Source organism: Myripristis murdjan, chromosome 1 (genome assembly GCF_902150065.1).
Source record: "Myripristis murdjan chromosome 1, fMyrMur1.1, whole genome shotgun sequence".
NCBI classification, from domain to species: domain Eukaryota; kingdom Metazoa; phylum Chordata; class Actinopteri; order Holocentriformes; family Holocentridae; genus Myripristis; species Myripristis murdjan.
Window position 1 is genome coordinate 31,563,380 of NC_043980.1, and position 60,948 is coordinate 31,624,327.

Consider the following 60,948-nt stretch of genomic DNA (forward strand, 5'->3'; position numbering starts at 1 on the left):
TATTTTGGTTTTGCTTACTTTAATCAATTGGCCTTGATTCATCACTATTTAAGTCCACAGCATTAAGGTCTGAAAGCTTTGGTTGGCAGCACAAATGCTTTAAATTGACACTTTAACCACCAAACTTATAGCCCACTCTGCAAATGTGACTGGAACTTTTGCAGCCATTTCCTGAACTTATATTCTCACGGCTTGTTTTGAGAAATTGAAGGCAGAGTGGGGAAACTCCCCTAGCTTTTATAAACCACTCATTGACAAACGTCTTCATTTACACACAATGTGGTGTAAAGGGAAGAGCGCTGCACTTCTTTCGGGCAGTGTAGGTGGGAGTTCCCGGAAACCTCGTCGTGGTGTGACGTATGGCAACAAAGTTGACCATATATGGGTTAACGTGTGTACGTCAATAAGGAAAAAAAATCCCACGCTGGGACGTCTCCAACGTCAAACAACTCTGACTGCGATACATTTGTTTCTTGCCTTAGGGGCTATCGTTGACACATGAAACTCGATCTGTGGTTCTTTTGTGAAATTGAAATATTTAAACTGCAATGTGTCTTATGTAACAGGTACTAAGAGAAAATGTTATATAAACATTAGAAACAAGAAAAAATGAAACAAGACAATATTTTTCTTAATATCATTTACTTAAATATATACTGTACAAGTAAAAAAAGACAGGCCTATCAGGCTCAGCCTGACAAACACAAATAACTTACAACAGAGTGCATCACAAATGGCAGTTGTCAAAGTAAAATGTAAACAGGCAGAGCCAAGAGATGACACTTTTAAAAACGTACTCAAAATGCCCGAAGTGTTTCAGTCTCATCATCATAGTTCTTTATACAGACTTACAGACTGTTTTCCGGCGCGAAAACATAATGTTCACTGTCTGTATTGCTGTCAGTGCAGTCGGCTCTTAGGACATACTCTCCAAATATTGTCCAGTGTTTTCAAAGTACACAGTCTCTTCAATAGGACTTCACCTTGGGCGCCAGCATGAGCTGACAGCCACTGCTGACATGTGTCATGACTTTCTGTTTGAGCTGGGCCACCTGTTCCCGCAGTAGGGACGCAGTGCTGGACAGTCCGGCGTTATCTGTCTTGAGGACTTTCACCTTGTCCTCCAGACGAGCGATACGCTCCAGCTTGCGCTTCCTGCACTTTGTGGCTGCAAGCCTGTTTCTCAGCCGCTTGCGCTCCGCTTTGATACGCTCCTGGTTCTCCATGTCGATGGGAGACATCGGCGGAGACCCGCTGTCGGTGCTGTGCATGTCGGGGACTGTCTGAGGCTCTTCCTTCAACCCGCCAAAGCGCTGCGGATGCAGGCCCGCTCCGGCCAGCGAGTGCTGGAAGTGGTGAGAGCCGTGCGCTACTGCCTGGGGATGCTGGTGATACTGGTGGTGAGGCAGGTAGCTGATGGTGGTGGAGGGGTAGCTGGCCGCGGAGGACAGGCTGGGGTTCGGGGTGCAGTTGCTCAGAGTGGTGTACTCAAGCGGCTCTGGCTGAATGGATGAGCCGAACACCGAAGTGGATGCCGAGCAGCCAACTCCACCGGTACCGATGGACACGTTTGGAGGAGCCATCTGGTTCATCTTGTGGAGGTCGTCCAGTGCTTTAACGAAACCGTCAGCAAAACCCTCCTGCTCCTCTGTGATCCCACGGTTGTAGAGGTATTGGGTCGGGGTTGGTGTTGTGGTGATGACCCCGTTGCTGTTCTGGATGATCAAGCGCTCCAGCTCAGGGGAGGCAAGCTTCAGAGAGCCCACGTCTGCCGTCCCCGCTGAGTAGAAATCACTGTCGGCGCGCAGGTGCTGTGACTTGAGGTTTGAGTTCCGATATGAATCGGAGAAGTTCAAGTTCATATTCTGCTTTAGCAGCTTGTAGTCTGGCAAGGCAGCGCCTGGATGGCCATAAGCAGAGAGAAACGAGTCGTCATAAAAAGGCTGTTCCATTATTGTGGACATATTTCAAATCAGACAGTCAAATACAAGTGTGCGCTGCAAAGGTGCTGCTTGGACACCGAGTCTTCAGTGTCCCAATTGACTCCCTCTCCAGAACAAGTCCCGCTGTATTATTATAAAGTTACCAAAAACAGAGCAAAACTTCCAAAATAGTGGAACTGTACTGTACCAAGTGGTCGTTTTGTACCTTGGTGCCGAATCAAAGCGATGTCCGGTGACTAATTCTGATGTTTTGATTCCACTTGCGTGTTGATGTTTCTTTTATGCTCTGAACCTGAGCTTTACCGCTATTTCCTCTTGTACAAATGCGTTTTGGTGGTGGACTGACACGCTCCGTAGTATTTATACGTCCGGATCTCGTAGCTCACAAACCTGGAGGCGACAGCTCAGCCAGCGCGCTCATTGGTTGTTTCTTTTTACTCCCCGCCCCCGGGATGTCAGCAAGTTGATGACGTTGTTGCCAGGAACAAGGACTGTAAACAAGACTACTGGTGGGGGAAACTCAGTGCAGGTAAACACATGAAGTTGCCGACCCTATACCTGTGGTCTGCTGTCTTACTTATTATAGTTTGAGGGCTGATCAGCTCGAGTGAGATCCGGATCGCGGCGTCATACCACAACGCAGCTGATTCAACGTTACGCTCAAACTTTAAACGCCCCTTTGTAATATAGTCTCAAGATCACTCCAATCCTATCGATAAGGATATGATGCTTAGTCATGCGATTAAAATTTATATCAGTCAGTCCTTATATGGGTATCCTGAGCCACCAGTTCTTCCGTGTGAGAAGCAGGAAGCCAATCCCATCCTGGAGTGGATCCAGGCGCGGGACCAAGCCTCCGGGATGTGGGAGGCGGAGGAGGCGCACCGCTCCACTCTGTCGCCCCTGGGCACCGGGAGGAGGGAGAGGCGGCGAGGGTGGCGCAGACTCAGCGCACGCCGTGTGACGCCTTCAAAAATACAGGAGCTATAATAGAAGTGTGGAAAAGGAGGGCAATATCTGACGGAGGTGCTCGTACAACAAAGAACAGTTATACAATATACAATAAAATCCTGTGTTTGGATATCACAGCAAACACACTTATTTTGGCGTCTTGTAGATAAGTAGGCTACAGTAAGTTTGCACTGAGAGCGAAGTGTGATAAGGCTGGAAACCTTGCTGAGTATTACAGAGACACGACGAGACTCTGTGGAAATATCATAGGAATTTTTGAGTGATTTCCTTTAGGGTCATGTAATTCAGTGACACATTTCAATATTCTAAGTTCATCTTTCACTCACCACGTGGTTGCTTTCTTTTGCAACACGTTTATATGTATAGTATGCTCAGATATAAAACCCACATCTCAATAAGGCGAGTGTTTTAATAAACTTAAAAAAGTAGGACTCAGTAATAACGTGTGATGTCGTAACCAGCTGGTGCTTTCCAATTGTCCTCTCAGACATTTTGGGGTTAGAATGGGTTTTTGGGTAGAATATGTTGTATTTTACTATTGGAAATGTATGTGTCTAGAAACGATGGCAGCATAACAAATAACAGGGCAAAACTCAAGGCATGTAGCATTAATGGTACGTCCTTTACTCTGAACACCTGTTTGGTAGAAAGACGTCTTTGTCTCCTTTGCATGGTAACAACCTCTGAATCACTCCCCAAAGGGCCATCCGCCCACGCCTGTTCATATCTTCAAGTTTGACTCTCCAGTCCTCTCCTTATATCCCTAGGTCGCCTGTCATATGTCTGCTGTTGCTCTTGAACTATTGCTCTGCCAGTGGCATTAGAGCATTTACCCACCAGGTTCTTGTTAACTTTATGGAGCAAATGAGGTGGAAGGGTCATATCACTTCTTTTAGGTCCTCTTTAAAATCACTTTAAAAAAGATCACTCTAAAAGTCCTTTTGTCAAACTCTTGAGGTGTAACATGGCCAGACCTCCAATAAACATGAAATAGTCATCAAATTTCCCTCAACGGCTTGTGCAGAATGACCTCCATGTTTCGTAGTCAAACAATTTTACTGTGGATCCAATAAAAGTCCAACATTTCCCCCATTACAAAACGAACCTACATGAGCTGTTTGGAGAAATGAGATGGACATTTAATGCTTTGTTTGGAGCAGTAAAAAGGTGACCCAGTTAATTTGAGTACTTTGAGCAAGGGCTGAGATGGGGGCAAACTCACTATGTCTTTGGTGGTGGTTTTGACTGGCAGTGGCATGATGACTGAATTTTGAAGTAAATTATACGTGAATGGGGTCTCCCCCATTTTGAACAAGACCAAATGGCCCCTACGGACCTTTGCCATTAATTTTACACTGATGAATGACCTTGAGTGAAAGGATGAATAAGGCATCCCATGTGCATTAAGCTGCATCTGACCTGCTGTATTTGTCTGGAGTGTCGTTGCTTAACAAAATGCAACGTGACTAGTGGCCAGTTCTGTCCGGTGCACTTCCTCAGTTGAGCTGAAGGCTGCAGTTAGGGCCAGCTGTCCTACAGGCTAGTGGTCAGTTTGAACGTGGCCCCGCCCACTGCACCAGTGGTCTGATGTGTTGCTCAGCGTTCCTGTCAACGAGAAATGTCAGGAGAAATAGAAACAGGCATAATTTAAGGGAAAACAGCTGTCTTATGCCCTGTATTAGTGGGCAGTGGTTAATTTCAGTTTCAGAGGCTGACCTCATCCACACATAAAGGTCAGCGTTATCACTTGCTGGGGATGTTACAGCTGTGGGACCTCTCACCACATGTGACTTTATTGTTTGAAATCTTCCTTTTCTTGAGAATAGGCTATAACTACCGACTCAAACAGCAAATTCTTAGAAGTATTTGTTTTATATTTAGTTTTGGGAAATCAAATTCTTATTGATGAAAAATAGCCTTTTTGCAGTCTAATTGTGAAATTAAGAATCAATCCTCTATATGTGTGTTTTGCTAATTTGTTGAATTTACTGGGCTGACTGATTAGTTGGTGCCCCTGTAACACTGTTCCCCTCTCTGTTATCTTATGACGGACTGACACAGAAGTCTGTTTCATGGCTTACTGTTTCTAAATTTGCACGCATGAAATTCTGTCTCTATTTATAAAAATATAAGAAAATCAGAATATATTCCTGTTTATTCCTCAGCAGCAATACATGACCAGTGCATAACTCGTACTCTGGTTGTGATTTTCAAACATTTCCCTGTGACATTCCGATTTGCACCCATTAATTAGCTTTGAGGAAGAAATCATTTCTCACATGCATTAATTAATTTGTGGCTCATGTGCAGCTACGCATGAGTGCGTGCACAAATACACAAACCTACACATGCGTACATGAAAGCACCGCTCCAGCACCTCGTACACTCAATTTTGTCATCATCTCGGAGTAGGGCAGAAATTCAGCCTGACAGATTTCATTTGGTTCTGGAGTGGCTGAAGGAACAGAGGAAAAACAGGAGGAGAAATAAGGAAGGGGGGAAAAAGATAGTTAACACAGGAAACCAAAGGTGCAGTGAGCCACGGTGGTGAAGCTTGGCGCCCCTGGCTGAGCCATATAAAGACCCTGACCATTCGCACATCAGTGGGTATATGACTGCAAGCTGTGCCCAGGAGAGGAACTGAGGGCAGGTGAACTAAGACACAAATATTGCATCCCCCACTTTTTTATGTAGGTGGGGACACATGACACATACGACTCTTTTCCCCGAGTCACATGTGTCATTTATAAGAAAGTAACAGAGTAAACCACACAGTTTCTGTACAGTACATTCATTCATTAATAATTAATTCAGTAATAATTCCCCAGAATATTCATTAGCTGAGAATAAATCTATCACTTATAGTATTATTATCAACTGTAGTATGAGGTTTATTACAGAATTGCATATAGCTGGGTATTGGCAGGGATTTCACAATACAGTACATATTATGAACCTGGGTCATAATATTAATTGTACCATAATATAATGCAGTATTCTACAGAACTGACTGAAGATGTGTAAATAGAGCTTAAAATACAATCTACTGCACAAAACCTGGGTAGACTGATAAATATACTAACAGAATTAGCACAATGCAATGCACTAAACTGTGACTACCATAACACCATAAGAAAATTACTTGCATAAACAATGAGTAACAATACAACGGGCTACAGAATCAATGCAGTCTTGCCAAAAATAGTATTGCGATCTTCAGCTGTATCGATTTTTTCCCCTCACAGCTCTAGAATTGCTGAATGTGTCATCCTCTAAACTGGAAGTGATTTAATGGAAACAAAACCCCCTACATTTCTTTTTTATATTTTGTTTCTATACCATCATGTTTTTGTTTTTGTTTTTGTTTTTTGCCTTTGTACACACAATGTCTGATTAAAAATTGTGATACTCATGTTATCCTGTAGTTTTAGTTTAAGGTCAAATCCTGTCTTTTGTATTTAGTTCATTTATTTCAAATCTGACACTTTGAGCAAATGACAAACCAGAAAGAAAGCCTGTAAGATCATGACTTTTAACCCTCTCCTTCCCTTTGGACTTGCACTGCAGCCTCCCCATCCTGTGCAAACACTCGCTGGGCACTAAACACTGGCCAGCTTTATTAAATGAACCAGAAGTAACGTCTTTCCTGCATCTTTGGCAAGGTCTTGCACGCTGGAAGCTCAGTGACCTGGAAGCAGCCTGTAGGTGCGGTGAGTCAGGTAGGGGTGCTCGTCAGGGCAAAAAGCTGGGTGTCCCCGCGAGGAAGAACAGCTCACTCCCTCACGCAGCAAATTAAGTCGGAACACTGTTATTAGTCAGTCCTTTAAGTGTGTGAGGGGTCACTTGAATTACCATTAACAAGCAGCCATTGTCAATCTCTTTATCGGCCCTCCACCGTCTTCTCTGAGCCAACACCCCCCACACCAAAGGCCCCTTCTTTATTTCTTTATTTCTTTTTTCTTTCTTCTTCTCCATCGTTATTTGGCTGCCCGTGGGAAATCGAGTCGCCTTGTGCATGTAATCGCTTTAATGAAGGCATGTTTAATCAGCATATCCTTCATCTGTAGCTCCCAGATAGTGCCAAGGAGCCTTGTAGCAACGACAGACCTTTAGCACAAGACAGGATGATTGCTGGGGCCAAATGAGCGTGGCAGGAAAAGGCAGTCGGCCTCAACTGTCCCCTGCGGCTGACATAACGCATATGGAGCTGTCCTTCCCACTTCCTCTCATCTATACGGATGCTTAAACTCCCTGTCACTCTGCCAATCTGCAAAAAAGGCAAACAGCAGGAACTGCAGCATTTAATTAGATCTAATCTAATTTTACATGCTCATTTGGTTTATTAATTGAGTCAGCTTATTGTTGCCTTTTCTGTTTCTCTGGGAAAAAATGAAACACAAATATAATATTGAATTATGAGGAAAAAATAAAATAGTGAGCATAGTGCTGTTGATTTATGATTTAAGTATTGTTTTGGTATATTGCCAATTAGGATGGCTGTGTTTTAATTTCATTGCCTGTATAAGGCAAATCCATCCAAAATGTGTATTTTACATGCAGTTACACCTGCTAATAATATGTAAAAGCTGTATTTGTTAGATTTAGCTCTTCTTTTAGATGCCACCAAGAGCCGAGGGTTAGTTATTTGAGGTCAAAGGTCAACCAGCTGTAATGAAGAACCTCTAAGATCACGAGATAAACTGACAAGTCATATGATGGAGCGTGACACACTTATCATCAAAAAAGGAAAATAGGTATAACCTTTTTCTCATAGATTGAATGACAACAAAGCATTAATATGAGCTTTTCCACTCACTGCAGAAATGCCGAAACGAGGGAGTGTGTTTCGATAAAAACAGGTCTCAGGTAGGGCACAGAGTGATGTCAAGGCAGAGAAAAGAAAGCGTTTAAGAGAAAGAGGTGAGTAAGAGGCCGATCACTCCTTTTTTTTTTTTTTACAAACACACCCAAACAAGACACATCATAGATGAACACCGAGAAACGTGAAGCCCAACATGAAACGAATACTCACACAACTGTGCTTGTGTGAGCATACTGTACAATAACCTGAGATCTTATTGTAGAGTCCCAGCTAACACTATTGTGCTTTAGCTGTCACTGTTTGAGACAACTTCAAGGGATTTATGAGAATATCCATGTTGCCTAATTATTTTTGCTTTTGTTTTGTTTCCATTACCCATATACAGATGGCCACTGGATTGTAACCGGTTCAAAAATCATTTTGTTTTGCACACAAACTCTTTATGCAACAGCGTGGGCACAAGTTTACAGAAGGACACTCAGCGAGTCGGGATGTGCCTTGGGTGGACGTTTGATTTCTCTGTCTGACGCTGCCAGAAGTTCCTCTTTGCAAGAAAATAGGAGAAGTGAATGTTAGGTGGTACGAGGCCAGGGTGTAGAGTATTTAGGTGCACCACATTTTCATTTCCCCAATTAGCCGCAGCGATGGCCAACTGCAGGGTTGGTGTGGCAACAGCACACACGAAGAATTTGAAGGCTCAGGTCAGGTTTTGTGCTAATAGGCTCGCAGGGACGGATCGAACGAATAACATTTCTACTAAGGAGCTGCATGTGTCACGCTAACCTCTCCACAAATAACAAGCAACAGTTAATATATAACAGCTGAAATACGGTATACAGCAGCAATGTCTTAGAAGAAACCTGATAAATAATATATTAATTTCTGAACTGTGATTTCCATGATAAGACTGACAAATTGGCACGCACAGTGATCGTACACTGTGTTTGGTTACTAAGGATGCAAACACTCTTCTTCAGAAATGTCTCATTATGCAATCCCATATCATGCAAAGTCAAAAGGAACACTTGTAGTGAATGTGCTTTGACGACATAATTATATACACAGCTGTCAGTATGTGTCTGTCACTTGATTTTAGAGAACTCATAGATTTCTACTGTCTCATAAATATTGGGCTAGAACTGCTATGTATATTTTGATCTACACAGTTAAAACTGATCACGGTCTATAATGTCTTCGTAGTCGGATTATAGTTACAGTGAGGAGAAAATAATGCTGAACTCTGTGTACCGTTCGAAATGATGCTGTGTATCTGTCACGCTTTTTTCATTCTGTCTCCTTCTTGTTCACTCACATTCCTCAAGATTAAACGGGCTTAAAGATGAGGCCTGTTAGAAGGTCAAGAAATTATATTAGCTATCACTTCAATGCCCCAGACTCCCACTTGACCTTTCCACAACACTCCTCACAGAGTCGTCGCTCTGATGAAAATAAAAAAGGAGTGAAAATATATTTTAAAAAAAAAAATTGATCCGTGAGAAAGAGAGCTCATTCACAAACCAAGTTCAACATTAATCACAGTAGCTGGTAAATGACTTGGCTTATTTACTCTCTACGTGTAAAATTGGAAGCTGTGGTATTGGTTTGAGGTTAGTCCCTCACCTCAGCCTACACAGTTTCCCAGAAGGTAATTTGAATGAGAGATGGTAGCGGCGTTCATTCTTCAAAGCAACGACCAGAGCTACTTTTAGAAGCTGATATCACTGTTATAGAAAACAGGGTAAACGGTCATTTCTGGTTCGCTGTGGCAGGATCTGGCAACCCGAACCCGGGCACACTGACTTCCGAGAACGATCCTCTCTCTCTCTGTCTGCACTGCGTCACGTATAGAGACATCCCCGTATCACTTTATTGTGTTAACGTATCACCTCGATGCTTTTGCTTCTGCATATGTGTGCTAAATTTGTACTACTTTTGCCTTTTGAGAAATGTTTATCAAAGGGAGGCAAATAGAGGACAGTCTGTGTAATCACATGGTTACTGACAAGATCAATGGTGTGAGTTGCGCTGAAACTGTGTAGGCGAAAAGAGGCGCTTTCTGATGCACTCAGTGTTGCTGATGATCATTGAGACTCAGCACTTCCAGTCCCGAATGCTTCCTGGAAATAAAGCAGAGACAGAGAAGCGAACAGAAGTGGATACCGAGTCGTATCTGCTTGCACACACTCTTCATTATCTTTCATGTGTGCTGGAGGCTGTAAGTGGTGCAGATGCGTAAACAGAAGGACAGAGATTGTTGAAAGATATGAATTTGGTGCAGTTGTTGATATGGGCAGGGGTTTTCATCAGATGAATGTGCTTCAGCTTGAGTTTTCAGAACTGAAATATGTTTTTCCATGCAACATGTCTCAGGGGAGTTCAGTGTGTATTAGTTAGTGTTTACCGAGGATGGAAGCCTACCAGACCTTACTGTCACACAGTGTCAGTTTACAGTTGTTAAGTTCACATCCTGATTACACTGCAGACTGACAGGGCGTGTGTTGTCCTCATTTACTGGTTTCATAGGTTGGGGAGACACTACTTACAAATGTCGGAACCGTCAAAGGCCTTTGTAATCATAAGTGTGGTTTTCTAACCACATAAATGATTCATGTAAAGTGGTGCTTTTGTACTACAATGCAACTCCTACAGTGTTGTCACAATATATTAATGGCAAGATTTTAAGACAAAATTAATCACATAATGAAATTCCTCTCAGTGAGAGTGATAACAGCCACACTTCTAGCTAATTCAAACTCTTTATCAGCCTTGCACGCTACTCAACTTTCATCCAAAATCATCGACAAGAACTGCAGTCTGCTGCATTATTTACTGTGTCTCACAGCAATATCAAGATGACATTACCCAGCAAATTCCGCTTCTATTTTATTTACTAGAAGTGGCTTACCGGATTTAAACGTGCATGCCTGCATGCACACAAAGAAACCTTCCTGTCAAAGGTTTTTTTTCTGCTGCGGAGCAAACTAAGCAAGTGACTAAGTGAATTGTTGCCCCAGTCGAAACGCAACTGAGCGCACACATCATTTGTGCCAGCCAGTCTAGCTCTATCAAACTGTAAAGATTACATAAATATTACATCCTGTCTAATTGTAGGCTTGTAATTTGTCGGTGTTATTACTATGTGTCTGCCACCTTTAGCACTGATTGTGTTTTATCTGATGAATCTATGATGCACATAGACTTTAGAGCAGTACATGCGTAAATGTGTATTGTGTGGGATGAAGTGTTGGCATATTATGTATGCGGAGAAACGAAAACTATGTGTACATTGCCTCCATAGGTAGGGAAGCCATCTTAGCTGAGTGAGTATCATGTTACATGAGCACATCAACACACCGCAGTCACTCATAATAACCACAAGACTCTCTACATTTGTGTCACCTGTACATTCACACCCTGAGTTGAGTGTCCTCCTCCCCCCAGAAACATGACACACATTTATTTGCACGCACACGCGGGACATTTTTTTTTGCATGTTTATACCGATTCCAAATTCAGTGCTCGCCCCCCCTTGAAGTCCCTTGAGAGAGAAGGGGAGAGATGAAGGCAGCAGGGGAAAAATGACAAGTCATTTATAGTCACGAGTGTCTAGAAAAAAATGCCCCTTCTTAAATACCACAGAAACTGATTTTTAAATTTAAGAATTTCCAAACAAAAATAGGAAAAATGTGTACTTTGTTTTCTGTTTTTTGTTTTTTTTTTTTTTTTTTTTTTTAAATCAGAGCAGTGTGTGACTGATGACTGATCAGAACTGGTCTCCGTGGTGCTCAGCAGATTGTCAGGTAGCGGCAGAGACAGGCGTGACTTTGCCACAGACCACACACAAACTGGGAGCGGCCTGGTGACACTTTCATCAATACTCGCTGGAATGAAACCATACCACTAATATGCAGAGAGAGAGATAGAAAGCTTTTAGTCAGGCAACCACAGCCAGCTCAATTCTGTCTGGCACTGAAACGGTTAAACTGCACTTTTGCTTTTTTTTCTACCAGCCAGCTGTCTGGTATTACTGGTGCTGTCTGGTGCTCAGAAATGAGGCGGAGGGTGCTATCACACAATCAGATGGGTATGGTAATAAGCCATCGGGCTATATGTAAAGATATCTGCTTAGTTTCGTGTTTTGTTACCTTTGATGATGATTAAAACCATCATCTTTCTATATCTGTCCTATCTGTTCATCCTTTTGCTTGTCACACTACATATCTCTCCCTCTTTCTCCCGTCTTCTGTGTGCATCAATTGTGCTTTAGTTGAGTGTGATGTGTGACTGATGTGTGACTTTTTCTTTTTTTCTTTTTAGCAAATGCCATTGGCACAAGCAATGCGTTTGAAATCCTGACCAGGGGCAACGCGTGACCCTTGTTTACACTGCAAGGACACCCAGGTGCACACGCACACAATAATGGTGAGACAAAGGGGTTCTTGCCATGTAGTTAGTAGGTCAAACACACATGCCTGCACACACGCGGACACTGTTGTTTTTACAGTCGGGCTAATTCACCCTCACCGACAAGTCACATCAGAGAGCGGGAGCTGTAACAAGGCCGTAACGAGCACCTGGGTAATTGACCAATCATAATCAGTCTAATGGTGTGGCTGGGGGCAAGAGATTCCTCCGATGCCTGTCCGTCACCCACACACAGCCCTCCTCCCTCTTCAGGCGTCATGGAGAGACTTTCAGACTTTCACCCTGTGTTGAGGCGGAAAAGGAGTAGACAGCGCTGTTGACTGGAAAATCTTTGACAGCGAAGACAGCAGTTATAGTCTCTCAGTAAAAGTCAAATACATACATACATGCATACACACATGCACACATAGAGCGCATTGTAATACTGAAATGTTAGCTCAAAAATCATTTATTTGTAAATTAAGCATGATTAAATATTAAGTCAGTATTATGCAGTGATTTTAAATGCATGGTTTTCATTGGTGCTGGCTCACGAGCCCTGATTGACACATATAGCACCATGATCAATGCACAAGTGCACAAAGACACCCAGGTTTGATTTTCTGGGTTACAAACGAGAGAGCAAAAGCATTAACCAAAAGGTATTTCATTCACTTAAAAAACTGAATCTGATCCCTGAAAATTAACAAAAAGAAATAAACAAATACAATACAATGTAAAAATTTAGAAAGCACATGAGGCACGGTGTAATGTAAGTGACTTAAAACTCATAAAACTCATGGTAGGGCTGGTAAGGGTGGCTTCAGTTTTTTTAAGTTACAATCTTTGACATCATCACTTGTCTTGCTCTCTTAAATAAGTACACCTATCATGGCTTATTGAATCTGCATTCATCTTCTCGGTGGAGATCTTCTCACCTGATAAAAGTATGTTTAGTATTGACTAGAGTAATCATGCGTCAGATTATAATACTTCCAAAGTACTGTGACTGTGGTCCACAGTGAGAGTGGTTCTCATTCATAATACACTGAAACACACAAAGTTACTAACCTCACTTCCTGTGCCAAATGTAGCAGGAAATGCTTTATTTCCTGTAGTGAAGTGTAGGTGGGGGTTGTGTGTGTGTGTGTGTGTGTGTGTGTGTGTGTGTGTGTGTGTGTGTGTGTGTGTGTGCGCGTGCGAGTCTATGCATGTGTGTCTGTGTGCATGCATACAGCTGACACAGCAAGAAAGAATGTGGGTGTTTGTATTCATGCATGTGTCAAAGAACATTTTAGCCACATGTAAGATCTACTGACCCGCAGCGGGCTGTTCGCTCATCAGTCCCATGAGAGAGAGTCACTCTCAAAATTGAAAATGCTTAAATTGGGAGATCTGTTTCAAATGATTACGTCAATACAAAATGTGTCGGTGTTATTAGCAAGTTGGGAGTCGCAGGGGAGTGTGGAGTGTCATCCGAACAACAAATTGAACCCACTCATCAAACAGCAGAGGAGGCGCACCTGATATTCAGTCCCCGGATGACGTCAGTGCATTTCTTACTAAGCACACGAGCTGTAAATGAAGTTGCCACATCGACCCGTTCTGCTGTCTGAGGGCCTTTTACACCTCTGCAGGGCCTCAGAGGCCCCCTCTCCATCCCTCTGCCTCTCTTAAATACTGTCATTGTTTATTACAAGTAATATCATCGACTGTGGTGATTAATTTGTGATTAAGAAATGATTCAGACTCTGTTGTCTTCTTCTATCCTTGTGCACAGGACCTAATGCCGTTAATGAATTTGGGCCACACCCTTGCTGCATGACTTTTAACACCAGCGCCTTATGAGATCTCTAAGTGACGCAGCAACACCCCCACCCGCCCCCTTGCACATACACACACACACACACACACACACACACACACACTCACACAACCACCAACTCTGATCCATTAATGTACTGCTGTTGTCAAGGAAACAGTCAAAGCCTATCAAACAGCGGTGGGGAAATTTTTTGGAGAATGGATTATGTAATACACATGTAGAAAGGGGAATATTCATGTTTTTGCTTTTTTGTGTGTGCGCACGGGTGAGTGTATGTGTGAAAATGTGTGTGTGTGTGTGTGTGTGTGTGTGTGTGTGTGTGTGTGTGTGTGTGTGTGTGTGTGTGTGTGTGGATCTTGGAATAGCTTCAGTGACGCATGAATTTGCTCGCACACACCATCACAGCTAACTATCCTCTTTCTCTATATTACAGCATACACCCATCTGTACTTTCCTCTCAACCTCTCCTCTTTTCTCCTCTCCTCTCTTCTCTTCTCTTGTCCTCTCTTCTCTTCTCATCATTTCTCTTCTCCCTCCATCTCCTCGCTCTCCTTCTCTCAGCTCGTATTCAGACAGTTATGAAACATTCACTTCTTCCGCTCCATGGAAAATATGAGGATCTTCTAGGACCGGGCTCTCCAGCTAGCTGAATGATTGGCCTTATTTCCCAGCAGCACATTTTGCAGCTTTATCAAGGCTACAGGAGCAGAAATGACTTGGACTCGGAGGCTGTGGTTGAAATGATCACCATTCGTTGGGCTGATTTAGTGGAAACAAAAGAGAAGGTTGCTCTCTCTCTCTCTGCTTCATTCAAAACCAAAGCTTCACCCGGAGAACAAGAATGCGGCTGAGGCTGCCAATGAATGTTTGTTTACAATATCACTGTTAGCAACACCATTTATTTTTTTAACAGGCAGTAAAATCAGATGGGGGAGCAATGACATCATATTGTCTGTGATTAATGGTTCGCCGTGCTTCTACATGACAATGGGGGCTGGATAGAAAACCCCAAATCCCTCCTTCCCTTCAAGGCATCAAAAGCTACTTTTACACAACATGCGCATAACCCCTTTGCAGTATCTTAGGCTATAACTGCTAATGAGGATTTATTTTGACATAGCCACAATAGCTATATAAAAATTCCATCCCTTAACCCTCCATATAAATAAAACTACTCGGGGATAGTGATGAATATAAACTTTGACCTTAGTGTTTGTGATTTTGCTTTGTTTCCTACAGCTACTAATCAAAATGTCAGTGCCACGTTAGTCACTCATTTTTAGCAACATTTTTTTTTCTAGAGTGAGAAAGATAAAATATCTCAGTGGATGACAGTGCTATCTCACCGTCCAGATAGAGATCATGTGGTCAAACATCACTCCTGTGTGACGTTTAGGACACGATCTGGATCTAAAATACTCCGTTGTCGTGCATAACAGCAGGAATCAGATCAAATTGCATTTTCCTGCTTGTTTAACATCTTTCCAACACACCCTCATTTCGATAGCATTCATGTTTATCATGTCATTAATACAGGAGCCCAGAGGACAACGACTAATAAAGTTTGTTGCAGTTTGGCATTTTGGCAGCATACTTGGGCTGTGTGCACATATGTGAGAGTTTGTGATGCGTGAGTATGACTCGCTCTGAGTCACCGCTGTCCCCCTCGGTGCACGGCTAGGGCAATGAAGACGGCTTTATGTATGAGTGTGCCTGTGCGTGTGTGAATGTGTGAGAGAGAAAGAGTGAGTGTGGACATGTGCACGCACTTGGACATGTGAGCATGCATATGTTTTTTTACGTGTGTGTGTGTGTGTGTGTGTGTGTGTGTGTGTCTGCGTTTGCTGGGTCTACGGAGCTGCCCAGACCTGAATCTCCTCTGATGACTAAAGAATGTGACGGCGTCTCCGACAGAGTTTTATTTTGTCTTGAGCTGTTCAGTCCTCAGTAACCTAAGCTTTCTCATTTTGATCTTTAGTTCATGTGCCGCATGGACTCATATATGTTATATTTTCACCGAAAACATATAGTGCAGGAAGCCAGCTTTGTATATGTAGTCATTCAGAAACTATCAGAGACAGACATGGCACGTGAACATGATGTGCCCGCTACACATTCATGTTTTTTTTTTTCTTTTTAATATATATATTTCTATCTGGTATGACACTCTGCTCCAAAGGCTTTAGATAATTAGGATAAGAGGGAGTGGAAAAAGAATAGAAGAAGAACAAGATGAAGAAGAACTAGAAGGAGGAGGCAGAGAAGAAGGAGAAGAATAAAGAGAAGACAAAGCTGAAGAATTAAAAAAAGACAAAGCTGAAGAATTAAAAAAAAGAAGACAAAGAAGAAGGAGGACAAGAAGAGCAAGAGGAAGAAGAAGAAGAAGAAGAAGAAGAAGAAGAAGAAGAAGAAGAAGAAGAAGAAGAAGAAAAAGAAGATAAAGCTGAAGAATTATAAGAAGAAGAGGAAGGAGGACAACAAGGAGGAGGAGAAGAAGAAGGAGGAAAGGGAGATGACAGAGAAGAAGAAGAAGAAGAAGAAGAAGAAGAAGAAGAAGAAGAAGAATATAAAGCTGAAGAATTATAGGAAGAAGAGGAAGGAGAAGGAAAACAAGGAGGAGAAGAAGAAGAGGGAAGAGGAGAGGGAGACAACGCGACGGAGAAGAAGAAGAAGAAGAAGAAGAGGAGGAGGAGGAGGAGGAGGAGGAATGAGGAGGAGAACAAGGAGGAGAAGAAGAAGGTAAAGAAGGAGGAGATGGAGAAAAGGGAGAAGAATAAGGAGAAGACAAAGTCGAAGAAGAATTAGAAAAAATATGACAAAAAGAGGAGGAGAAGGGTAAGGGCAGGAAGGAGGACAAGAATAACAAGAGGAAGAGGAAGAGGAAGAAGAAGACAAAGCTGAAGAAGATCTAGAAAAAGAAAAAGAAGAAAATGAAGAAGCAGAGGGAGAAGAAGGAGGAGAAGAAAGGGAGAGGAAGGAGAAGAACAAGGAGGGGGAGGAGAAGAAGAAGGAGCAGAAGGAGAAGGAGAAGACAAAGCCAAAGGAGAAGAACTAGAAGAAGAATTGGCAGAGGAAGAACTCCATGGGAGCAGGAGCCCATGAGTCAGCTGGGCTTCTTCATCTGACATTAATCAGGGAGCAGATCTGCCTGGTAGCTGCTCGACCTAAAGCTCAGCGTGAATCAGTCCCATCAGCAGGGGGGCTGATAGATAACAGATCCACTGGACACACTCCCTCACCCGGACTCATTTCACATATCAGCGTGTGTATGTGTGAGTGCATGTGTGTGTGTGTGTGTGTGTGTGTGTGCGACTGGAGCTGTCCCCACTGCCTCTGACTCAGGCTGCTGTGTGTGAACCTAACGGAAAATCATAATCATTTGGGGGACTGAGTCTGTTTCGGGGTTCTGTCTGTGATACTGTGTGTGTGTGTGTGTGTGTGAGAGAGAGAGAGAGAGAGAGAGGTAGAGTTGTATTCCCACAAGAAGGATTGTTTTGGTAGTTTCTAGTTTACGGTAAAATCTTTTCCTGGAATCATTCTGTGGAAAAAAAAAGAGGGATAAAGGTCAAGGTTACAGACCACTCAATTACAGACACTGATTGTGTGGCTTTTTTGATGTGTGTGTGTGTGCATGGAGTTAATATGTACATTTGCGCATGCCTGTGTGTGTATTTTGGTGGCTGCAGTTGTGTTTGTATAGATGCTCTCGTCATGTAGATGCGTTCTCATTTACAACGCAGCCCGCTGGGATTGTAAACAACCTGTTTCACGAGGGCCCGTGACAGATTCCTCTTCTCAGGAACACACCTGTGTTACGGTGCAATAAAACCGAGGAGATGACGGTGACGATCAGTGACGGATGAGCTGCCGCGTGCCGCAGTGAACGAGCTGTTTTAAATAGCTGTTCAACTACCAGCAGGAGGGGGATGAAAGAGTGCGAGCACACCGTCTCATGGAGGCTCATGGAGGTTAAAAGCTCCACGTGGAGACGTTCAAAGGCGGCCTGTCTGAAACTAAAAAGGAGCCGTTTAAAACTGCTCCAGTGACTCACGGCTCCTTCTCCCAGTTTTACGGGAAATGGAATGTGTTTTTATTTCTACTATTTTTTTTTTCTCCCCCGCCAGGGCAGAGGAGGGTCAGGCAGTCGGTTTATGTTTGTCTGTCTGTGTGAATGTTGTGGCTTGTCTATTGGGTCGTGTGTCTCATTGAGGCCAGATAGTCCTAATTATCGCCTCGGTGTCTGGAGAATTAGAAAAGCCAGTTAGACAGAAAGTGCTGCTCAGTCCGTTTCACTGACATGAGACAGGCAACACTGACAGATTAACGATCAGATAATAAAATAAACTCAAATTATACAACAGCTGGCTTTTTTTTTTTTTTTTTTTTTTTTTTTTTGCAAATGAAGAATAGAGGCACAGAATGAAACCACAAAATAAATGTTTGACAATAAAAACACAGACTCCTTCACTGTGTCCATGTATTTACATTAGCAAAAACAATAATAATGGCTCATCATTCATCATTCCCAGTGTGACATTATCCTTTATTATCTCAATAGCTGATCTTTATTACCAGTGTTTATGTATCTGTTAACGCCATCAACATACTGTGCTTAAATGAGTCGCCTTGCTGCAGTTGTTGTCAGTCAAAACCATCACCTCCAGCCCAGACTGGCTTCTTTGGAAACTCTTGGCCTATTTCTGCCGCTGTTTGTCTTGACTGGGGTTTTTCCAGCCTGAGGTGGCTATTTTGGTCAGATAAATACAATGTTGTGGGGGGTTGAGGAGCGCGACTCAGATGAGATCACCTCTCAGGGCTCCTGAGCCGCAAAACAACAGCAGCAAGACAAGACAAGAACTGCCGTGGATGGCGGAGGTGGAAAATAAAGGCTTGGAAAATGACTGAACATCCAGTCCCAGCTTCAGGCTGCCCCGAGGGGAGGAATCGGGGAGGTAACCTGTCCCGCAGTGTCTCTCTCAGAAGAAGGGCTGAGAAATGTGAAAACATGTGAAACAATAGGCAAAGATCTTGTAAAACCAATTAATTCTGAGATCACTACGATACGGTTTTGTGCTCGAACAGCAGCTAAAAGGAGAGAAATGTGGAGTGTGTATTTTCAGATCTACATCACGGGACAGAGCAGGCAACTCTGTCAGGCAACTCTGATGATTAGCATTGTTTGTGCGCGGCTGTGCTGCCAAGGGAAAATCAAGCTCACCATTTCACAAATTTCTTTTTTTATTTATTTATTTTGAGGGAGAGGGGGGCATAATGCAGTGGGGAAAATCTGTCTGTCTTGTTGCCTCAGTGTCTGCCTATCTTTGCATCTGTTTATGTGTCTGTCTCGCTGCTTGTCTGTCTGCGTTTCAAAGTGTTTGGAGATTGGGAATGGCCGGTGCCGCAGTTACGTAGTTATCAGTGAACGTGAGTGAATGTGTGTGTGTGTGTGTGTGTGTGTTGCCATGTGCACTAATGTCTGAGTGTGACAGAGAGTTTATTGCCATGTGGTTGTCTGCGGTTCCAGCCAGGTGTTGTGGTTGGACAAGAGTTAAGCAGTAGTGCCAGGTAACTCCACCTGCATGGGTTCTCAGACAACAACAGCTGCACACAGCATGCCGTGTGTGTGTGTGTGTGTGTGTGTGTGAGAGAGAGAGAGAGAGAGAGAGAGAGAGAGAGAGAGAGAGAGAGAGCTCCAGTTAATTCTAGGTTTAGGAAATGGGAAAGGGTGTGCGTTGCGCAAACAATGCCACACCCCGGTAAAGGTAATGAGTTGACACGTTGTTATTATTTAACTTATTTATCCTGATTATACTCAGGGAAATAAGGAGACAGCAAACAGAACTGTAAACATGCTTCAACAGTGTGCATGTGTGTGTGTGTGTGTGTGTGTGTGTGTGTGTGTGTGTGTGTGTGTGTGTGTGGGGCCTCCTGCATCTGGAGCTCCTTAAGGGGCGTGGGTGGAGGGAGTTATGCGGTAAAATGAGGTCATCATCACTGTTGATTTATGTGACATGCGCTATTACTTACACCGCTGTGACTTCACCAACGTCTCTTGTTGACAGCATGAATAATCCTTGTCCCTACGGAGGGATGACATCCTCCACTTTCTCCTCTCTCATCTACTATTTTATAAAGTTTACTTCATCATTAGTGACCCATGTCAGAGTGGAGTGTGCGTGTGTGTGTGTATGTTTTTGTAACATTGTCCCAGTTTTACTCCATGGCTTCTGTTGTGCTGATTACCTGTCAGCCTCCATCCAGTTCAACAAGTTCATCTCACACAAGGGTATCTGTGAAATTGCGCAATATGACTGTGTACAGGAAGTGGGAAGGACTATGTGTGTGTGTGTGTGTGTGTGTGTGTGTGTGTGTGAGTGTGTGTTTCCCAGACAATGCCACACCCTTGTAAGCTGATTGACATGTTGTGACCATTTCAGTCATAGCTTTTGTTGCTTAAGCACAATCACATGGTCAAAGTGCAACACTGTTAAAAAAAAAAAAAAAAAATTCCATCTTAAAGGTGAAACTATTGTAAAATTCCATGGAAGTGAGGACGGTTTAGACTCAGCTGACATCTGAACCAAGAGTCATTTTCTTGATACCAGTGGATTGATCTGCCTTATTCTGCCTTGTTTCAACATATTTATCCTTTAAAAAAAATCCTAAAACAACTTAAACTGCAGTGAAAACAAGTGGCATTTTTTCTGCTGTGAGACATGATAACATCCTCAAGCCGACTTTGATAATAACCCTCATTGGAAAGTGGGATTATCTCATCTCATGGGCAGATTTTTTTCACTGGCTTGAAGAAAAACAAGATTTTAAAGCTGAATGTGTAGATTTTTTTTGCAGCAGACAGACATCACAGGTTTTAACATGTTTCAATCAAACCATGTCAAGGCTGAAGAGAGGAACGGATACTTGGGATGATATTTTGGCTGCGACTGCCATGTGTTGTTTAGAGACATGTGGAGATTGGCCCGAAGCGCTGACAAATAGAACTGTCAGCACACATCCACCAGAGATTAATAGTCATGGATGGGTGGTGGATCGCATCTTGGATGTGCTTTTGACGGCCGAGCTCAGACGTTTGCCCCCTGGAGTCTGTGCGCCGACCCCCAGGATGGCGCCCCCCCCCTCCCCAACTGCAGGTCAGCGTGGTCCCAAGTGAGCAGACATGAGTGCGGCTGCAGAGTGAAGGAGAGGGGGGGAGTTGGGGGATAAGAGGACAGCCGTTACTGTCAGTATCCATCAGGGCGCCCAGGGGTGGCATGGGAGTCAGCAAGAGCGCAGGAGGAACGGGGAGGAGGAGAGGTCAGCCAGGGAGTCAGCCTCCAGTCCTGACTCCTCACCCCTAAAGCACACTTGGTCGCTCACCAACCCACACACATGACACTGGACTGCAATAAGTCTTGACAAGTCATTTAGTCCCATCTTCAATGTTAAAGTCTTGTTTTTCTTATAACAAGTGAAAAAAAAATCGGCCAGTAGAAGTAGATAATCCCACTTGTTTCCAATCCTAATCAACTTGTTTCCAGAATGTTCTTGAATCAGGAGACATTTAAGTTTTAATTTTAGTGGGCTGATCGGCCTTATTCTGTCTTGTTTCAGTATATTTATAGTTGGAAGAAATCCTGAAAGAAGTGAAACTGCATTGGAGACAAGTGGGATCTCATGCCACCTGCAGATTTTCTTTCACTTGGTTTAAACACAACAAGGTCCTTAACACTGAACATGAGACTGAATGACTTGTTACTTTTTTCTTTTTGCTTTGCAGTATGAGACATAATAACATACTTGAGCTGACTTGAATAATAACCCTCATTTTGACTGCAGGATGGTCACCTTCCCTGTTTTCAGCTCCTGCTCGGAAAAATATTTTTTTGCTGGTGCTGACCGCTGCTGAGGGAAGACATAAACAGCGGTGTGGCGGAGGCGAGGAGAGGAAGCTGCAGCAGGAGCAGGTGGTGGTTGGCACTCAGCAGACTTTGGTCGACACGTCTGCTGCGCCGGGACACTCAGGTGTAAACACTCCCAGGACTCGGACTGTAAACACAAGCACTTTTTGGAAATCCAGCACTTGTTTGACAAGCCCTAAAATTATAAATGATTGTTTTTTTCATTGAGCTCACAGAATACAGTGAATACCTACCCTCGTTATCACGCAATGAAATTAAGTGACGAACCCCCAAGAGCACAGATTGAGCACCCTTCGTGGTGAAGCATGTTTCAAAGTAAGTAACTTAATGTTTCAAAGAACAACATAACACACCCCTACATTCAGGCGATTTGAGGGGAGATGAGGGGCGATGTCACCCCCCCTTGTTAGCAAAATGACCTCATTAAACCACCACTCTCCCTCTCCATCCCCTGGTAGCAGAGAGAGTGCAGGGGCAGAGGATGTTTCTATCTGAACACGTTTGTCTAGTCTGCCTGGCTGATTGATCCTTTATCTGACTGAGGTTTGTGCAAGTTACAATCTATGGCCCTGACCAAGGCTCTGAAGTATCAGCAGCCTGACTGTGCTGTGTATTGATAAATCCATTGTGCTGTCTACAGTGCTGAAGCAGGAGACAGCTTTGTAATCGTGCCTTTTTCTCTCAGTCCCATCCTTATGTCTGTTTTGACTTGAATCTGTAATACTTCTTAACTATATACTCAGTTCTATACTATGTTGCAGCACATATTTGTTATAGAGTTGCGTCACCTTCATGATAAAAGTTACAAGTAGCAACATGCATGAGGATCATCGTGACACACTGCTGCCTGTAGTCTTCCTGTAATATTCCTTTCATTTCTATGATCATTCAGTATCTTTGCAGCTGAAAATGCAACCAGACCAAGCCACCTGTATGACAAAGACATGACTACAGATATAGTTTTTTTCCTTAAACGTCTGGTGTAACCTGTGGAGCAGGTAATGTGAGTGTGAGGAAATTAAACTGCACTGACATTAAACATCATGCAAAGTCTTGGCTTCAAAAAAAGCCATGTCTTTGCAAGCAACCTCCAGGTAAGATCATGTGAAAATAAACCAGCAAAAGCATGACTATGAGTCAGTATGGAGTCTGTTATGAGCAGCTGAATGATAGCAGCAATAGTGAAGACTGAAGTCAGAAACTTACTCATGTTATTGTTTTCATGGAGAACACAAACTTATTCTTGATGCAAAGATTCCACTTCAGAGGTTATTTCTGAAATACTATAAGTATTTCATGTTTATTTTCAGTAATGTCAAGTTTTTTTCTGACGTCAGCTGACTTTAACTGGCTATATTAGGCACAATAGAGAATAGAGAATAGAAATTTGGATGGTAAGAAATCCCAAGGGTTCATGTAAAAATGGCCCAACTTGTAGTGTATTGTGAGAAACATGAGAAAAACCCTGCCTGAATTAACTCAGTCCATAAAATTTAAAAGTGGATTTGCTCATTATCTTAATAGACAGTATTAAAAAGACAATTGTAGTGTGGAGAGCAGGGAGATAACACGGTAAAATGGAACTGTAGAATAAAAAATGTCACAGTGTGGTTAAGGTGTCCTGCAACAACATCCTGTGGGAGGTGTGCATCAGTGTGTGTGTGTGTGTGTGTGTGTGTGCCAACCCTCTGTTAAAAAAATAACAAATCACCTACTCCCTACAACAAGTGTACAAGCGTTATGGACACAGGCCTAAGCACTGCAAAAAATTGCTGGAAAGTCATTTAATCTCATCTCAAATCTTGTTTTTAAAACAAGGTAAAGGTAAGGTTAAAAAAAATCTGCCATTGGGAGGAGATAATCCCACTGCAGTTTCTCTTGTTTCAGGGTTTTTTTTCTGGAAGATATAGAATAAGGCAGATCAGCCCACTAGTATCAATAAACATATATTGGCCATTCAGCCTAATATTGACACAGAAAATAGGCTAAATGACTTATTAACGTTCCTTTTTTTTTTTTTTTTTTTTGCATGTGAGGTGTCTTGTTGAACTCAGTGAGCTTTTCACGTTAACAGGAGCGAGGATGATTTGAGGAAGGAAAAAACTGGGAGACAATCAAAGAAAGAGGAAAACATTGACAGCGAAGCACTGTGTTGGCTCCTGCCCTCTTCAACAGAACAGTTCACCCAAAGTACAAAAAAAAAAAAACATATTTTCTTACTCAGCTCTAATCCATCCAGATAGGTTCTATGTGATTTGGTGAGATTTCCAGTCAAGGGGGTGAATGGATGGGAGTTTGTTTGCTTTCTTGTGAAAACCTCAACAGCAACCCACACATTATCTGGATGGAGAGACTACACCTGTGGTGTGTGGGAAACACTTTTGAGATTCTTTTTTGGCATTTTCACTTTATGTTGATAGTGACAGTAGAGAGAGACAGGAAAGACAGGAGGAGCCAGGGCTGGCCAGGGCACAGTGGAAAATACCTTTTTTTTATTTTGGTTTGAACTGTTCCTTTAAACACACACACACACACACACACACACACACACGCACACACAGAAAGAAATAAAGCATATCCATTCTTTGTTAAACTCATCAGTTCCTGACCTAAATTGTATCTTAATTCCACAGAAAAGGCGGGCTGGCTTATTCTGGAAGAAGATGGTCAAGTCACACATCCACTTCCTCCCACATGCTGGCTTCCAGTCAAGATGTTGTCATACACACACACACACACACACACACACACACACACACACACCGGCCTTCAATAACATACCGAGCCTGTGAATTGGTGGCACCTTGATTGTTTTATCTTGATAACACACTTTCAGAAAGGCCTTTAACAATAAGTTGATTCATACTGACTGTCAGACACACTGACTGACAAAGTGTTCTTGTCTAAGCAAAGTCTGTACAGGAGATAGGCAAGGAGATACAGTGTGTGTGTGTGTGTGTGTGTGTGTTTGTATGAGTGTGAGAGAGTCTAACAGTCATGGCTGATAGACAGATAGGCACACACTTGGACAGAACCAGGCGGGCAGGTCTTCATGCACAGAGATTGCTTTCTCCTGGAGCAGGGTGTGTAAGGCAGGGAGTGCTCCACCTCACACACACACACACACACACACACACACACACACACACACACACACGAACATACACCAGACACAAACAAATGTGAAAGCACTGGGGTTAGGTGGGTACAGCAAACACTGGACTGGCAAAGAGTCACTCGAGTGTTTACACGGGAGAGATCGGCGCTGACTCTTTAAAATCCTGCTGCTGCATCGTTTGCATAAGAAGGCACCAGATGGAAGTTGAGGCACCAAAAGTATGCAATAATATGTGTAGGTGTTGACTTCTATAGAAATTTTGTGGGAAGTAAAGATGGGTAGAATGTAAAGAGAGGTGTTGGGGCACATTAAAAAAAAAAAAAAAAAAAAAAAAAAAAACCACAAGATGTAAAGAAATCCTACCTCTGCCTGGGTATGTTGTATCTTTTTCTCTGACCTGTCCAAAAAAAAAAAAAAAAATGAAATGCTGCTAAATCTATGTGGAGGTGGGCAGTTTGTTTTGTTTTAATAAAGAAACATAGGCATATATAAAGACTTAAAGATCATATAAAGATCATAATGACTAGAGCTCTGTTTGTGATATGAGGTACATCTTTTCTTGATAACTCTTAATTTGATTCTTATCTTTATCCTTGTCTGTGAAAAAGAACTGAGAAAGCGCTGGTGTAATTTTGCCCTCTAGTGTCTTGTTAAAACAACACTGCCCTCTTTGGTCTCTATTGACCAACTCCCACACTTTGCTGAGAAACACACCACAGATGAATAAATTATTGATCTTTCCTGGTAGATTTACAAAATTTTGTGAAAGTGGTTCTGAATGTAAGCAATGTTTTTCAAGCACCATACTAAAAAAAATCAGACTCTCAAATCAGCCAGTATGGAGTTTATTCTGCACAGCAGCTGCAGCAAAAGAAAAACTGATAGTGATACAACAGGTATTATGTATTCATTCTGAAAATCCTCAAAGCTTTATTCACACAGTGAGCCAAGGCAAAGTTTATTTAGGATAACAACAAAAGTAATTGTGATAGAGTGGGTATTAGTTGCTCCACTTCTTTTAGAAATTTCTTTCTGTGAAACAGGCGGCTCTTTCTAGCATGTCTTGTTTGTTCTCAGCTCAGAAACTGCATCAGTAGGAGGAAGCTTTCACAGCAGATGTTCAGGCCCTGCTAGCTAACAGGAATCAGTGGCGCTTTGTGTCTCTGCAGCGCACACAAGGCCATTGTGTGCTGCCTCTTTTTCCTAAGAGAGTAAACATTTGCAGGTTTCACATCTGAGAGCTTCCAAGAAACTCGGTGGTGAAAGTTTCTCTTCTTCCCACATTTTTTTTTTTCCGCTCAGTTTCAGGAGAAAATTTTTTTTTTCCACAAAACCACACAAACAAAAACTACATAAAGGCTGATAGACAGCCAGTTTGACTTGTGAATGTGCACGTATGCTGGGCTCTTGCACTCTCTCTCTTTCTTTCTCACACACGTACACACACACACACACACACACACACACACACATACATGCACGCACAAGCCTTTTACAAACTGTGGTGAAAGCAGCTGCTGCTGAAGTGTTGAAGAACTGATTGCGAGTCTTAAATTAGACTGTTTCAATAAGCCGGTTGCTGACCTCAGCCCTCATACTTCCACAGAAACACAATTACGCAGAATTCTTTGAAATACTCCCCCACACTTGTGCTTTCACACTTAATGACAAAAACTAAAACCACATTTCCCCTAAAACCATCATACATTTTGGAATTGGCTGACCTTTGTCAGAACTGATTCTGGGAGACAGGAAACATAGAAGTGTGTTGTGCAAGTGGCCACCAGTGGTCAGAGATTTCTTCTACTAGGTAATCCTGTTTGATGTGGCGATGTTTTTGTCCTTTGATGCTGGTCAACTGATAATGAGGGGAACTACAGTATTTCTGGGTCAGTATACGCACTGAAACCAGCCATGACTAAGAATCAGTTTAACATCCACAGCAACACGCAAACACATTCATGGATCTTTGAGGAAGTGTATCACAGCCTGTGCCTTCCTTAAACCTGCCTACGTAGTTGTGACTTTGAGGAATTCATTACTTCTCGCATTATGTGGTTAACACTCTAGCCACTTTTGTGAACTCTACAAATGCTGCCTGTTGCTCAATCTTTGCACTAATGGGACAGAGATGATCTTTGTGCAAATATGCTTTTGAGATGCCCAACTTAGCAGGCTTATTATGTTTCAGATGTGCTATTATTGCCTTGACATTGCCACATCTCAGTGTAAAGCTATATTTATTGTGAAGCATAATGCATTGTGTTTTCTGGTACTTACCTACTAATCCCCAGCCCTGGGACTGCCTGTGCAGCAGCGAATGTGCCCCAGTCAGCAGGATGGCAACTTTGACCATGGGGAAGAGCCAGAGCACTTAAGCCCACCTCTCTATTGTTGTGTCTGCCGCACAACAAAACCAGGGCCTCTGGGGGAAAAGACCCGGGAGCAGCATAGAGCTGCAGCTAGTCGGGCGGCTGGTGATTGTTGGTATGTTTATTAATCATTTATTTACTTATCATCTAGTTGTCTGGGTTACAATCTCTTTTAATTAATGACGAGTCACAAGGCACCGATCACCCCTGACACCATGACGGCTGCTCTCCAAGAGGTGAGTTAGCACCGATCCAGGCTCTCTGTCTCTCTCTGTGTTAAACCACTTGACTGTCTCACTTCAGTCAACTGATGGGATTTACTGTAACCTTTTAAAATGGCACTGCTACAGGACTCTCAGAGCAATGCGAGAACCAGGCAGGAGCAGGAGGAGGAATTGATCCTTACAGCCTGGCACAGCATGGTGGGTACCATAAAGGAGAAAAGCCTTCCACCTGTCTGCCTTTAAAGTTTCAAGATGTGTACCCAAAGGCACTGCTAGTCAGAAGTATATGAAAGTGGATGATTTACTCTCACGGCTGACTATTGTTTTCCCTAGCATTGTGAATTAATGCATTTTGTAGTTCTTATTGTTAACAGGAGTTATAGCGGTAGAAGAAGTCAGATTGACAGCATCAGCGGGAGTGATAGCAGGGGTTTCTGCATCTGTCGCTAAATGCCTAAATTAATTATCAGAGTATTTCTTTATTTACCTCTTCCAACCAGATGGAGGCTGACAGGGTTGTTGTGGTCTCTTGCAGTCGGTGGCTCTGCAGCAACACAGTCTGTGTGAGGAGTCCAGAGCGCCGGGCCAGGCTCAGTCTTTCCTGGCCAAGCAGAGGCAGTCCACCCAGGCCAGGAGGGGCTTCTCCCCGAGGCTGCAGCCCAGGTAGGAGCCTTCCTCCCCATGAGGAAGTCTCAGCCTGGCCCACTCATGAGCAGGATGGAAATCAAGACCATGGGAAGAGGAGCTGGAGATACTGAACCTGCATTTCACCATTTTCTTATATTGAGGTACTCGCTGTATGTTTTTTGGGTTTGCTGTTATCGCCCTCTGCTGCTCATAGCTGGTACTGGATTTCTATTTACACTGGCAAAATTGTAATTGATAAAAGTAATGAAAGAGTTTCTATCTGTATAACACCAAAAATGCATGCACATAATGTAACCTATGAACAATCACCACTCCTCATTGTAAAATGTCTCTAAATTTATTTTTGAAATAAAAATAAGATAAGGCAAGATCCGGAGTCCATTTGTGATAGTGCAGCACAAGTGTTTTATGTCATCATAGTGAAACGTTTGTACGACCTATTTCTAATGTCTCAGCTCATTAATTTTGCATCATTTCTGTGTTCTTTTTATGTATTTAGTAATTTAAATGTCTGAAAACACACAAGGTAATGCATTTGAAATCAGTCTATTCAGAGAATATTTTTTTAATCGTGGTGAATAAAGTTAACACAGAGAACAGTCACCCATTTAATCTTTTCAGCACCGTTTATTTAGTCCAAACTATGTTGCTACCTAACATGGCAGTGCAGACTTAAGTTGTGACAGGAAGTAAAGATTGTTTTTCCTTTCACAGCAGTAAATTCCAAAAAAAAAAAAAAGAAAAAAAAAGTACCGAAATTAGATTTTTTATATAAATCCAATATAGTTACATGTCTATTACTAATTGCTCTACTGATAATATCACCTATCCTTTCGTTATTGGGGGTGAGTGCACTGATTCAAGCAGTTTAGTTTCAAATAGTTTTAAGATTGATTGTCCATTTAAGAGCCGGTGAGCTCTGACCCCATACTAACACTGCGTAAACGCTGAGTGACGCTGAAGGATGGCACAGTGAGGAAGGACATCTTGGCTCCACCAATGGGAGGCTTGGGAAGGGCCGGCACAGCTCTGTTCATGATTGGCTGAGAGCTGAAGAGCTCGAGGGTGGAGCGGGCGGTGGGACGGAGCGGGAGGGCAGAGGGGTTAAGGGAGGTGACAGGAATCGCTGATGCCGGTCGAGTGGAGGCGGCTCTGGAGGGGTGGAGGGGCGGAGGAAGCAGCGACACCGGAGCTTGGGTCTCTCCTCCTGTTCTGTCTGTAGTCCCTCCGTCCTCCATCCTCTGTCTTTCTGCATCACCCTTCTCCTCCGCCCCCCCATCGACCCTCATCTCCTTGCCCTGGTTTACAGCAGGGTGCCCTCCTCGCCTCTCCTGTTCTGCCCCAAACTGAATCTCCAGCAGGGGCGTTCGGGCGCTCATTTCCCCCCTGAAGCTGCACACGGTGCTCTGAGTGTCTTGGCCCAGCCCTGAGGGCAGAGACCCAGCTTTACCTATTTTTCCACCCTCATCATCATCGTCGTCATCACTGATGGATGGGTCAATGCTGGGGGAGTGGCGCAGCCTCTGGAGCTGGGCCGAGGTGCGGCGAAGAGCCCCTCCCATGAGGCCAGTGGGGGAGGGGGCAGCGTTGAGGAGGCGGTTGAAGAGGGCCATGTTGGGGTGACGGCTGCCCGACTCCTCCAGGTTCTCAGCGATGTCCTCCAGAGGCTGGAAGTGCATCTCCTCCTTAGGGATCCTGTTGGGTGGCAGCAGTGGTATAGTCATAAATTAGAAGGTGCGTCAATTTGGGCTGAGTGATATTATACACTACTCACAAAAAGTTAGGGATATTCGGCTTTCGGGTGAAATTTCAGGATGAACCTAAAATGCATTATAACCTTTACAGGTGAACTTAATGTGACCTTCTGTAAACTTTTGAATGCACATGTCCAACTGTTCAGTGTTTCAGTACTTTTTGCACAAGTTGCTGTTCTCTAACAAGGAGCTTAACGGCAAAATTCACATCAGGTGTTTGATGCTCCAGCTCATCGTCGTATCATTAGGGAATGGCTGCTGGAGACTGGGGTACCTCAAATGGAGTGGCCTGCACTTTCTCAGGCCTGAATCCCATAGAAAACCTATGGGATCAGCTGAGTCGCCGTGTAGAGGCTCGGAGCTCTGTACCCCAGAACCTCAATGTCCTGAGGGCCGCCCTTCAAGAAGAGTGGGATGCCATGCCTCAGCAGACAATAAGTCGACTTGTGAACAGCATGAGACGTCGTTGTCAAGCTGTAATTGATGCTCAAGGGCACATGACAAGTTATTGACACTGACATTTTTTGTTGTGGTATATCCACCACTGTTGTTGGCTTTTGTTTCAAGAAATTGTTTGAGATGAGGAAATCACCAGTGCATGCTTCTACTTAAATGACCTACTTTCATGATATAATATCACTGTAGCGTGAACTTTTTATATTTTCCATAAATTTCATCCAAAAGCCAAGTATCCCTAACTTTTTGTGAGTAGTGTATATAAACAAAATCAAATATCACAATATTCCTGAAATATCATAATATACCTGATTTCTACCTGTGTGTATGACTTTGTCTGAATGATTGTAACTGTGTAATTCAGCTGCCTCTTGGCCAGGTCGCTTTTGTAAAAGAGATTATTTATCTCAACAAGCTTATATGGTTAAATAAAGGTCTAAATAAATAAATAAATAAGTTTGACCGAACATCTCAATATTGATATTGTGACAAGATTTCAGGGATGACAATTGGTGCTTTTCTACACAAGAGATTTCTGGTAAACAGTCATAAGTGATGTGTATATCCACCAAGCAGATACAGGCAAATAACAGAACAGCTACAACAGAGTAATAAGTTCAGAAATGTATATTCCTTTACTGTAATGCAGCCTTTAAAATTAGGAAAAGAAAACAATTATATCAGATCACAACATTATGATCAAAATCCCAGATGATATTTAGTATCATGTGATAGTATAGATGCAATAATAACATATCACCCAGCCCTAATTATAGGTGGGTTTGCCCTCTATTTCACCCCTGCCTGACATGCATGAGAGGAGCAGAGAGACTTGTGATGCACAGACTATGAAGTGGAAAGTGGAAAAAAAAAAAAATGATGAGAACAAATTGAAACACCCCGGCTGCATTTAAAAAGCCCATGAACTGATTGGTTGCAGGAGACTAAAATTTCTACTCAGCTGATCAATACCTAAACAAAAAAAGAAACTATTTGTGTGAACTGATATTCAGGGTTCCTACAGCTTTTCTTAAATCAAATTCAAGCACTTTTCAAGTATTATCAAGCTTTTCCAGGACTTTTTCACTTCTTCATCACATTAAATCAGGTGTTACTGTGCTATAAACAACCAAAACTGTGTTTAGTGAGTGCATTCTAAAGAGGGAGATGAATTAAAGGACAACACAACAAAGTTTATCATTTCAAAATGTGTCATCGACCCAGCTATTTACTATGAAAGTAATGCAATTACAATTTCAAGCCGTTTTGAGCACATTATTCCAAATCCAAGCATTTTTGCAAAGCACCACATCAGAAATTCAAGCATTTTCAATTATTTCCAGCACCCATACAAAACCTGTGATATTCATACATATCCCCACTCACTGGGCTGCACACACTGGGCCTAGGAGCTTCACAGTCACAGGCCTCTACTGTCCACCAACATTTTCCCAGCCAGGGAGGGATTCAGATTAATCACAAGCCCGTCTCTGTACCAGCAGCACTAATGTGAATGCTAATAAGTAAAACCAGAGACTCACGCCATGTCGAAGGTGGATCCCTGGAAGGAGGGTTTGCGGAGGACAAAGAGAGTGGCGGCGGTGTAGGGTGGTCGAGGGTTGGAGTCGTTCCAGTAGCGGTCCCTTTCGATCATAGGCAGATCACCATACATCTCATCCACCGCCATCATGGACACCTGCAGAGAGAAGTGCAGACATATACACACAAACACACTCTGTATTGAAGAATGGATTTGAGTTCAAGTTCCCTAAAACATGAAAAAACATCAATTTTACTGTCCTTTGCCAGTTAGAAACGGGTTAAATTTTTGGTAAGTCCTGACTGCAAACATTACGCAGACAGTAGATGTCCTTGAAAAAAGATAGGATCGTAAAGTTACAATGGGAAAGTAACATATAATGGATGTATAATTTTCTTCTGCAATGGCAAATTTGAATTTTAAAGTACTTTTACGTGTGCTTTTGGGATCAAATCCTTGTGGTTACAGATTTAAAGAAAAATACAGAGGAGATTTGTTGTCACAGTAGCCTGAGAAACTGACAGTGACAAAGTAAAAAAGAGAGAGAGAGGGAGAGAGGGAGAGAAAGCATTAAGAACCTGGAAATTCCTGTCTATCAGCCAGTTGGTCTCAAAGTCGTCATCGTCTTCTCCGAAGGGGTTGATCAGCTGTTCTGCAACCTTCAGGAACAGAACGGCAAAATAACAAGCTAAGTAACAGGAATAACAGATAGCATTTATCTTTATTGTTGGAGTCAGGGTTGAACAAGGAACAAATAACATGTAAGAAAAGAACTCCACGTGACCTTGAGCCATCCAGCGTAAAAGAAGAACTGAAGAAGGGTGAAGATGGGCACATAGAGGTCAAGGTCGTGACCCGGATAGCCCTGGCTGGGGTCCAGGAACTGACGACCAATCAGACACACCAGGAAAAAACTGTACACAGCCAGGGTCACCACCTGAGGGACAGGCAGAGGTAACTCATGTCTTTAAATTCCTGTGATCTTACATATTTACATATTTTATATCAGAGGGCTGTACGTTAGGTTTTTCATCCACATTATGTCATATTTTACTGCTCAAATCAAAAGTTTGTGTACAGACAACAAGCAGCACTCTAAGACTGCTTAAAATAAATGGGATTGGCTTTGTGTCATGCATTGCATTTTAAAACAACGATTTGCAAGAAACTGGGCGGCACAAGCCAAATTGCCACAGCATGCTGATGAGGATAAAAACTACTCCAAAAAGAAACTTTCAATAAAAAAAATAACATCTTAACACAGCTTGTTAATTATGCAACGCCGTAACACCATGGGCTGTAAGATATAACTTTCCTCAATACACAGATTAAAGATAGGTGATTAGAATGATTAGAATGGAACAGATGAGTGTTATGGCGGTGGGTTGAGTCAGTGTGTTAATAGATTTTAGTGCTGTAAGCCTTCGAGAGACCCCCTACAGCTAGTGCAGAAAACAAACACCCCAAAGCCTACAGTATATCCACTTGCCACAGCAGGATGGGCAATGCAAATTCCTTACCTGAGTGTACACCAGCGGCACACTGATCATGTCGTAATGAAACAACATGCTGCACTTCCCCCTGAACACATTCAGCTCCTGTTGACAAACAAACAGAGAGACATGAGAGGTCGTTTTACAAATCCATTTGTGTTTCTCTCTCTCTCTTTCTGCCTGTGTGTGCGTATGTGTTTTACTGTCTCATAACCAGCTGGAACACGTAGGCTGAAACACTGTATTTCCACTTGTTATCAGTGAACATGTGTGTTTGTGTGTGTGTGTGTGTGTGTGTGTGTGTGTGTGTGTAATGCTGTACCTCCAGCAGCAGTTTGAGAGTGCTGTCGTCTTTAATCCTGCCCTCACAGCGGGCCACAGCGGCCAGGTTGGTGAACCACACACAGGGGATCCAGTACTTATTATAGGGAGACTGGAGACTCTCAAACTTCTTACGTTCCTCTCGTGTCATGAATCCTGCACGACAGCCCATGTAAGGAACATGTCTATTACTTCATTGTCCTTAATAAGAAATTTGCATTGGCACAAGGCATACACAATACATACTCACAAAAAACAAATATAGAGAAAAATATAGCCCAATAAAATCTACAGTTTAAAAAGAGGTGAATTGCCAGGAATACAGGGTATGAGGTGCAGAGATCATCTGTTACTATTAAACAGGTTAAGAGGTAACAAGATTCAGACAGAAAAAAAAACATTGTAAAGTGTTTCTTTGAGAAAACACTGAGGTGCAGACACAGTTTGCTACACCGGTGTATAAACTCCCCAGCCACAGGCACATGCTCTGTCTTGTAATGTAACAGGCTCATGATAAGTTTATCATCAGTGCATTTCAGGATGTGCCTGTCCTCATGACGTCTCATGTGGCCACTGATGTAGAGAATGTACAAGAGAGGGGACAAGACACATTCTTGATGTCAGTCTGTGAAAGATCACCATCACCAGTACAATGTTAAAATTGTACATGTTAAAAAGTCAACAATCCAACATAGAAAGCTAAAATCAGAGTGAGTGAGTGGTGTATTGGCTAAAGTAGTGGCTGGACTGTAAAGCACACACACAAAAAATTTTGTTTTCCCTAATAACCCAACAGTGAAGGGAGTCATTCTCATATTCATTTTAGAATTTGGATTGTATGCTATTGATTTGAGCACTGTATTGTCATCAAATCCAGATGGAGTCATTTTGATATAGCCACTCCTTAGATTATAAACAAGGTAGTGTAATTCAAGGTTATAGTGCTATAATACCTTGTCATGTCACCTATACAAAAACATGCAGTCAAAACACGGTGGTCAACAGTATTAGTATGAATGGAGAGGATGGAGCATTTAGCACACTTTCATATAAACCCCATAACGTACAGCTTCAGTTTGTGTGTACCTTCCTCAAGTGTCATAATATGACAGTGTCAGCAACCCCATTCCCTCCTTTGCAGCACTCACCAGCCTCCACCACATGGTCCATGGTGGGGAAGCGCTTGAAAACGGCTGTGCTGACCGAGCGGAGGATGAGGAGGGCCGACAGACTGGCGTAGCGCATCATGGTGCGTCTCAGCAGCCGGCCGCGCTCGTCGCTGCCCTGCAGGCCCCCTGACAGGGTGCACATCAGGGTGTCAGGGAGCGGGATGCAGGTGTACTGGCTCCACCAGCGGTTCACCACCAGGGTCACATAGAAACCTGTTCACGGCAGCACAGGTCAGATTCGGGGCCAGGCTTGTGTTTGGGGGGTGGACAAGAACAGGCTCTTGCTCTGGAGACACATGGTAAATGTGGAAGGTGTGGCTTTTTTTGCATGGGGGCAATTCAGGGATTTTTTCTTTCAAATACTGTCCTCTAATTGTCCTAACTAGAGTTTCCCAATCCAAGGTCCCTGACTGTGTCCCAGGGGATTCCCAACACAATTAAAAACTGTTTAACTTTATTGTAATTTTATCCATGCAAAAGCAACTATTTTAATGTCAATCTTATAAATCTGATGTTTCACCCTCTCTGCTGTTATCTCTTCACCCACAACTGAGAAAACTACAGAGTTTTGTATTACACAACACCTCACAACAAGATCCTTGGGACGAAGACTTATCAGATAGGGGTCTGTGGTCGAAAACTGGGGATCCTTGACACTAAAACATCTAAGAAAGAAATTCCTGACACGTATTGTAATGTTCTCTTAGGAAAATCCCACCCATCTGCTGTTAAAACCAAAAGCACCTGACACAGGTCATAACATTTGTCATTTGTATCTCTAGGTCTCCTAGTCTCTGCCCCATCGTATTTATTTGCTGCAACATATCCCACAGCAGCTCTATCAATGCTTACCCAGGACAAAGGACATAGGGATGAGACTGGCATAATGGTTGCAATAAATTGCCAGCTTTTCAAAATACCTCTTCTGGTCATCATAGAGGAAAAATCTACAAAATAAAACAACAATACAGGTTTTACTTCTAATATGTGCTAATCAATGATCAATGTGTGGAAGGCTAGTCTTTTGTTAAATTCTCTCCTACCTGTATGTGATGCTGATGGCAGTATACATGGCGAAAAAAGCCAGGAACTCCTTGTATAACACCTTGTAGATGCTCCCTTTCCAGGCCAAAAGCAGCTTGGAGAAGCCACAAAAGCGGGCGTTTGCAACTCTGGCCGTGTAGGTGACAGTCATTGGTGACAGGAAGATTAGGTCTTCAGAGTGAGAGGGCTGCTGGAAACAAATAATCAGGCCTCTAATTACACCTCCGGAGGAGCCAAGTATGTTCCTGGAACAACTTGAGGTGGGTTATAGCTGAGGAAGGAGCTCGATAGATATTTCAAACATTAATCTTGTGGTATTTTACAGCTCATTCACATGAGGAAAGCAAAGTCTTGGTCCGAATTCAACTTCATTTGCAAAGCAGAGAAAGTATTGGAGGATTTTCATTATGGCATAAAACCATATCTATAAACTTTTTATACACTGATGATCAATTTAGTCTTGAGAGAAAGTATTCTCCTTACCTTTTAGTGTGATTTTCCCCTTGCTCTTCAGACTGTTTGCTGGTGCAATTCGTTCAGCGAATCTCTGTGGGTAATTGGTAGCGCTGGACAAGTGAATTCATTATGCCACTTAACAGTATAGTCCTCCCTATGCCCTTCTCTAGGCTTGGCACTGATGTTTTTAGAGCGCATACCCCGATGTCCACTGGCGTCAGCTCGGTTAACTTTAGACTCGGTAGGCTACACGGCAATAATCCTTGGAGCCTCATCGGTGCGTCCAGTGGTCAGTGCGCCCCGGGGTAAATCCCCAAAACGAGAAGGAGGAGCTCGTTAGCGCGGCCCCCGACCGGGAGAGCGCGGCTCGGCACAGCGCGCTTCACTTAGGTGATGGACCACAAGCGACAGGCCGCCGCCAGGGTACAGGGAGCGCAAAGGACCGTCAAACAGCAAATTATGAAACAGGATCAAGTAGGCCACTGCAAACTTTCGTGTAAGACTATATGAAAAACAGAAGCCCACTCCCGGTTAAATAGGCACATTTTTAATTAGAGGTGCTGTCGCTTAAGCCCTATCGAAAACTCATTATGTTCCTAGAATATTCCTATTCACTGTGTTGGTCGTGCTGTCCTGAAAATACCTTTATCACCTTCACTGTACTATTCCTCCGCGGGGATTCACTTTATAAGCTTGCTATGTTTTTTGTTAGAAATATATGTGCATCATTTTCCTAAGAGAATGTGTCATGTTTTGGAAGTGTGTTTTACATTACCTACAGCGGGAGGCTGGTTCGCCGGTGCTGAACTGTAATGTCCCAGGTTAAAAGCCGTGTCAGGCCCTGTCAGAGCCAATCTGCGGACTGACCTCCTCTGCGGCCGGAGAGGCTCCCCTGTCCCGCCGCAGGCCAGGCTACTGTCTCTCAGTGCACACTTCAAACTTTTCCATGTTTTATGAAGTGATTTTGCCCTATGGAGCCTGATATGAAGGTATGTTTTGATTTGTGTGAACTATTGATTTGATATCAAACTTGAGCACTGGCATGTAATTCAAAATGGTGATGTTAAAACATAATGTTAAAAGAATTACTCATACATTTTTACCACAATGACAGTTTTTAGTGAATTATAGTAAATCTGATTATTCCTCAAGAATCCCTGGATCCAACATTGGAAACCTTTGCACTGTCAGGTTATTATATAAAGTCATTGGTCAAATAAACAGAACACAGGTTAAAAATAAATAAATAAATAAATAAAATGAGAGAAAGAAATAAGAACTCTCAACGACTCACAAATGAGGCATGTTTGTGTTTTAATTTGTAACACTCACAACATAATTTAAAGAAAATCTCTAGAAAACAGACTCATCGTAATTCAAAAGCATTCGATAACAAAAGGGAAGATTAGGCCTTTTCCACTAACATAAGGGCTTGCATTAGCTTTTCCTAAGCCATTTTGATTGGGGAACAGGAAATAAATGTTGTGCTTCGGAAATGTTTGTGCACAAAAGCATCAGGCGAGCTAATCGGAGATCAATACTGAATGAGAGGGGCAAGGGTGCCATAACATTTGCTCTAACAACTCACAAAACCCCTTTCGGCATTTTGAGCATTTTGTTCATTAGATCAAGTGACATTCAGTTCATTTTTCCTTAATTGATCACAATGCATTAAATAAGGCTAATGTCTTTCTATAGTGTTCCTATATAGTCCTCGGCAAAACACAGGATGGGCACAAAATGATCAACGGTTTTACCAGCTCTGTATATCGGAGGCTGACATTAAAGAGCACAGAGGCTTAGTGTTAATGGACTGCATAAAGGTAACCATTTCATCTTATTGAACAAACGCTGAATCTCAAACCCAAAAAAAAAGAAAGAAAGAAAGGAAAAGAAAAAAAACACCATCCAACATCACCTGTAAGGGCATAAAATAATTATAAGTGGCCATGTGGGTGTCAACAATGTTATATCTATTACCAAGACACTCCCAGCTGCTTTGACTCTAATTCTCAATGACATTGCTGCATTCGGGCAATTGTATTTACACCATGATCACATGATGAGAGGACTACCAAGAGGTCTGATGGTGTCACAACTGGTAGACATCCATAGAAGAGAAACTTCAAATTGCTCCGGTTGTCTTTATTGCAATGTGGATGGGTCTTTTTCAAGGGGGAAAATGTATGAAACACCACGGGCCATGTTCAGTTTTAAAAAGGTAACTGGCTCTTTTCATTGCCCTGCTGTCATACCCTGATTCTGTAGAATTTTAAATGTAAATATCCAGTGGATCTAGGAGATGAATTTTATGATAATGATGCCTTCCCCTCTGTAGTCGAAACAGGCAGAAACAACAACTGCAACCCTTTAATAACTGCCCGCATCTGTTCACGTTTGCCTTTACTGAGAAATAGTATAGTAAAGGTCAAATCAGAGATCAGACGGAGCCAGCAAAAATAAAACCACAACATTAACAAGAGATAAGCATCAACTGTCAGAAAGCCATTATATCCTGGAATGCACAGCACCACCACCGGAAACACTTTTGCCATCACTTTTGCACATGAGCGGCTTAGACACTGCATAGGAGGGAGGAAGGGAAGATATGGAGAGTTTCTTGGGGAGGAACGATTCTTAAATGCTTAAATAGTACAACTGCCAAGGTGGATATGGAGAAAAACGGTAAGAGAAAGACGAGTGAGAGAAACACGGCAGAAGATCGACAGCACAGTGCTGCACTGTCATGTCTCTCGAACTGTAGCAGTGTGTGTGTGTGTGTGTGTGTGTGTGTTAGTGTCTTGCTGTGGTATTGAGTACGTTCTGCTTTGAGTTTTGGTGTTGAGGACTAAGAGGATGACCTTGAGGCTGTTACTGCAGAGGGTGAGGCTGCTTGAGGGGCTCAGAGGAGGTGAGCGGAGACTGTAGTACTGTGGTCTGTAGAGAGAGGAGGGTTTGGGGAGGGAGGGGGTCCTGCAGGGAAGGGACAGATCACTTGTTTGGGGGTTTGTACGGTTCCAGAAGTTGTTGAGAGAAGGTGTTGACCTTGTCGGCACCTCGTACTTCATGGGGCAACAGCGGTAACTTGACTATGTGGAAATCTTCATAAAGGTCCTCCATCTGGAGAGAGAGGAGAGGAGAGGAGCTTTTATCTGAAACTGGAATGATCTGGTATCATTAGTGCATCATTTCTTGGTATTTAGTCTCAGTTTAAAGACAAACTTTTACCTAAACTTAAGGCTGATCTTTGGCAAAAGTCCTTTTTTTCTTGTTCAAATAAGTATTTCAGGTAAGTACAAAAGGTAGATTTTTGTTGGAATATGGTCAGTTATTAACTAGATTATTCTATGATCTGTTATTATATTATCCTTTAGGTTAGACAGTAAGGCATTACTGTTATGAATCTAAGCCCTTCACAGGGAGGTCTGATTAGGATCGGCTGCACCCCTGAAATCGGTGGGAATGAAATACAATCACAGCCCCACTATTTGAGAGTCAGTTTCCCCAGTCACTATGGCATCCTGCCTGTGAAGTCCAGCACTGTTAACACCATGCTCTAAGACTCATACAGGACCACACAGCCATACAATGGTAATCCTGAATGAATAATTACATTCAGAAAGTTAGAAAAGGGAAAGAAAGCACACAACAGCAAGTGGATTGATACACCGGACAATGCTGACGCTTAATAAGACGTCTCAGCATTGAGCATGCTTACATGCACATTAATATTGTGGTTATCAGCCTTTTCCTGCCTATGGTCACATTCAAGATAGGTGTTTTTATGTACCCGCTTAGAGAATACAGATTTAGCAAGAACAGCGTTTTATTACAGCCTAGAGGCAGACTCTCTGCAACTCTACCTCTTTCAGCTTATCAACAAAGGGTGACAAGATGTAAGGGTACAATTAAGGGTAGTGTCTCCTTTACGGATAACCCATCCTGATCCATTTGTTATTTTTAACCTCCTCAGCCCCAACCCCCGACCCCCTCTTCTAATATCTCTCATTGTGATGTGACCTGCTCAGCTGTCCTTGGCTTCTCCGACTCTCTGCCTTCCGCATTTTATCCTCCTTATCTGCGATTCAGGTGCTGTGCCACTTTCTTTGTCTCCTTGAAAAGCGAGAACCTTTATTATCTGCCATTCTCTGTGTTTCAGTTGTAATGATAAGCTAATGCTAAGTGAATGAATGGATAGTAAATAAGGGAAGTGCCTATGAAAGCATAGGAGCTGTTACTGTGGAAACAGCACTGGACAGCTCACAAAACCCAGCAGCAGGCTCAATAAGGTGTTTACATGCCTCAGTATCCTGCTTAATATTAGTTTCTCAAAACCGGTACATGAGCTTAGCCAGGTTAGTGTAAATAAGATGTGACATTTACATACGCCAAAACACAGATGGAATATTAGAGTATCCTGATCACAACTGGAATATGAAATTGCATGTAAATATGACGCTTTGATCTGATAGGAAAAAGTTATTTTAGGAAATGCTTGAGAGCTGATTTTTGACTCTAGGTTTCAGTTTTTTGTTCAACTAAACAGAATATCAACAACCTTCAACTTTTTTTCAGTGTAAATCTATTAAACTGTCTTACATACAGATGTGACACACACACACACACACACACACACACACACACACATATATATATAGTCACAGACTATGACATACCTGGTCTAAATACTTGGACTGAATTTTATGGCGGGCTTCGCACATCTTACACGGCCTCTCGGCATCGGGGAAAACGAGTTGGTTGACGATAATATTGTGAGTGTCGATGCGGCACTTGGCCAGCTCCTGAATCAGCCGCTCCGTCTCGTACAGAGACAGGAATTCAGCGATACACACACAGATGAAGGTGGTCTGCTCCTGATGGGCAGATGATAAGAGGAGGAGTCAGCATACACACACACAACACACACTACCAGAAAACTTTTAATACCAGTCAAGATGTTGAGATGCCACAGCTCAATTATACAAACAATGAGCACAAATATTGTTATTCTCTAAGATATGTGATCCTTCCAGTCTAGTGAAAGAGGAAATGGAGAAACTGGCTACTGGAGGAAGGCAGTTTATCGGTTTTGAACAGTTTATAGTTCAATCTTCACATATGTACTTGTGGTATGTACTGTAATATAGAGCTCATAGCAAATGCAGCATATGAGCGACCACACATTGGCATTCATGTACAGTGGTGGAAAAAAGTTTTCGGACACCCAATGCATTTGTAAAATATTGCATTAAGAATCACTCTTAGGTCTTCAAGTGCAATTTCTTTTAGTACAGTCACAGCCAAAATACTAAACAAATCCTAAAAAGCCATTAAAAACTTAAAATTGATTGGTTCCATAAAAATACATAAGAAATTTTGAGTATTGGATTATTTTGGTACCTGTGATGAAGGTCGTTCTTTTTATTAAAAGACACAATTTTTGTTGCCAAGCTTCGTGTCTATATAAAGCAGCACATTTGAAAGTTCTTCAGACACAAAAATGGCTAAAACAAGGAACCTAACGCAGGAAACACGCCTGAAGATAAAGATTCTCAGCCAGGAAGGGTACAGCTGCCGCCAGATAGCCAGGAAGTGCAGATGCAGTCCTTCAGCAGTTGGATACACTCTGCAGAAATACAGACGAACCAACAGCTTGGAAGACAAACCAAAGATCTGGGCGTCCAAGGGTTTCTTCAGCAAGAAATGACTGCATCATGATCCGCATGTGCAGGCAAAACTACCGAATGACATCACAGGAGCTTCAGCAGCAGTGGTCAAACCAAACTGGTGTCCAGTGTTCCACCCGCACTGTACGTGGCCGACTTTTAGATCATGGCTTAAGGTCCTACAAGGCTATCAAGAAGCCCCTGATCAATGAGAGACAGAGGCTAGCCCGACGTCGTTGGGCCCAGGCACACAAGAACTGGACAGCCAGGAACTGGAAAAAGATTCTGTGGTCAGAAGAGTCCAGTTTCCAGCTTTATCTTCCTCCTACTAATGTGAGGGTACGCAGAAGGCCAGGCGAAGCATTATCTCCAGCATGTACAGTACCTACTGTCAAGCATGGTGGAGGTAGTATCATGGTTTGGGGATGCATGAGTGCTGCTGGTGTTGGTCATCTCACTGTCTGTGATGGCACATTGAACTCTGCCAAATATTGTACCGTTCTCGAAACCCACATGCTCCCTTCTGCGCGTGCACTGTTCCGTCGAGGTAAAAACTGGATGTTTCAACAAGATAATGCCCCTTGCCACACATCCAAGGCCGGTAGAACTGGGCTGCAGGAGCACAGTATCCAGGTCTTAGAGTGAGAGGGTCTGTTTCAAAGCGTAAACCAAAGAATTTAGAAGAATTAAAAGCAGTAATTCAAGAAGACAAGATTACCCCTCAACAGTGTGAAAGGCTTGTGAGGAACATGCCAGCCAGGATTAGAGCTCTACTATGTGCCAATGGCAGGACTACTAAATATTAATTTGATTATGTGATGGTTTATTTATTTTTTGTTCAGTTTTGAACACATTCTCTGTTATTTGTTGACTTTGATACCGACAATGTTGAGAACTGACATATTTAAACTGTCAAGAATTTAGTTTTGTTAGTTTTTCTTGTAAACAATAAACAAAAAAAATATAATTTGTATTTGTTTGTATCTGTCTAATGCAGCCACACCTTTTGAAACACAAAAAAGATTTTTCCACAAATATTTCATGATAATATTTGAGATTGTGTGTCCGAATTTTTTTTTCCACCGCTGTATTGTAGCGGCAGTAATGTGCTGGTGATATGTATACCAGTTTGACTTACAGGGTCTTTGAACTGCTCACTAACTGAGCGGATGACTGGCAGAGTCTCTTCTAGTTTGGAGGCCAGCTGGTCTGCATTCATGTCGCCCAGACCGAGCATGTTACACATCTACAGAGAGGGAGAGAGGGATACAGAGAGGTTAGGCACAGCAGCTTCAGTCATGACTAATGTTTACTACACAGACTGACTGAAGCTCTATCAACATTAACAGATAAACACACACATCCTTTTTCACACAGGGCTATGTTCCTTGTTGGTCTGCCTCCTCCACAGATTGAAAAAGGCAAAGCTGTGGTGTTTTTCTAAAATATGCTCCAGAAACACATTTAAACCGATGTGAAGACACAGTTGAGCCATCATCCTGTCTCACCTGGGAGATGAAAGGACTAATCTGGTTCTTGATCTGCATGAGGCGGCCCAGTCCTCGCTCCACAATGGTGGGAAAGTTGAGCAGCCGTAGTGTGTGACCAGTAGGGGCAGTGTCAAACACGACCACTGAGAAGTTCATTCCTTTCACTAACCTAATGCAAAGAAAAAAAAAAACAGCACATTCAATCAGGAAAGCTGCATGGAGGTGGGGTCAGGTGTTTAAATATCTGAATAACCCTTTGGCCCAATTTACTCCTCTTATACAGTTTATAGGTGGGTGTAACACATATGTTAATATTAAATCCTGTGCACAGTGTTAAAATATTATGAGCTGCTCTGAGGCACAGAACTAGTTGTTGTGTCAAACCGGCAGAGGAGAGGGTGGCAGTGGAGAAAGTGCAATAGCAGAAAAGCTGTTCTTATTGTGTCATCAGGTGGGAGTCAACACTTATGGGTATCAGGAACTGACATTCAGGCCATTTGGACCAGTGATTTTTCACAATTACTGTCAACACTGAGCTGCCAAAGCTGCCACTTTGAGATCTGAGATTCTTTTAGTTTCACTGTTGCTGTCCCGACTTAAGGCTAGTTTATACTTCTGCATCAAACTGCTGTCGTAGCTACACAGTAGCTGTCGACAGTGCTGAAGGCTTTCATAGTTCTGCACTGGAGGTTGCTGAAACACTACACAGCAATATCAAGATTTTAATAATTCTGCACTGCTAAAGCATAGATAAAAAAACATAAGCAATCATGTTTGCATTCTTTAAAACAAAGATTCCACTGCTGGACACATTGGTGGTGTGCAAATCAATTTAGATATTTGTCAGATATTTGAATACCAGTCATATTTGGTCGCCGATATAATGTGTGTCATCAAGTGTAATACAAATGAACATATTTGCAAAACAGGGAAGATAGATGACAGCAGCCTCTGTAGCTCAGCAGGAGCTACAGACACCGATGGTGCAGCTATGGAGGCATTTTGACACCCAAGTACAAACTGGCCTTTACTGTACTGAAGGAGCAGTGATTCATGCACATGTTGTGTACTGCATGAAAGACACTGCTCTTCTTTATTGACCCACTATGAATGCATTCACGGAGTAAGGCAGCACTGATGTTGCTGGGTGATTTGTCTGAACTATGCTGTCAGCATTCTCCAACAAGATAAGCACTAAGTCATATCACTGTATAATCACACCAACCAAATATATGTAATGTTGATCACTGGCCAAGCAGGTCAAAGTCAATATTTGCTGTTGGGCCACAAGGCAAATGGCAATGTCAGGCTCTGGGTATTGTAAAGGGTATCATGGACATGTGTGTCTGACAATAACAAGATGTTGAAACACTAGCAATCACTCATGACAGCAATCACATAATAAAGTCTTGTTTCACTACATAGAAGACAATAAGTCTATTTTATACAAATAAACTATAATTAACAATAAATTGAGTCATATGGAAAAATCCACTTGTTAAAACACTGTACCATGTGTATTGCCAGCTCTGTAAAAGAGGCAATGTTTCACATTCAAAGTAAAATGTCATGTGCTAGAGTCAGCTCCTGGCTCTTGACACACTGACGCATTGTGAGTTATCGTGTATCTGTAAAGATCTTAACACTGGCTGGCTCTTCTTGATCAGCTGATTCCTAATGCTCTGAAAGGTAAATGTGATTCTGGGTCAGAATTACAGTTGGTAAAACAATTGGGATTAGCTCTGCAGTGGCTGCACGATCTGACCTCATGACCTCGGCGTAGCTCATGGCTTCGTCGATGCCAGGGAAGGCGCTCATGGCCTCCTGCATCATCTTTTTGCCCATGCTCAGCATGTTGTCCTCCTCGAAGAACTCATCTGGCAGCTCTGCCACACCCAGGCTGGGGTCAATCTCCTGCACTCACAAACACATAACACAAATACTCAGACACGCAAATAACCACAGCATTCTGAAACGACAAACTGGGCAATTTGCAAGCTTGGTTTTTGGATACCTCAAGCCATTTGGTCAATTATACACTGAACTGTGTTTCTGAGAAGCAACTGTAGATGCAGAACTGACTGTCATGAGACCTAAGAGATTGTGGGAACATGTGCGATGCGATTCATTTTGCAGTAACAGCATTAACAGACCTCTTTGTTCACAAAAATCTTTGTGTTTAATCACACGTCAAGCACACTGAATTAGAGTTCTCATATTCTGCCCGAACCCGACCCGACCCGACGCGACCCGACGTTTTCGGGTCGGGTCGGGCCTAAAATTTACGTGAATTGGGCGGGTCGGGTCGGGCTTCGGGTTCTGTGGGGGATTTTTTTTTTTTTTTTTTTTTAATAAAAAAATAGAATTATGTGTTCTGTTATTGATTATGACGTTTCATTTTTTTGTGACTGGTGGAGAGAGTGAGATACTGGATTGGATTTGGAGGCTAAACTTTCAGTGACAAACAGACAACCAGCTGTGCGAGCGCAGCGCAAACAAGTGAGAGAGAGTTGCAGCAGTATCCCGCTGTGCTGGCAGACTCGGCAGCAGGGACGGTTTCTGCTATGGGCAGTGCAACTGCCCAAGGCGCAATCTACTTGGGGGCGCACGAGAAAAGAAAAAAAAAAAATCTCCAGTTTTCTAGACTACCGTATTGACCCGCACATGCCGCGGCACCATCAGTCGGCATCAGGCGGGCCGGCCGCGGCACCGTCCGATACCGCGCCCACCCGTCAGGTCTGCCGGATCTGACAGGTGAGCTGCCTGATGCTGGCCGGTGCCGCGGCCGGCCCGCCTGACACCGACTGATGGTGCCCCGGTGCCGCGGCCGACCGGCTCTGCTAAATAATGGCGAATTTGGCGATTTTTTTTTTTTTTTTTTTTCGGGCTTTATCGGGCTGTCGGGCCTAAAGTTCGGCTAATTAGTCGGGTCGGGTCGGGCCTCGGGCTGGCCCAGTTGGGCCCGGGTCGGGTCGGGTCGGATCTTAATTTTCAGGCCCGATGAGAACTCTACACTGAATGCAAACTTTTGAAATGGTTTAAAAATGTGAATTTGTTGTGTATCCATCAGCTGAGTCAAAGCAAACAGGCTTCCATAAAGAGTGACTAAACCCCAAACCCAGATCTGTGTAGACTGACATCTAATGGTGTCAGCAGGGTCTTTGATGGTAGGTGATGTTGTACTCTGTGGATGGTATTGTGCAGACAGCACTGCAGATGTCAAAATGCCATTTTTGAACTGTTGGACAATGAAACTGTGCCATTTGCACAGGCCACATCCACAAGTCCACATAATTGCTCGGTGAACTAATGGCTTTCCATTGCAATTTATTTGCAAAATTCTGTAACGTCCATCTTAAATTCATTTTCTAACCCAAATACTTCAATAAGACTGGTGCATATCATTTGAAGAACAGTCCCTATTTATTTTTCTTATTGTCACCTAAAATACATGGGCTTTTCTTTCTGAGATACACCCAGATATATGTCAAACCTTATCTTTGTCAACAACGTGTGGGTGTGCCACTAGTAAACCAGGTGGCAAAGTGTTAGCTCTGGTCAAAAATAACAAAAGCTATAACTCTCATAAGGAGGCAACAACCATCTTAAAGAATATCCAGGCAAGTGGGACCGCTCCTCTGCGAGCAGGGTGACTTACCATGGCAAACAGGTTGTCGTAGCCCTTGACCTTAGTAGGCACCTTTGAGAACTTCTGGTCAAAAGCATCAGAGATGTTATGGGCTGGATCGGTGGAGATGATGAGGACACTCTCCCTGACAGCAGCCAGCTGGACAGCCAGACTACAGCTGGACATGACAGGGGACAGACACAGCTGTACTACAGGCGCTGGGTAGACAGCACATGTTCACAAGAGCACACATTAACCTGCCAACTGTGAATCTTCTCTGATTATTCACCCTGATGCTGATGACACTGACCCGTTAATTAATGTGCATGAGTCTGCGGCTGCTCTGACATTTCCAGGCAGTATTTGTTAGCTAAATCAAGCTAACCGCTGGCTACACTAGCTACAGAACAGACAGCAAGCTGGGTAACTTAACCTATTATATGGGCACAAATCATAAACTTGCCTGTTACTTTTATGGGAACGAAATTTAAACCATTAATCTGTCTCTGTAATCCCGCATATCGGTGATCGATCCATCCGAAAAGGTCGTAAATCGATGTGTCAGCTGGCAAACGTTAGCTTTAGAGAGACTTGTAGTTGCTAGCTATTTTGTTAACATATTAGCGGTTAGCTTAGACTGACTGCCATGTATTTCAGACCGATTTTAGTCCTTTTATAGCGTGCCGATGTCCAGGAAGTGTTAAATTTGTGTCGTGGGAAAGTAGCAAATCATCCCAGCGTTGAGATCCACGTCAACGTTGTGTTGATGGCTAAGCTAGCTAGCGATGTAACCTGAGAATATACCATGTGCCTACTGACGGTTTCCCTCCACCTACCTGCATGTCGTTTTACCAACACCACCCTTTCCACCCACAAATATCCACTTCAGAGATTTCTGCTCGATAATGTTCTTCAACGTGGGTTCTAATGGCTCAACATCAGGCGCATCTTCAAATTCGTCTTCCAATGAAGCTGCCATCTTGCCCGTGCTCAGGTCAGGTGGAGCGGAGCGAGCGAGAGCGCCGCTGCCGCCTTCAAGTGCGCCTCGGAAACTCCACCATCAAATAACTAGTACACAGAGGTTTTGATTAAGGTGCGGAACGGGATTGGCTCCACATGTAAACGACCTATTAGTCCTGAGGTTATTGTCGTAATTCTCATTTAGTAATGTCACAACGTAAGTAACATTTTCACACATCGCCCTAATCTTCCCTCATTGAAATAATCACAAAATCGACCTGGTGGGGGAAAAAAAAGGCTTCAAAGTGATTTTAATTTTCTGGAAGCAAAATGAGTTGAAATAAAATGTCTAATAACAACACAAACTAGATTATGTGTACATTTTTGAAGTACATTTATTTTACAGTCATTTGTTGCCAGGGTTCAGGGTGTTGTGCACCACGCAGCGTGATGCTGCATTCAGGTCGTCTTTGAAATTCGGTACATGTGAGCTTTGGTACCTGAAAATGCTTTTAACTTTATCCCTCAGGACATAAATACTATTGAGGAAGTCTGGGTTTGGTGATGGACTACGATTTCTTCTGCGTCCCGAATTCTGAGATTAACATCTTACAGTCAAGTTAATTATTTTTAGTTTCATGGACTGATGTATTTCAAATAAAACAAAAAGCTCTTCTGACCTATTTTGCCATCACAGCTCATGAAATGGCATGACAGGATACAGATGCTTACTGGGTTTTGAGAAAGCTGATGTTGTAATGTTGGAGTTTTGTAACAGATCAAGTCCTACCACTCCCTGCAGATGTGCATACAGCTGACCAGGAGCAACCAGTCTCAAGAAACAGTGGGACTGTTTATGTCTGTGTCTCGTACACTGTCGTCCCAAAATGAATTACTTCTCTGGGGTTAGTCAAGTTGTGTTGAACTGAATTTATTGAATTGGAAACTTCAAACACAGGAGTTTTTGGCAGCTTTTGACATGTCTAAATCATTGATTTTACTGGTCAAGGGGAGTTTTTCCCATATGAAACGAACACAGCACATCCTAAATTCACTAAAAGATTGTACAAATAATGCTGGTTTAATATAACCCACACCACCATCAGGCTTGTGACCCAGAGGACACTGGTTCAAATCCCCAGAGCAGTTCAGAAACTGGGTGGGGAAAGTGAATTATTCTAGTCCTAGTGAGTTTTCCATGCAGGTGACTGGGAAAGTCCCTGTGTAAATGTGTGCAACTGCATGATCTCAAAACATGGTGTTGAAAGTGCAGCTGGTGCTCAGTAAAGACAGAGAATTTGAAAAACATCAAATATAAAAAAATATTTGATGTTTTACATTATCCTTTTTATCTACATACCTGTCACTAAGCATTTCCTGTCAGGTGTGCAAGAGACTTGATAAAGACTTTAGCAGCCAACCATCAAGATCTAAGATGTTTATTATATCCAGCTCATAGCAAATAACTTTAAAGTTCATGTACTATCTTATAAGGCAATTTAAAGCAGCTATAATGATCTTAGATTTGAAAAATCATCAAACAAAACCTGTAGACATTTCACATCAGTAACATCATGCCGGCAAAAATCTAAAAAAAACGTGGTATGCATACAGACGGGAATAAAAATCCTGAGCAACAGGAGATAAAAGAGTTCATTTACATGCACATTTACATGCTGTGACCACAGGATAGGGCACCTTCCTCCATACACACTTCTGCTTCGCTTCACCTGTTCCCATCTCAGTGCTGCCATCGGGCTGAGCAGCCTTCACTTCACCCTCTTCACTTTGCCAGCAATGCCAAGCCAGTAACCTGATGTGTGTTGTCTGAGCCCGCATGCATTCCATCCCACTGGGAAATGAGCAACTTGCATGTGATTTTTCACAATCAGTCTGCCTCAGCCAGCGTGGCCAGAAAGCTGGACCCAGATTCACCCACTGGTAGCAGAGCCCACACGAGGCCATGCGGACTAAGCGGTCTCGCACTGCTGTGGCGACATCTGGGGGCAGAGAACCAAGATCCACATCTGTGACTTCCTTCTCCAGCTTCCGTTGGTAGTTTGCTGCAGCCTCCGTCAGTTCTGGAGAAGCACTCAAGTTGAATCTTCCTCTGGCAGTCGTGTAATTTGGCACTGATGCAGGGGGTGTATCACCACGGAACACAGGCTGACCATCACTCTGACCTGCCTCTGATGTCCAGACCCCAGAGGCTTCAGAGGGCTTTTCTACAGACATCCAGAATGGGTTGAAAGAGGGTCCTAGAAGACGCATCAGCCGAGACGGGCGTTGGTGTTGAGGTTTGGGCATGTACTGGTAGTCTCCACCATTTGTCAGCAGGGAATATGGGCGAATGGGCCGGGAATAAGATGATAACCAGGCTCTCAGCTGCAGAAATGGCGACTCCCAGTCTGCGCCCTTCTTGTCCTGAACAACAGTCACATTCAGGAGCTGATGCTGGCTCAGAGTGGTTGAAGCAGAGCTTGTGGTTCCATGTAGGAGGACAGATATATAAATCCAGCAGAGAGAGACTCCACAGCAGGGAGCTGGTCTGAACATGGTCTTAGGTCTTAGCATGAGAAGCATTTTAAAAATCACGTCTTACTCCTCGTATCTGCCAGTTCTCCCACTCAGTCGTGGGTTGCGTCTTCTCATTAGTGGGTGTTTCAGGGACTCCATGTGCCTAGCTCCAGACATCCTTGAGCTTTGGCACAATAACACACTGAATATTAGTGCCTTATCACACAAACAGCAGACATAGTATTCAGTATGGCTGGAACACACCTGAGCTCCCACTTCTTAGTCAAGGCTCTGGTGTTTTGGCTAACTTGACAATGCGGTATAAATGCTGACCCTTAAATGTTTATGTTTTATGCAATAGGTTGGTAGCTACTGGCAAAAAGAAAAAAAAAATATATTCCTATTTATGTCTCCACTGGGCAAATTAAATTACACAGTAGTTGAGCTGTCATTTACATGGAATGAAAACGGCAATATTCCACATTTCACAGCAAGCATGAAGACAAGAGGGAAAGCATGATTTGGCCTCATTTTGGTTATGTCTGTATCCTCAGACACAATATCTTCACAAGTCACAGTTCTCACACACAGTTCTCTTCATCTACAGCTCAGAAATTAGTTAGAAACCTGACTTCAGGAAAAACTCCACTCCAAGCTCATCTTGATATCGCAAAATAAAAGTGAAACATGTTCATCAGGGCAATGCCCCGTTTATTTATGTCCACAAAATCACCTGTCTGGCTCAACAGCACATAATGACAAATGTCAAATATACTCTATGTTAACATAATACCTGTCTGTAAACACCTGTTTAGATCAATGTCATGACAGCAACTTTCATAAATACTTCATATCAAGTACTTCATACTAACAAATGGCAGAATTTAGAGGGAAATACTGCATCTCTGTAATGAGTTGACAGTATTTCTGCAGTGTCAACTTTTGTTACATACACCTTGTGTCGGTGTGTGAAAGGAGATTTGTTTTGTGCAGTACAAGGTACCACGTATAATGTATATTATTTGAAGATGAGTGGCACGATTCGACTTCATTTTGGTCAAAGAGAGCGATCACAAGGCACCAAAGGCACTTTTAGAGAAACCTGACTTGGGACAAAAACAGTTTAATTCCTACGATATGGCAAATGTATGTTGACCTTTAAATTCACCCCGCTCTTTTTTGAGCCTTCCCAAACTCAGAGAGAAAAGAGCTGGTCATGAGAGGTTTCTTGTTGCCGGGCGGATTGTGGCGGCAGTCTGGACGTGGAGCTCGGCGTGCTGCGAGCCGTCTGGCCGCTGTGCTCTGCCACCTTCGTCCTCTCCTCCAGAAACATGTCGAAGTCTGAAAGGAAGAGGGAGGGTTAGATAAGTGTGTGTGTCAGTGCTGAGCAACATATCATATAATGTGAATACTGCAATGCCAGATAATATATCACATCATCATATTCCTCATATTGGCCATGGTAATGTCATGACAAAACTTAACCACCTTAACTGCAGTCAAGCGATACAGTTTTATTAACTTATTCACCTGTTTTGACTTTTACCTGTTGATCATGTCCACATTTCTTATTTCTAATTACTGAAATCACATTACTGATCACTAATGAGCATTCATCATTTTGACTACTTTCTATGGCAAATACTTTATGAAAATACAAAAACTCATCCACAGATTAATGTTACAATTTCGATATTGAGGTGTTCACTCTAAAATATTGTGACATTTGATTCTGTCACCACTGCTGAGCATGTGTGTGTGAGGAAGAGGAAGTAAGCGACATGAAAACAATTATGAAGTTTTATGTTCACACTCAGTTAGCAGTAATGGACATTAAAGAGAAAGGGGCATACCTTCACTGGACACTCCCTCACAAACTGCAGATTGCTCTTGCTGCAAATCATAAAGGGAAAAATAACATCATGTTATACTTTTTTCTAGATATCAAACAGTGAATGTTTCAACAAGACAGATACAGATAGGCATACTTCCCTTTCCCCTTACCGTATCAGAGGATAACCATCTGTCAATATTTTCCAGTGTAGAGTTTTTTGTTGAAGGCATCTAGAAGGAAGATAAATGAGATAAACCAGAGTTTGAACAGCAAATGTATTGGCTGATTCAGGCTCAATCCAGTTATGCACTCCTCCATGTTTAATAATTTTACTTTTTATACAATCAGTTAATCAATAAAGAGGGAACCACATTTTAATTTCATTATACAACCTGTTGTATAATGACCAGTAAACTTCCTTGTATCCTTGTATCCTTGTTTTCTGTAATACGCACCACTCCTGTCACCTGCAACCTGGAGTCTAGGGCTCCGGCCAGTCCCTCCACAGCTCGCGGGTCCTCATACCTGACACTGAGCACACACACGGACACACACATATGCAGCAGGAGCATGAATTATGATACAGTGTGCTTAGTTGTGTCACTGCTTGGCACCACTCTCTCACCTTTTCCTCTGCTCAGCCAGCGAGCTGCCTCTGGTCTGGGCAAACATGTCAAACTCTTCCTCCTCTGCTACAGCTGGTGGACGACAGCAGGTGACAAGTTTTAAAGCTACAATTTAATAAAAACAACTTCCGTATTTTGACGTTACACACTTCAGCACAGGTCCAAGTCCTGAGCCGAGGAATAAACTATAAGACCAGCACTGGAGGATAACACCGTCTGATTTTTGAACAGCCCCTCCCCTGCCCGTCTCATCATATCAAACCTGCAATGTTCAAAGTGATGTGAGCAGCAACATGGTGCAGCACTGCATAGCTGTGGTCCAGCCCATGCTGATATATGTTAAAAAGCTGCTCTGACATTAGGAGTTAATTAGATTATTTGTTAAGTGTGTAGCTTTTGAAGTTGCAAAGCAATCCAAATATGAAGCAGATGTTACATAGAATTTACTCACTGTGGTTGGCCGCTTGCCTCTGATTGGCCTGAGCGCTGACTGCTGGTTGGCTGGTGGTACTGATGACTGCTGGTTGGCTGAGAGCCTGAGGCGCAGGGCTGAGGTCGATGAGGTCAGAGTTGCTGGCAGAGCTCAGCTAGGGAAGGAAGAGATGAAGACAGGACACGGCTGGTGTTACATCTTTCTGTATGACTGGTTAACCAAAGTTCTGTGGTACACATCATTTCTGTTTCAGTTTCAGGGTTAGGAGCAAATGGAAATGGGAAAGGAAACTCTGTAACTACAGAAAAGAGGAATTAAAGACCTTTCTTACCTGCTCAGTGGTTGTACTTTGTGCCTTATTAAGTCTCTCAAACCTACATGGAAGTTATAATGACAATTTATTAGATATACAAAACTTAATGGGGTATAATTACTTAAGAAACAGAAAACTAAAATTTCCTTAAAACAAAATGAAATATATTTTGAAAACGCACCTTTCATAGCGGATGAAGGCGTTGTTGAGGTCATCGTTGACCATGAGCAGCTCTTCGATGAAGCCCTCGTTCAGCAGTTGGGGGATGAGCTCCACCACGCGGGCCTGCATGCTCTTGCACACCGAGTATAACTGCTGCTGGGACGAAAGAGGAGGAAGAGGAGGGCTCATGATAAACTGTAGACACTCATCCAAACAGTGAATGCATATACGATACTCATTCAAATGCTTCATTCAGGTTTTCCTGGCCAATTTCTTAATTTTTACGATAAAATATTGCATAATTTGTTGGTATTTTTAACATTTTTTATTTTTTAATATTTTCATATATTTACAGGGTTTAATAATTTTATGAATTTTCTTCTATTTACTTTTCTTATTTTTGTGCTCTAAAAAATTATTTTTGAATTAAGATGAGATCAATTAAAATAGATACTTTATTTCCCACCAAAAGGTGAAAATTTGTCTTTGGCTTTGCAACATAAAACACAACATGATTATTTTTTGGTTTTCTTTTCTGGACCATTACGTCCATGCTCCTCTCAAATGACCTGGGGTCTGTCTCTGCACGATGATTCACCAGCTGAGAACCAGTAAGCAGCAAAGAAGCTCTTGCCATTTGAATCTTAAGGACTGACACCAAAACCTGATGGCTGCCACTTGTTTTAGATAGATTTTTTTTCCATCTACATTTGGCCAGTTATCCATGGGAATAATAAAAACACACCACCAACCAATAAAATAGTCCCAGAAATGTGATGTACATTACCAAAAGCTGTTTTGAAGAGTTTTAAATTGTTTTCAGGTGGATTTTTCCTTTCATCCAGGCTATAAGTCACACACACCTGCAGCAGCTCTGCATCGTCCTGCTGGCTTTGTCCGGGCGTGAGCTGGTTCAGCATCTCAGACATCACACTGAGGTTTCCTTTCACCAGCGCCAGCTCGCTTCGCAGCTTCTGCTCCTGCTCACAACAAACTCCACAGTCAGCAGCGGTCAACGTCACACACACGACCTCAAGCAGTCAAACTGACATCGGCATTACAGTGTGCTGTCATTAGTGAAATGCACTGTGGATTATTATTAAAGACTGATCTTGCATAACGCAACACAAAGCCAGCCTGACTGACAACCTAGGGCAGTCACACCAAATTAATTCAATTTAAAAGGTTACTTCTGTGTACAATATGAACATTTTAAATTTTGCCCGATGAAGCACTTTGGGCTGCATGTTTGCATGAAAGGTTCCATATAAATAAAGTTTTTAAAAATGTTAAGGAAATGTATCTATAGTCTTCAATGTGGGGAAATAAAAAAACAACAACTGTAGACACACATAACACAAGAAAACACAATAGCAGTACAATTGAGCTTGAATGCTTCAGTCCATCTAATGGTCATTTTGTTGACATGCATCGCTAAAGCTACTATAAATCCACTGCTAAAGTTGGACTATTATATCTGTTTGTTATTAAACGTATCGTATGCCTGTAGCTGTAGACAAATGGTGGAATATGATTGTTATTCATGTGGGAGATGTGTATAAATGCTCTAGCATATTTTGTTGAATGTTTTTACAGTAGCTTTGTGTCACACAGGTGTTCATCCTTATGTCCTTAGGTATGCAATCATACCTGACTGCTTTAGTTTTGTTCTGTGTTTTTAGGTGGTGGTACCTGCTCAGGGGAGACGGAGACGGGCCCCTCACCAGGCTGGATGGGCGGCGAAGTGCTCTGAGTGGGGGCATGGGAGGGAGCTTGCGGCTGGGATGGACGTGTAGTGGCTGTGACGGTGGCCGCCTCAGGAGATCCGTTTTCTGGAATGCTCTACAAGACAAAGGCAGAGGCAGACAATGGAGAAGGTTGTGAAGAAGAGATGGAGAGATAGAGGAATACAGGTGTGTACACATTTGATTCTCTATCGTGTTGTCACTAGACAGATTCTCAGTGGATCATTAGACAGGTGGAGGCAGGACCAGGGACGGAAAGTGTAGGATCAGAGAACAATCTCACCCTATGTGGAGTGTGGATGGGCGAGAGAGCGTCCAGATCCGTCATCGGGAACTCCAGGCCTCGCCTCCTCAGGTCCTCATACACACACACCACCCCCGCCAGAGAAGGAGAGTTACGAAATGCATCAGCCCATGACTGAGCAAAGGGAGAGAGAATATAATCAGCATGAGCAACTCCTAAATAGGCTCGGGCAACTTATCAAGGTATTACGGTATACCAGGGAAAGACCAAAGATATGATTTTCAATACTGTCAACAATAGAGACAATCCTCTTTCTATTAAACTGATGAGAGGTGATGTATTGTAGTGCAGAGCACATACTGCCAGAGGTCCGTCTCTACTGGTGGAACAGGCAGCTGAGCTGAGAAAGATGGTGACTGTGAGTGGTGGGGATAACATTACAGGACTAGTAAATAAGAAAAATGCCTCTGCCCCTGTTTGGTTGTATTTTGGGTTTAGTCCCAGTGATTGCCCCATATAACTTTATCTTGAGATGACCTCTTCCAACTATAAAAGCAGTTTATTAGCCACACAATTTTATTCAGCTGCCACCACCACCCGCACATCATCTCCCTTCAGTCCACAGATGTGTTGGGTCTTCTAGCGAGGTATGCTAAATTTATGGAAGAAGGGCGCTTATTTCCTCTCTATTCATTATCCTATGGGCCATTAATATTAAAACCCAGCAGGACTTCTCTAAGTGGGCTGACTGCATATTAGACACACAGCACTGTAGGCTAGACAATGTCATACATAGTACATGCTGACCTTTATCACCAGCAGCTCAGATTTTATGTTTTGTTGTTGTTGGATACCATCATATACCACATACCCCAGTGAAATGTCAGGAAGGTATGATGGAATAAAAAAAATAAATACTGCCCAAGCCTACTCCTAAATTGATATACAGAAGGGTGCACAGGCCAAAACAAAGATCATCAAGAAGAGAAAAACGGGACAAACAAGTATGGAACAGAAAGAACATGTACAGTTTATACAAAGCCTTTCGCTATCAAATGTTGATATTCCAGCTATGATAATCACTGCATGATGCCATTTCACTTAAGAAGCACACAAAAAATAGATATAGAGTCAAACAAAAATGAGCATCAAAATATGAATGAATATGAATTCTCTGAAAAAACAGGAGAGAGCTCATACCTGTATGAGACTGAGCACCCTGTCATGAAGCGCAGCAGGAGGATTAAATTTGGGCAGGATGGATCGGACCAGAACCCCTTCAACAAACTCCTGGGAGGCCACCAGTACATGGAAGCGGTGGCCACAGTTCTTCACACAAGCCTCAAGAACCTGAGTGAGCATAACCAAATGCACAACATTGAAAGAAGAAGCAAATGCCTTTAAGATTCAAACCACTCCAGAATGGACTCACATGAGCTTCTTACGCTAACGGTTCCTGTATTGGTTTAACCCCGTGCATAAGTATGACTGTTGAAAGCATCTCCTCTGGGTTTATCAGCCCATCAGGACGAGTGTCATCCTCCCCAACATGACTCAGCTGAGGATGATTAAAATCTTAAAATTATTCATCTGTAAATGATCACTCACAGTAAGGGCTAACATGATCTCTCTGAAGTTCTTGTTCCCTACGATTCTCTTCTTAATTGCTTTGACTGCATCTCTGGGCCTGGAGGGAAAAAAAAACACATTATCAGTCTGATTACTTGTTCTTGCACCTATTTTACTCACAGTTATTACAAAATCCTTAAAGTCACAGTTATTTCCAAATCATTGAACAATGGTTAAAAAAACAGAAGGTGATACAGAGCTATGTTATTGCAGAAGTATTAATGAATGTTCAGTTTGTTTGTTCAGTCAATTAATGTTTTGTTTGAGATTCTTGTATAAAATGAAAACAAGAGCTGATGGCACTTCTCTGGCAAAAAAAAAACAACAACTAAAAGTATTTAAGCATTTTTCTGGGCATGTCTAGCCCAAAGTGAAACCAACGGAACGCTTAAAAAAACACATTACGTTGCAGGCATACAGCGGCATTGAGCAGGTCACTACCAACCAAACTGCATACCAAACCCTGGCCTAAGCATAAGCTGATGATTCAGCCACAACAAATCAAGTGACGATGCAAAAAGAAGCAAGAAAACCATTCAGGAAATCACACTGACGCAGCAGGCTGTACAAAAGCAAAACAAAGGGCCGCAAAGCAGTCAAGCATACAGTGTGTGCACATCTAGGGACCAGATGGCAGCAGTTTGTGGCTACTGGATGAAAGCAAAATTACTCTGAACTAACCAACAAAGAGGGTAAAGGCTTTGTGATCTTTTTGCCAGAAGTGTGCCTGTGGCTGTCTTGATTTTAAGCAATCATCATTACATGTGATCCAGGATAATAGAGGAACAACAGAACCATCTGCTTCTCCACAGGCCTATTTACTTTACAGGCTGACCAAGTGTAACTGAGCAGAGCAGATGACAGCATCCCTACCCCTCGTCCGTCTCATTGATGATGTCACAAATCTCCATGTTGAGACCCCAGTCCTCCGACTGCAGGACGCCACTGGTGGCCCGCTCTGTCAGCACAACAAAACAAGAGGCATTGATGTATTGTTAAATCCTAAATCATGCCAGGTCAGCAAAATATATTCGCCATGATAAAGTATACAGTTTATGATGGAAACAACACACCTGATCATAGAGTCTGTAATCATGTGAGCTATTTGTTCATCTGTGCATCTAGGTAGATAGATCTGCTCAGATAGGTATGTACGCTTATAGTGCTTTGACAATGAGTGAAATGAGTGAAAGTGAGTGTATCCAAGCTGATATCTGAGACCTTGTTACAGTGCAACATTCAAATATACTATAAAATGAGACCAAAAATGTCTTTTCCTGAACAATTTAGTGATCAAAGCCAGCTTTCTTAGAGTCCATTAGTGCCCTTGAGCAGGCCCTCATAAGTCTCTAAATCTCCTTCATTCCTTTCAACCCCTCACCCATGCTTCAATCCACTGTAGGCCCTCCCTCCCTGCATTTTCTCCTTCCCTACCTCCCTCTATTTCATGTGACTGTCAGCTGCTTCTGTTCTCATTTGCCTCAGGAGTAACCAAGCATTTATGGCATCGGTGTGCGAGAAACAAAAGTGGTTCACATAAGAGGAAGGGGAGGATCGAGATGGGAGGATGACCTTATTTCATTGCTCATCTGACCACACAAAATACGCGTTTGCAAGCATCACCAGCTCTTCACACCTCTGTTTCTTCTTGACTTTGCACTTTGCAGCTTCCCACATGGCCTGGCGAATGGAAATTCTGCTGCCTAAAAGTTTTTGCAATTTGCATGCTTGTTGACGTGTGCCTATTGCCTATTATTTTCTTTCTTTTTTTCAGTTAAAGCTCATTATCTGGTTGAGGAAGTGAGAGGAAAACATCAGTCGCTCCATAAGAGTTACAGCTTGAGCAATGAGTTGTCAATTACCTCTTATCAACGAATCAGATGCAAGATCTGGGGAATTTAGACCCGCCCCTGATAAGCCATTGGCTCAAGAAACTTCTTTTCATGAATCTGTCAAATTCGATGCTATTAGGCTACTCAATTGGGAATGAACTCACGAAAACCTAAACTAAGTGTGTTTTATTTAGTTTCTATATCTTAGAGAGACAGTGTGTTTATTGTCTCTGGCGTGTCAAAACATTCATGTAGTTTCTTCTAAGAAGCGGCTTGCCTGTGATTCCAAATTAAACATAGCGGCGCACAAACTCCTACACTTTGAAAAGCGATGTGACTTACCGATTCTCTGACCCACGGGCGTCGAAAAGGGGCTTCCTATTAGAAACTCCATTGTTTCCCCGAGTGAAAACATCCTCGAAAATTAGACACATACAATCTATGCCAAAACTTCCTGGCAAACTGTGTCCAGACCCTGATATTTCCTTTTTCTTCACTGCGTGCTACTTCAGAAGCGCACCGCTCCTCTCCGCGGTCACGTGAAAACTCAGAGCCAGGAAACAGCTACACATAAACACAAGGGTGGCGCGCGCATCCCAGCGTTACACTGTATGAGTATCAAAACCTGTACAAGTTATTGCATTTTTATAATGAGGGATAAGTGGCCTATTGCAGTGGGTCCACCATCAAAGGGCCTCCAGGGCTGCTTTAAGTGCGAGCCTCAGTCTGTCCTTTTTAAAAAAAAAAAAAAAAAAAAAAAAAAAAATTTCCCATGATTGCACTCTCTAGAGATTGTCTCAGTCAAGCAGGTATGGGATGTAGTCCAATCGCCCTCTGTCCGTCCCCTTTTGGGCACTTTTGTCCCTGTCGCCACGTTACCTGAGCTTTGGAGGAACCTGTTCATGTTGCACAGAAATGCACAGGTCTGGTCTCCTCTCACTGCCCTGAAGCCCGGATCAGCAGCACATGCCACTCTCCCAGCCAGGAGACTAATTTTATAAAACTGGAAACTGGAGACACTACCACATGTGTACAGACTGCGGGTTAGAGCTGATCTGCTCTCTCAGACTTGAAAAAGTTATGTTTAAAATGAAAGGTTGAGCGAATTTACTTTACAAAAAATTCTTTGACCTATTAGAAATCGGATACTTTGACAAATATGATGACGCTGACTGTCCCTACATTAGTAGCTAGGCTACTGTACTTTGGAGTCAAGCACTAATACCAGCTTTGCAGACTGTAACAATGTTTCTTCCTCATGCAGCTCCTTACTGTGTATGAAGATGCTTCTTTATTATTAGAGCCTCTTTTTTCTGTTTTCACACTCCCACACTATGGCAGGATAGGGGTGGGTACACAGAAAAATGATGTGTGTGTGTGTGTGTGTGT

The 60,948-nt window shown here is 42.8% G+C and overlaps 6 protein-coding genes across 7 annotated transcripts; 1 reads left to right on the plus strand and 5 right to left on the minus strand.

The window, feature by feature from the left end:
• Positions 1–920: 920 nt before the first annotated feature.
• Positions 921–2,302, minus strand: LOC115358001 (transcription factor jun-B-like). 2 transcript variants are annotated; one of them, XM_030049783.1, is made up of 2 exons: positions 2,149–2,302; positions 921–1,900 (listed from the first exon to the last, which is right to left on the minus strand). In XM_030049783.1, the coding sequence occupies exon 2, from the start codon at positions 1,860–1,862 to the stop codon at positions 969–971; it is 894 nt and encodes a 297-aa protein (XP_029905643.1). In that variant the 5' UTR covers positions 1,863–1,900; positions 2,149–2,302; the 3' UTR covers positions 921–968. The 2 variants fall into 2 exon arrangements, with proteins under 2 accessions (XP_029905643.1, XP_029905635.1); XM_030049775.1 differs by having other exon boundaries at positions 921–2,296.
• A 25,274-nt stretch (positions 2,303–27,576) lies between these two features.
• Positions 27,577–28,488, plus strand: LOC115367770 (protein Hook homolog 2-like). The gene is made up of 3 exons (XM_030063687.1): positions 27,577–27,611; positions 27,726–27,797; positions 28,135–28,488. The coding sequence occupies exons 1-3, from the start codon at positions 27,591–27,593 to the stop codon at positions 28,264–28,266; spliced, it is 225 nt and encodes a 74-aa protein (XP_029919547.1). The 5' UTR covers positions 27,577–27,590; the 3' UTR covers positions 28,267–28,488.
• A 390-nt stretch (positions 28,489–28,878) lies between these two features.
• On the minus strand, positions 28,879–36,646 carry best2 (bestrophin 2). The gene is made up of 10 exons (XM_030058214.1): positions 36,508–36,646; positions 36,024–36,214; positions 35,833–35,927; positions 34,960–35,193; positions 33,813–33,967; positions 33,518–33,595; positions 32,782–32,934; positions 32,576–32,656; positions 31,999–32,153; positions 28,879–29,942 (listed from the first exon to the last, which is right to left on the minus strand). Exons 2-10 carry the CDS (start codon positions 36,173–36,175, stop codon positions 29,150–29,152), a joined length of 1,896 nt encoding a protein of 631 aa, XP_029914074.1. The 5' UTR covers positions 36,176–36,214; positions 36,508–36,646; the 3' UTR covers positions 28,879–29,149.
• Positions 36,647–37,777: 1,131 nt separating this feature from the next.
• Positions 37,778–48,287, minus strand: get3 (guided entry of tail-anchored proteins factor 3, ATPase). The gene is made up of 7 exons (XM_030060567.1): positions 48,101–48,287; positions 47,295–47,442; positions 45,402–45,550; positions 43,655–43,805; positions 43,285–43,392; positions 41,157–41,354; positions 37,778–39,600 (listed from the first exon to the last, which is right to left on the minus strand). The coding sequence occupies exons 1-7, from the start codon at positions 48,241–48,243 to the stop codon at positions 39,472–39,474; spliced, it is 1,026 nt and encodes a 341-aa protein (XP_029916427.1). The 5' UTR covers positions 48,244–48,287; the 3' UTR covers positions 37,778–39,471.
• A 395-nt stretch (positions 48,288–48,682) lies between these two features.
• Positions 48,683–51,584, minus strand: LOC115366353 (noggin-like). The gene has a single exon (XM_030061754.1). The coding sequence runs from the start codon at positions 50,805–50,807 to the stop codon at positions 49,878–49,880; it is 930 nt and encodes a 309-aa protein (XP_029917614.1). The 5' UTR covers positions 50,808–51,584; the 3' UTR covers positions 48,683–49,877.
• A 145-nt stretch (positions 51,585–51,729) lies between these two features.
• On the minus strand, positions 51,730–60,092 carry LOC115366346 (target of Myb protein 1). The gene is made up of 15 exons (XM_030061741.1): positions 59,902–60,092; positions 58,601–58,685; positions 57,707–57,785; positions 57,299–57,448; positions 56,138–56,272; positions 55,802–55,951; positions 54,973–55,089; positions 54,129–54,262; positions 53,966–54,008; positions 53,653–53,788; positions 53,201–53,273; positions 53,031–53,106; positions 52,746–52,805; positions 52,595–52,634; positions 51,730–52,082 (listed from the first exon to the last, which is right to left on the minus strand). The coding sequence occupies exons 1-15, from the start codon at positions 59,972–59,974 to the stop codon at positions 51,937–51,939; spliced, it is 1,497 nt and encodes a 498-aa protein (XP_029917601.1). The 5' UTR covers positions 59,975–60,092; the 3' UTR covers positions 51,730–51,936.
• Between the last annotated feature and the right edge of the window lie 856 nt (positions 60,093–60,948).

What these genes read in the sequence shown, in the direction of transcription:
- LOC115358001 (XM_030049775.1), bottom strand. Translation starts at nt 1,964, where the DNA reads ATGTCCACAATAATGGAACAGCCTTTTTATGACGACTCGTTTCTCTCT.
- LOC115367770 (XM_030063687.1), top strand. Translation starts at nt 27,591, where the DNA reads ATGACGGCTGCTCTCCAAGAG. An exon ending in TGACGGCTGCTCTCCAAGAG is followed by an intron (nt 27,612 to 27,725) that starts GTGAGTTAGCAC and finishes GCACTGCTACAG; the next exon opens with GACTCTCAGAGCAATGCGAG. An exon ending in TTACAGCCTGGCACAGCATG is followed by an intron (nt 27,798 to 28,134) that starts GTGGGTACCATA and finishes GGTCTCTTGCAG; the next exon opens with TCGGTGGCTCTGCAGCAACA.
- best2 (XM_030058214.1), bottom strand. Translation starts at nt 36,175, where the DNA reads ATGACTGTCACCTACACGGCCAGAGTTGCAAACGCCCGCTTTTGTGGC. An exon ending in GGACCATGTGGTGGAGGCTG is followed by an intron (nt 33,968 to 34,959) that starts GTGAGTGCTGCA and finishes GCTGTCGTGCAG; the next exon opens with GATTCATGACACGAGAGGAA. An exon ending in TGCCGCTGGTGTACACTCAG is followed by an intron (nt 32,935 to 33,517) that starts GTAAGGAATTTG and finishes CCTGTCCCTCAG; the next exon opens with GTGGTGACCCTGGCTGTGTA.
- get3 (XM_030060567.1), bottom strand. Translation starts at nt 48,243, where the DNA reads ATGGCAGCTTCATTGGAAGACGAATTTGAAGATGCGCCTGATGTTGAG. An exon ending in ACGACAACCTGTTTGCCATG is followed by an intron (nt 45,551 to 47,294) that starts GTAAGTCACCCT and finishes TTGTGAGTGCAG; the next exon opens with GAGATTGACCCCAGCCTGGG. An exon ending in AGTCCAAGTATTTAGACCAG is followed by an intron (nt 39,601 to 41,156) that starts GTATGTCATAGT and finishes CTCTCTCTCCAG; the next exon opens with ATGGAGGACCTTTATGAAGA.
- LOC115366353 (XM_030061754.1), bottom strand. Translation starts at nt 50,807, where the DNA reads ATGCTTCTCATGCTAAGACCTAAGACCATGTTCAGACCAGCTCCCTGC.
- LOC115366346 (XM_030061741.1), bottom strand. Translation starts at nt 59,974, where the DNA reads ATGTTTTCACTCGGGGAAACAATGGAGTTTCTAATAGGAAGCCCCTTT. An exon ending in ATCAATGAGACGGACGAGGG is followed by an intron (nt 57,786 to 58,600) that starts GTAGGGATGCTG and finishes TTTTCCCTCCAG; the next exon opens with GCCCAGAGATGCAGTCAAAG. An exon ending in GATGGTTATCCTCTGATACG is followed by an intron (nt 52,635 to 52,745) that starts GTAAGGGGAAAG and finishes TATGATTTGCAG; the next exon opens with CAAGAGCAATCTGCAGTTTG.